Genomic DNA, 72,089 nt, shown 5'->3' with positions numbered 1-72,089 from the left:
GGATGCAAAGTCCGTGGGTGATATTTACTCTTATCCTTGATATTTTGTCACTTAACTATTGTGATATAAAGTTAACTATTGTAATACATCTTAGATGATAAGGGGATAAGAGAGGGTAGAAGGCAAATATATTTTATTAAAATACATACAAACATATTCATAACAAAATAAGGAAGTACTCATAACTATTATAGTTCTCATTTTTATTTATTTTTTATTTTTAAAATAAATTTATTTATTTATTTTTTGGCTGCGTTGAGTCTTCATTGCTGTGTGTGGGCTTTCTCTAGTTGCAGTGAGCGGGGGCTACTCTTTTTTCCGGTGCACGGGCTTCTCATTGCGGTGGCTTCTCTTTGTTGTGGAGCACGGGCTCTAGGCATGTGGGATTCAGTAGTTGTGGCACACAGGCTCAGTAGTTGTGGCTTGCGGGCTTAGTTGCCCCGCGGCATGTGGAATCTTTCTGGCCCAGGGATCGAACCTGTGTCCCCTGCATTGGCAGGTGGATTCGTAACCACTGCGCCACCAGGGAAGTCCTGAGTTTTCATTTTTATAACTGGTCATGTGGTTGTAGCTGGCATTTATAGCTACCTTATTCCACTACTCATTCCATATTCTCTTTGCCCTCAGCAAGAACCTCAGTTTATTGTAGCTCTTTGCCTGGTGAAGTGACTTGCATTTTCATTCCTGAGGGGTCTGGGCCATTAAGCATTCCTGCCTTAATTGGGTTGTTGTAGTTTTCCATTGATTAATGGAAATTAGTCAAAGGGAATAGTAGTACTAAGAGAGACCCTAAGAGACCTGTATTCCAGACATACTGTTCCTTATTGTGTAGTAGCAACTCAGCTTCCCTTTGATAATTAGGATCAGTCTCCCCAGCCAGTACAGTAACTCTTTCGTTGGCTGTTGATTTAGAACCGTAAGGAGTGGGTTGTGGCGTATCAGTCTTAACTTCCAGTTCAATGAAGTAATTTTTGTGTCTACTGGAGAAAGCATTTCTACCTTCGAATCTTAGACTTTAGACCAGCAGACAGAGGTCTACTGAGGATGGGATGTCATGGGGATGAGAAGCAGAAATTTTACTAGTGGTTGATTAGGGCTGATAGTGAGTGGTACCACACCTAATTCCATTCCTCAATTCCTGGACCCATGAATCCCAGCTCTGGGAGAAATATAATCATATATTGGATGCTGAATAAGAGCATATATAGCCTCCTGGAGAGCCTTGCCCTAGCTCTGCAAGGTATTGCACCCTGTAACTGAATCTCCAAAAAGTCCTTCCACTGTTCTATTAAGCCAGATGTTTTGGATGGTGGCAACATGGTAAGACAAGTGGATTCCATGATCATGGGCTTATTGCTACACTTCTTTTGCTGAGAAGTGAGTTCCTTGATCAGAAGCAATGTTGTTAGAATACCATGATAGTGGGTAACACATTCTATAAGTCCCAGGATGGTAGTTTTGGCAGAAGCATCTCAAGTAGGGAAGCCAAATCCATACCCAGAGTGTCTATTTCAGTAAGAACAAAGTACTACCCCTTCCACAATGGAAGTGGTTCAGTGCTTTCAACCTGTCACTAGATGGGGAATGGTGCCTTGTCACATACTCAGTGTTAGTCTGTGCTACTGGCAAATTGGGCAGTCAGTGGTGGTTGTAGCCAGATCAGCTTTCGTGAGTGGGAGTTCATATCGTGGAGCCCATGTATAAACTCCATCCTTGCCACCATGGCCACTGTTAATGGGCCCATTGGTGATGACAGGTGTGGCTGGGAAAGAGGCTGACTGGTATCCACAGAAGAGGTCATCATATATGCTTGACGCATGCCCTGCATACTGGCTTCTCCCTTGCTTCCTTCACTAAATAAATCCTTAGCAAATGTTACATATCAGTGCATGAAGAGTTTTAAGAAAATGTACCTTTCCAAGAGATTGTTTTTTTCTTTTGCGTACTGTGTCCAGATTGGACTTAGTGGAAGTGAACAAACTCTTTTCTAGACCTGAACTGCATAGTATTTTCTTTTGTTATTTTTTTTAACATCTTTACTGTAGTATAATTGCTTTACAGTGGTGTGTTAGTTTCTGCTGTATAACAAAGTGAATCAGCTATACATATACGTATATCCCCATATCTCCTCCCTCCTGCATCTCCCTCCCACCCTCCCTATCCCATCCCTCTAGCTGGATACAAAGCTGATCTCCCTGTGCTATGCGGCTTCTTCCCACTAGGTATCTGTTTTACATTTGGTAGTGTATATATGTCCATGCCACTCTCTCACTTTGTCCCAGCTTATGCTTCCCCCTCCCCATGTCCTCAAATCCATTCTCTACGTCTGCATCTTTATTCCTGTCCTGCCCCTAGGTTCTTCAGAACCATTTTTTTTTTTTTAGATTCCATATGTATGTGTTAGCATACGGTATTTGTTTTTCTCTTTCTGACTTACTTCACTCTGTATGACCGACTCTAGGTCCATCCACCTCACTACAAATAACTCAATTTCGTTTCTTTTTATGGCTGAGTAATATTCCATTGTATATATGTGCCACATCTTCTTTATCCATTCATCTGTCGATGGACACTTAGGTTGCTTCCTTGTCCTGGCTATTGTAAATAGAGCTGCAATGAACATTGTGGTACATGACTCTTTTTGAATTATGGTTTTCTCAGGGTATATGCCCAGGAGTGGGATTGCTGGGTCATATGGTAGTTCTATTTTTAGTTTTTTAAGGAACCTCCATAGTGTTCTCCATAGTGGCTGTATCAATTTACATTCCCACCAACAGTGCAAGAGGGTTCCCTTTTCTCCACACCCTCTCCAGCATTTATTGCTTGTAGATTTTTTGATGATGGCCATTCTGACTGGTGTGAGGTGGTACCTCATTGTAGTTTTGATTCGCATTTCTCTAATTAGTGATGTTGAGCATTCTTTCATGTGTTTGTTGGCAATCTGTATATGTTCTTTGGAGAAATGTCTATTTAGGTCTTCTGCCCATTTTTGGATTGGGTTGTTTGTTTTTTTGATATTGAGCTGCATGAGCTGCTTGTATATTTTGGAGATTAATCCTTTGTTGGTTGCTTCATTTGCAAATATTTTCTCCCATTCTGAGGGTTGTCTTTTCGTCTTTTTTATGGTTTCCTTTGCTGTGCAAAAGCTTTGAAGTTTAATTAGGTCCCATTTGTTTATTTCTGTTTTTATTTCCATTTCTCTAGGAGGTGAGTCAAAAAGGATCCTGCTGTGATTTATGTCATAGAGTGTTCTTCCTATGTTTTCCTCTATGAGTTTTATAGTGTCTGGCCTTACATTTAGGTCTTTAATCCATTTTGAGTTTATTTTTGTGTATGGTGTTAGGGAGTGTTCTAATTTCATTCTTTTACATGTAGCTGTCCAGTTATCCCAGCACTGCTTATTGAAGAGGCTGTCCTTTCTCCATTGTATATTCTTGCCTCCTTTATCAAAGATAAGGTGACCATATGTGCATGGGTTTATCTCTGGGCTTTCTATCCTGTTCCATTGATCTATATTTCTGTTTTTGTGCCTGTACCATACTGTCTTGATTACTGTAGCTTTGTAGTATAAAGTCAGGGAGCCTAATTCCTCCCGCTCCGTTTTTCTTTCTCAATATTGCTTTGGCTATTCGGGGTGTTTTGTGTTTCCATACGAATTGTGAAATTTTTTGTTCTAGTTCTGTGAAAAATGCCAGTGGTAGTTTGATAGGGATTGCACTGAATCTGTAGATTGCTTTGGGTAGTAGAGTCATTTTCACAATGTTGATTCTTCCAATACAAGAACATGGTATATCTCTCCATCTGTTTGTATTATCTTTAATTTCTTTCATCAATGTCTTATAGTTTTCTGCATACAGGTCTTTTGTCTCCTTAGGTAGGTTTATTCCTAGGTATTTTATTCTTTTTGTTGCAATGGTAAATGGGAGTGTTTCCTTAATTTCTCTTTCAGATTTTTCATCATTAGTGTATAGGAATGCAAGAGATTTCTGTGCATTTATTTTGTTTCCCACTGCTTTACCAAATTCATTGATTAGCTCTAGTAGTTTTCTGGTAGCATCTTTAGGATTCTCTATGCATCATGTCGTCTGCAAACAGTGACAGTTTTACTTCTTCTTTTCCAATTTGGATTCCTTTTACTTCTCTGATTGCTGTGGCTAAAACTTCCAAGACTATGTTGAATAATAGTTGTGAGTGTGGGCACCTTTGTCTTGTTACTGATCTTAGAGGAAATGGTTTCAGTTTTTCACCATTGAGAACGATGTTGGCTGTGGGTTTGTCATATATGGCCTTTATTATGTTGAGGTAAGTTCCCTCTATGCCTACTTTCTTGAGGGTTTTTATCATAAATGGGTGTTGAATTTTGTCAACAGCTTTTTCTGCATCTATTGAGATGATCATATGGTTTTTCTCCTTCAATTTGTTAATATGGTTTATCACATTGATTGATTTGCGTATATTGAAGTATCCTTGCATTCCTGGGATAAATCCTACTTGATCATGGTGTATGATCCTTTTAGTGTGCTGTTGGATTCTGTTTGCTAGTATTTTGTTGAGGATTTTTGCGTGTACGTTCATCAGTGATACTGGCCTGTAATCTTCTTTCTTTGTGACATCTCTGTCTGGTTTTGGTATCAGGGTGATGGTGGCCTTGTAGAATGAGTTTGGGAGTGTTCCTCCCTCTGCTACATTTTGGAAGAGTTTGAGAAGGATAGGTGTTAGCTCTTCTCTAAATGTTTGATAGAATTCGCCTGTGAAGCCATCTGGTCCTGGGCTTTTGTTTCTTAGAAGATTTTTAATCACAGTTCAATTTCAGTGCTTGTGACTGATCTGTTTATATTTTCTATTTCTTCCTGGTTCAGTCTTGGAAGGTTGTGTTTTTCTAAGAATTTGTCCATTTCTTCCAAGTTGTCCATTTTATTGGCATATAATTGCTTGTAGTAATCTCTCATGATCCTTTGTATTTCTGCATTGTCAGTTATTACTTCTCCTTTTTCATTTCTAATTCTGTTGATTTGAGTCTTCTCCCTTTTTTTCTTGATGCGTCTGGCTAATGGTTTATCAATTTTGTTTATCTTCTGAAAGAACCAGCTTTTAGGTTTATTGATCTTTGCTATCGTTTCCTTCATTTGTTTTTCATTTATTTCTGATCTGATCTTTATGATTTCTTTCCTTCTGCTAACTTTGGGGTTTTTTTGTTCTTGTTTCTCTAATTGCTTTAGGTGTAATCTTAGGTTATTTGAGATTTTTCTTGTTTCTTGAGGTAGGATTGTATTGCTATGAACTTCCCTCTTAGAACTGCTTTGCTGCATCCCATAGGTTTTGGGTCATCGTGTTTTCATTGTCATTTGTTTCTAGGTATTTTTTGATTTCCTCTTTGATTTCTTCAGTGATCTCTTGGTTATTTAGTAATGTATTGTTTAGCCTCCATGTGTTTGTATTTTTTACAGATTTTTTCCTGTAATTGATATCTAGTCTCATAGCATTGTGTTCGGAAAAGATACTTCATATGATTTCAACTTTCTTAAATTTACCAAGGCTTGATTTTTGACCCAAGATATGATCTATCCTGGAGAATGCTCTATCAGCACTTGAGAAGAAAGTGTATTCTGTTGTTTTTGGATGGAATGTCCTATAAATATCAATTAAGTCTATCTTGTTTAATGTGTCATTTAAAGCTTGTGTTTCCTTATTTATTTTCAATTTGGATGATCTGTCCATTGGTGAAAGTGGGGTGTTAAAGTCCCCTACTATGATTGTTACTGTCAATTTCCCCTTTTATGGCTGTTAGCATTTGCCTTATGTATTGAGGTGCTCCTATGTTGCGTGCATAAATATTTACAATTGTTATATCTTCTTCTTGGATTGATCCCTTGATCATTATGTTGTGTCCTTCTTTGTCTTTTGTAATAGTCTTTATTTTAAAGTCTATTTTGTCTGATATGAGAATTGCTACTGCATATTCGTACTTTTAATGGTAGTGTTTACCTGATTTTTGGACAAAAGGCCCCACATCTTCATTTTGCACGGGGTCCTACATATTAGGTAGGCATTCCTGCTCTTGAGTGCTCTGCTCCTCCTGAGGCAGGTCTCACACCTTTCCTTATTGGAACCCTCTTCTGTCTACAGCCCTTTGGGGGTTCCAGCTGATTGTCACAGATTTGAAGTGCACCGTTGTTTCGTGGCTCCTCTGCTGCTTCATTTGTGAAATCGAGAACTGGACCAGGACTCAAGAAATAATTCAGGGATTCCATGAGCTCTAGAGGAAGGACACCTGCCACAGTGGAAGATGACACAACTTCTCAATCCCCTTCTAACCCTGACTTGGGGAAGGAACTAAATGCTGGAATCTCTTATCTGGCACTACTGGTTCTCCCTTTGATGAGTTTTGGCAGAAAAATGCTTCTGGAAGACTAAACCTCAACTATTATCCTTGACAACTTGGTTCCTCTCTATCCTTTTCTGCTACCCCATGAATTGTTCAGCAGTTGTGAGTAGGCAGAGCAGGTGGAAGCTCTTGTCAACAGTGACTGATTTCATCAAAACTGTGCATGAAGAGTCCTGGCAAAGCAATGCTTGGCAGGTTTTGTTTTGTTTTGGTTTTAATGGTACAGCAGAATCACCTCTTCTTTAAAAAAAAAAAGTGAGAAAGATAATTTTGGCAGATGTACAAATATCACATCACAAAACTGGAAACAAGAAACTTTATAGGAAACTGAAAATGAGCAAAGCAAGATCTGTTTGTGGTGAAGGATATAAAGAACATAAAAATGGATATTCAAGGTTTTTCTTGGAATATTATAACCCATCAAATTAAGGTATCATTATTCTTTAACAAAAATTAACTGATCTGAGGAAGGGTAATGCAAAAGTATTCTAATGCAGTGCTGCCCAATAGAACTTTCTGTGATGATAGAAATGTTTCATCATCTCTGTGCTAATACAGACTCCACTAGCCACATGAATACTCCCAATGTGGCTAATATAATTGAGGAACTGCATTTTTAATATGGCTTAAATTTAGCTGCTTTAAAAAGTGGCTACCAGTTGAGCAGCATAGTTCTAATGCCTCATAGGTCAAAACCAGTGGTTTCTATGGGGGACTTCTCTAATTACTGCTGAGGGGTAGGGGGTTGGAGTAGAAAGAAAAGAAAGCTCTTAATAGATCTACTTAGTCACTTACACAACACCTTACATTCTCCACAGCTTCCAGAATTAGTAGGTGGCACAACCTGCTGTAAGGGGTATGAGAGAAGGATTCTTGGGGAGAGCTGAGTATGCCCTTCCAACTCCTGGCTCAAGCCAATGGCAGTAAAAGCCTAGGATTTTGTCACTCGGATGGGGAGAGGACTATGGTTCCATACACAGAATCTGAGGCTTGGGCCACGCCTGGGGCATCTGTGCTTGGAAATCATCGCTGTGGGGCTGTCGGGGAGCTGGAGGTGGGGCGCTCATTTTCGGACAGGGTTTCCAGAGCCAGAGGTGGATTTAGAGGTGGAAGGAGGACCCGTGGGCCCTTTCTGGCCACCTGCAGGCTGAACAGGCCCTTTCTTTTTGGGGATTAATGTCTTGTTCTTGCTCTTGAACACTTTGCTGGGATCCAGCTTGTTCACAAAGGAGTCGGTCTCTTCCGTGATTAGGTTTGTGTTGTAGGTGATGGGTTTATACATGTTGAACCATTGCTTGGCCTGTGGGCTAATGCCATAGCTGGTGAAGGCGTACTCCCACTGGGGCAGGCCCAGGTGGGTGATAAGCAGGCGATAATAGGCAGTAAAGGTATCTGTGAGAAAATGCCAGTATAACGCTCTGTCCAAGAACCAGATCTCAGTGTCTTGTGCTAATGCTGGTTTCCCTCTTTTGTAGGCAAGGCAAACCTTCCCATTCAGGTTGCAAGGATCCAGCTCAAATATCGCACTGCGAGAATCAAATTGAGGCTTCTCTGGCTGGTTCTCACTAGCGTCTTGTGTATCATCCTCCAGGTCTGCAAGAGTTGGTGCGTTAGGAAGAGAGTACGTGGAAGACTGGTTGAGTTGAGTCAGTTTTGAGATGCTGTTAATTGCCATGCTGCCCAATGGAATGGTGTGTTCATCCAGCTTCACATTCCATGTCATGTGGAAGCCGTTGGTCATCAGGTAAAACTTCTTCAGATCCTCAGGCAGCACACAGGTATTTTTTTGTTCCCATGAAGAAATCATGTGACATTCAGCAGGCGCCTTTTCTATGATGGTCACCTCTGTCACACCTGGGGATGATTCTAGGATGTGGGTGGCCCCCAAGGTCAGCTTCTCCAGGTGCGGCTTGCGGCTGCCCAGCAGCGGGGGCGGTGTCTCCTCCATGGCTCGCGGCCCCGCTCCGCGCGCGGAGAGCGGAGAGCGGCGGGGACGGGGCGGGAGAGCGGGGCGGCCGGGAGGGGCCGGACTCCACACTGGAGGCGCGGCCGTCAAGTTCACGGCATGCCGGGAGTTGTAGTGCTCGGCGCCTGAGAGCGCAGCAGGGCGGAGATGGGGGGTCCGGGCTGCTCTGGGAGTAGCAGTTCCGCGGGGCGCTCGTTCCCGCGGCCCCGGCGGGTGCTCCACGCCACGCCGCCAGGACACAGCGACTCCACCGCCCGGACACTCCCGCCCCTCCGGGGCTGGCCGCGCAAGCGGGGGCGGGCCTCTGCGCCGTGCGGCCAGTCGGGCCGGGCGTAGAGACCGGGGCGGGACGGCCTCGGAGCGACGCCCCGAGTGGCGGTTGTTTCCGTGTAGTATTTTCTCATGTGTCGAGTTGACCTCATAGAACTGGAAATATTTAGTATCCAAGTAGGAAACATGTACTATCAAGGCACCAGGGAAGTTCCCCAAACTTCAGAGTATAGGCCAGTTTTGGTTGTGACTGTTTAGCAGTTGTAAATTGATTAAAGAGCGTTGACCTGAACCGGTGACTATCCGTGGGTGTCCTTGTCTCTTCCCTACCGCTGTTTAACTCAGGGATATCTATTCCTTTTATTCATTAATCTGTGTATTCCCTCTGTAATATTTTTTGGGGCAGGGACTTCGTCTTAGTCACTGTTGTATTTTAAGCGCTTCAAATAATGCCTGATACGTAGTAGTGCTCATTTCATAGTCTTATTACTTTATTCAGAAAATACTAAGTGAGCCCCTACTATTAATGCATTTTGAATACACACCTCCTTTCTCTTCTTTTTCTTATTTCTTTTTCTAGCTCTAACTCCCATTTTCTTTCCTTTTTGGCATAAAAAGAAAAGTTTTATGAAAGACAACTTAGTTCAACTCAATTTTACAAACACTGAGTGCTCACTTTGTGCTAGGCATAGAATTCTTTTTAATAATAAATTTATTTATTTATTTATTTATTTATTTATTTATTTATTTACGGCTGCGTTGGGTCTTCGTTGCTGCGTGTGGGCTTTCTCTAGTTGCAGTGGGTGGGGGCTACTCTTTGTTGCAGTGCGCGGGCTTCTCATCGCAGTGGCTTCTTTCGTTGTGGAGCACGGGCTCTAGGCGTGCAGGCTTCAGTAGTTGTGGCTCACGGGCTCTAGAGCGCAGGCTCAGTAGTTTTGGCGCACGGGGTTTGTTGCTCTGCGGCATGTGGGATCTTCCTGGACCAGGGATTGAACCCGTGTCCCCTGCATTGACAGGTGGAGGGAAGTCCTAGGCATAGAATTTGACAAGACTTCCCTTCAAGACACTGCTTGATAGAAAAGAAAGACCCATAAAAATGTAATAAAAAATAGTCAAAAGGAATATGGCAAATGCCATGATAGGAATATGCTTTGGAGCTAGGAGAATATCTTATAGCCACTATGGAAAACATTATGGAGTTTCCTCCAAAAATTAAAAATAGAACTACCATATAACCCAGCAATCCCACTTCTAGGTATATATCCAAAGCAAATGAAATCAGGATCTCCAAGAGATATCTGCATTCCCATGTTCACTGCAGCATTATTCACAATAGCCAAGATATGGAAACAGCCTAAGTGTCTGGCTACAGTTGAATGGATAAAGAAGATGTGAGATATATGTACAGATGTGACGTATGATATTATGTCTTAATCATTGTTGTATTTCAGATACTTCAAGCATTCCTCCTTTTAAAACTTAGACCTTTAGGCTAGCAGAGCAGAAGTCTGCTGGGGATGGGAGGTCATGGGGATGAGAAGCAAAAATTTGCTAGTGGATGATTAGGGCTAATAGTGAGTGGTGCTACTCCCATTTCTATTCCTCAATTCCTAGGCCCATGAATCCTGACTCTAGATCCATTTTATATATATATAATACATATATTATATATATATATTAAAAAAATATATATATAAAATGGAATATCATTCAGCCATGAGAAAGAAGGAAATCCTGCCATTTTGACAACATGGATGGACCCTGAGGGCATCATGCTAAGTGTTATAAGTCGGAGAAAGACAAATATTGTATGACATCACTTATATGTGAAATCTAGAATATCTGAACTCACAGAAACAGAGAGTAGAATGGTAATTTCCAGGGACTGGGGTGTGGGGGAAATGGGGAAATGTTAGTCAAAGGGTACAGACTTCCAGTTATAAGATGAAAAAGTTCTGGGAATCTAATGTCCAACACGTTGACTATTGTTAACAATACTGTATTATATACTTGACAGTTGCTAATGCTAAGAAAGTAGACTGTAGATATTCTCACCATACACAGACACAAAATGGTAATTATGTGAGGTGACGAAGGTGTTAACTAACCCTATTGTTGGTAATTATTTTGCAGTGTATATATGCATCAAATCATCATGTTATATACTTCCCTACTCCCCTACTGGTATTTTCTGAACCTCCAAATAAACTTCTGGCTCTTTGTCTCAGAGTCAGCTTTTGGGTGAACCCAGGGCAGAGACAGGGTATGAACCCAGGCATTTGGTCTCCAGAGTCCATGCTTTTACCAATCCCTCTGCTGACACTAGGAGGAAGGCTAGGCAGAGAGCAGGGGCAAAGGCACAGAGGCTTGAGAAAGTTTGGTGTGTTTGAAGAAATAGTTCAATATGGCTAGAACAGGACGGCTTGGGGAGTGGGATGTGGGTAGGGGAAGATGAGGCTGGAAATGGAACGTGGGATGAATTCATGAAACACTTGTAGGTCAAGTTACGGTATTTGAGCTTCATCACAAAGGCAATGGGAAGTCATTTCACAGTTCTACTCAGGGTGGGATATGATCAGAAATCCATTTGTAAAAGTTCCTTCTGGTGTAGAGAAGGTGGGGTGGGGGCAGTGGAGAGATTGGAGGTAGGAAGACTGATTCTGAGGCTACAGCTACTAGGAGAGTGACAGTGTGGATAGAAAAGAAGGGGCTGACCTCACAGATGCTTAAAGCATAGGGTCAGTGCAACATGGTGACAGTGTGGTTGGATCATGCACCAAGGAGAGCAAGAGGTTCAGCGTGAATGGCAGGGAGGGTGGGGGTACATGTGAGCAAAAGTGTTTGTGTGGGTTTAGAAAGAGGGCCATTTCCACTGGACATATTGAGTTGTGAATGCCTGAAGACTCCCCAGGTGGAGATATCCAGAGGCAAATAAAGGTAGAGCTTTGAGACTTAGGAAAGAGCCCACAGCTAAATGTGCAAATTTTGGAATATCAATTGATATTTGTAGGTCTTAAAGCCATTGGCATGGATGGAATTCCTTGGGAAAAGGGAAAAAAAGCTGTGCAAAGTATATGAAATGTTTTCAAGCACATAATTTCATTTGATCTTCTTAATAACCATCTGAGGTGAGGAGGAAAGGTATTATTTTCACCATCACCTTGTAAGGGAGAAAATCAAGACACGGAGAGAGGCTAGGGGGCTTGTTTCTTAGCTGGAAAGAGGAAGAGCTGAGGCAAGGAGTAGGTCCACTGGCTCCATGTCCAGTGCTTCTCTCATCACACCACATTGTCCCTCCCAAAATACATTTGCATGCCTCTACCAAGTGATACAGGGCCTCTCCACAAGTGTTCTTTTTAAAAGAAGGTATCATATCTTCTTCATGTCATATGTCTCTCTTATAGAAATCTGACATATGTCAAATCATGATGTATAATGTTCTTTTCTGTATTTTTTACTGGTTTACGGATACTTGGACAGATGTTTAACATAGCAGTTGGACACAGGCATAGATGACACCAAATCCCATTTGTCAAGGCAGTGCTTGCTTTGCAGGTGAATTCTCAGAGGCTCTGCTACTGCCTGGTCATTTCTCTCGATCCTTTCATTTCTGCATCACCTGTCACTATGGTCATCTCCCTTTTCATTATTTTTGACCATGTGCTAAGCATCCAACCTAACTCTGTAAAATTAAGTTTTAGGCAGTAATAATTCACATTTATTCACTGGACATCTTCAATGCCTACAGCGAATCTTCCTGAGGTTTTTCTCTTCCTCCTTTTATGCTCTGGGGAGAGCACTCCCCAAACAGTACTGTAAGTTATGCCAGGAAAGGACCCTGCCACAGAACAACCTCTTAATACAGAGAACACAACCATTTTTGGCCAGATTTTTAAAAAACCTCTTCCCTCTCTTATTTGCCAGGGAGATGACACTGACATTTGGAAATGTTGCAAATGTGACAAATTGTGACATATTTTATTACACAATTTGTGGTATATTTTACCTGTTTGGGAGAAAACCCTGACAACGTGACATACGTATAAATGAGTCAAGCCCTTGTAATATCCCTGGGGCAGCTGCAGCCAGAACTTGGTTGAACAGACTGAAGGAGCAGCTCGTGGACACAGAGAGCAGCAGGGGGCTTGTCATGTTCTGCTGTAGTTGGCAATTTGCTTTCCCACCTCTTTAAGCATGTGGTAAGTGATGGGGGAAAAATGATCCCAGATGATGGCAGGACACCCTCTGTGTTGTGTGTTTTTCAGCTCTCTGCTGTTTTAACTAATTTCCAGTCAATTATGCTGATGTCTGGTTATATTAGTGGTTTTATTTTAGGCAGAAAAACATCACCTTTTCTCTGAACACCAGTTAGCTATTCTGGCTTAATTGCGATAGAAATCAGGTTATAACTTATTTGTGAGAAGAAACAGTTTCTGGAACTTCTGTCCTCTACCTTCTCCCCACTTTCTTCCCTTTAAAATTTCTAGAACAGAGCCACTACATGATAATGACTCAGTTAGGAAGCAGATGAGCCCTGCCTGGTAAAAAACTTGAATAAGCTATTTCTTCCAGAAGGGCGAGTGCGTATGTTTGTGTGTAGACATCTTAAGCACTGTGGTCCTTTCCTGACACACCAGATCTCCTGAGTATACACATTATTTTTTTTGAGGGCCCGAAGTGTTCCACTTATAACCATCCTTTTTTGGGGGGTGGAGTGGAGAATAAAAATGTTTCCAGTGTGATGCTATTTAGCCACATATTAGGTCATTTTCTTCTTACTCTTTCCAGTTTGCTGGAAATTGGAGATAGAAAGTAAGGGATAAACATTTTCGTTTTCTGAGTTGATAGTTCATGTTTATGTCCTTAGTCTCAAGTTAAAGTAAGTGCCTGGTGATCCTTTGTGTAAAAATGTCAATATACTTGGATAAGGTGTGTGGTTAATCAGAGTCAGTTTCTCCATTCTTTTCTAGCAAGAAACAGGAATTGGATTGAGTGCTGGCATTCCTTGAATGTAGCCTTGGTCTTAGTGCCTCTGGTTTAAGTGTATACATTCACTTTTTCCTCCTCCTCTGAGTCTCTCCCTGCACCCCTTGTTTCCTTTATGGGTGGCTCTCTGGAGCCCTTAAACTCAGATGCTTGCTCACTCAGCCTCTTATGCCTCCATTTTAAAGAAGTTTTCTGGAATTTCACACACTGCCTAGATGAGGTTCTATATGAGGACTGAATCCCTTTTCTTACCACCTGGGGGGAGTGAACAGAATCTTCTTCAGAGGTTTCTCCTCCAAAGAAACTAGGGAGCATGTGATATAATATCTCAAATCAATCTCTTGACTCCCCATCTACATTCCTCTGTTGACAGGAATGCTTTCAAATGTCCCAGGAACTGACCTTAGTTATGAGGTTTCATTTGGAAGTGCTGAGGCTGGGGCCAGTCCTCGGAAAAATTGTAGGAGGGATGAAGCTTGTCTTAATCTTTATTACCCAACTTCCATCCATTTTTCGATTCTTTGCCTCAAAACTTCCAGTTCCTGGTCGTAAAAATGATAATGGTCTCTGCCTTTTACTATTATTATTATTTTTAAAAAAGTTTATTTATTTATGTATTTAGTTTTGGCTGCGTTGGGTCTTCCTTGCTGTGCGCGGGCCTTCTCTAAGTTGCAGAGAGCAGGGGCTACTCTTCATTGCGGTACATGGACTTTTCATTGCAGTGGCTTCTCTTGTTGCGGAGTACGGGCTCTAGGCACGTGGTCTTCAGTAGTTGTGGCACGTGGGCTCAGTAGTTGTGGCTCGCGGGCTCTAGAGCACAGGCTCAGTAGTTGTGGTGCACGGGCTTAGTTGCTCCGTGGCATGTGGGATCTTCCCAGAACCAGGGCTCGAACCCATGTCTCCTGCATTGGCAGGCAGATTCTTAACCACTGCGCCACCAGGGAAGTCCCCTGCCTTTTATTATTAATCATCATAAAACAATTGCTGTCATTTCATGAGTGTTTATTATGTGCTAGACATTTTGATAAGCATTTTATATATTATCTCATTTAATCTTATGGTTTGGGTGTTACTATTCCTGTGTTCCAGATGAAGAAACTGATGCACGGTAAGTTAAATACATTTTTCCGAATCTCACAGCTAGTGAGTAGTGGAACCAGGATTCAAACTCAGGTCTGAATGTTCCCAAAGCCTGTGTGCTAATCATTTATTTAGACCTTCCCCCTCTTTGGCATTATTCCATTCTGTAAATTTAAGACTCCAATTGTCTCTTATCAGAATTTACCTTTTATGTTCTTCTATAGCTCCGCTCTTACGTTTCTGGGGTGATGGATGGTTATAGGGTACTTTAGTGTGATGAGGAATTATTGGCTGAGAAAGCCAGTATTGCTCAGGGCCATCTGCACTTTTACTGTCAGGTCACAAGAATCTACACTAAAAGGTACTGATCTCTCCTGGTGGCTTTTCAGGTATTTTGTTCTTTGGGAAGATCTTCAAGCCAAAATACAGAGAAATCTGCTTAACTTGCCTACTTTTTATTAGTAATCCAATTATTTGTTTATTCATTTGAGTAACATTTATTGAGCCCTCCGATATGCCAGGAATTGTATTGTACTAGGGGCTGAGAATATACACACATAATAAAATGAAGATGAATAAAATAAATCCATGTCTTCAAGCAACTTGTAAGACTACTAGAGAAATAAACCACGACTATCATGTGGTGTGATAAGTGTTTTTATAGAAGGGTGCAATGGGATGTTATTGAAGCACAGAAGATAGGCATCTGCTCTGGACCTGAATCATCTGGTGCAGATGAAGTTTGAGCTAAATCTTGAAGAATGAGTATGAGTTAGCCGGATGAATAGAAGAGAGATCAGAGAAAGGAGTCTCAGGCAGAGGAGACAGTAAATGCAAAAGCCCAGAAGTGTGAAAGAATTTAGAACGTTAGGGATGACCACTGATTAATTAGATGGCTGAAGCATAAGAGGTGTGGGGATGACAGTGGGAAAGAAACTTGAAGGGCCATTTCACTCCATGATCCAAGTCATTTGCAGCAGCAAACTGTTACTAGGTCTTGGGATGTAAATTTTCCTAAATAAAGGCAGAACATCAGGCTGGTCTACATCTATTGCTGAATGAAAGCGTCTTCCTTTTAGCAGGCCTTGATGCCTACCAATGTCAGGGGTGCGTTGGGTTTGATTTCCTACTTTACACAAAATAGAAGTGGAAATGGGGGGAATGACCATGTGAAGGTAGCTTGTAGTTTGCCCAGTGGCTGCTGTTCAGGGACCACAAACTACACTGATATCAGAGGTAAAGTAAACTGCTGGCTTTACCTGGTCTTCCAAAGGGCCCCTTTGTTCCAGTCTCAATGGGTTTTTTGAGTTTAGTGGTAAATGCTGGCAGTTTCTGAGGCTACTCAACTATTAAAATACTTCATTCTTAGAAGCGGAGACAGTTGCTGATTTCCAGTGTTGGATGATTTGGACATGTGACTTCTCATACACACCAAGTAGAATCTTCTAAATAGTCTTGGATGTTTGCTGGGATAACTTGAGTGTTGTTAGTATTCAAGGGTTATTTATTCAGCCAGATAGTGTGACATTTTCAAAGAAATTGAGAGTTGGAAGGCCTCTTTGTTGGTGTTAGCAACAAACCAGTTTGTTTTGCGTGGCCTCGACTGGCTGAGCTGGACCTGGCTCCTGGGATTTCCATTGACAGTTGCCCAAGCTGTATTTAGGGCACTCTCTTTTTCTAGAAAAGCTGAAATTTCCCAGCTGATTATGACTTTCTAGAGATGGACCTAAGTGTAGTATTTGCACCAAATTCTGTATCTGTCACAACTGTTGCAAAGGAAGGAATATATTTTACAGGTAGTATGAGTCCCCAATCACTGCTTTCTTCTCAGCATTGCTAGATGTCAGCTACAGCAGCTGAATGCTTTTGGTTAGACAGATACTGTTAATTGTTCTGAAATGATACTTCTGTCATGCTCAAAGATGGCACCAGGACAGTCTGTTTGTTTGCTCACCATGGGAAGAAGCTAAGTGTCAGGGTTTGCAGCTGCCTTACAAACTGCTGGATTTTTAGTGCAGCAAATAAAAGAGCAGAGCTTTGATGATTCTCTAACTGGAGGAGCCTGACGAGTTTGGACAGACCTAAGTTGAGGGTATTATATGGATGTCTAGATGTTGAAGTCACCATAGTATTGCAGATGGTGAGTGATGCTTCCTGTTGCTGTCTCTGTGACCAGCTCTCTCACTGCATGGTCTAAGAAGGAACCGTTTTCTTAAATGTTATGATGTGTGAAAAACCTAAAGGGTAGGGAGAACCTACCCATTCATCTCTTCACATGCTCCTTAAATGAATTTACTCCAAAACAAGCAATAAATGGGACAATAGAATCTGTGCTAGTCTAAATAGGTATTTATTAACCTCGAAGGAGAAGGCCCTTAAGAAAAACACAGAGAAATTCTCTAGTAACTGATGAATAACAATAGTTGCTTAAATTAGATTTTCTAATTCCAAATCCTTTCCCCATATATTATCACTACCCTCCCTTCTTTTAAACTCGTTTCTGTTTCCTATCAATTCTTTCCTCTTAGCATGGTGTCAGTTGACCCTAAGGGAACCTCTCTGACTGAAACCAAAATATTCCTGCATCTCTCATTGAGTGAAAACCAGAATTAAAAAAATTTTATGAGATGACTAGAGGATTCATAGAAAAATTGCAAGGTAAAATTTGAGCGCCAGTTCTTTTTGCTCCTTTACTCTCTCAGTAACACTAGTTTTTCCTTCCCATATGTGCGGCACTTTTTCTCCAACCCAAAGCTGTGTTGGCAGAAGACTCTGGTATGAGTTTGTCCAAGTTGCCTATAGTGGGCATCTGTTGTTTTTGCTTGCCCAGCACCCCTTCCTCTCTTATTTCACACACATGTGTTTACATCTGGGGAATTATTTGACCCCCCACCTAGTGGGCCTGCAGATAATGTGCCCTGCTCTCCGTCATTACGGGGATGGGCCCAGTAGTGTACAAGTGATACAAAGAGAACTGGCATTTTTGAGGACTGATATGAATGCTGGGTTTTTCTCCTGTTTTGATTATAGACACAAGGGATTTCGTGAACATGTAATGGCTGGGGATCATCTTTGCTGGTGTATGGAGTTTAAACAAGAGAAGAAATAGAGCTAAGAGAAAGGGGGGTGGAGAGAGAGAGAGAGACACCAAGGAGGGGGAGGAGAGATTTTTATGAAGAGATATTGTGACTTCTACCTACGAAAACTTCTGGTACTGCTGATTGTGCTAATAGGTAGTGGGATTGGGGAGAGAACCTTGAAGCTTTCTCCATAGCCTGATCTCATACTATGTTGGTAACAAGTCATATTACAGTTTGCAAGGGCTTGGGGATTAAATTTGTTTTAGAAGAAGTTGGCTGAAGGACAGGTCTGGAAGCCCTAATTAAGTGATTATATTGTTTGAGAGAACAACTTCTCTTCCTACCTAAATGAAACATTTGCTCATAAAATCACTGCAAGAATGCACAGAATGACATTTCCTTCCAGTTCCTTGGCATTGCACTGGAGAATGGTACCTTAGCCAAGACGAACCCATGGCACAATTGTAGCAACATTTTGTTAGGAAAACATCTATGCTCCTAAGTAATCTGGTTACTTAGTCAGACAACTTAGTTTGTTGTCATAAAGTTGAATAAGGACATAATGTAAAATTTCAGATACTGTTACTTTCCAGAAGGCCAAATCATACTTGAGAGGTGGTGCAAGAATAAAATTCACATGGGCATTAAAAGGTTTAGCTAACTTATCAATTTAATTCATTCATGAATGTTTAGGTTCTAACGATTATATTATTAACCTTTTAAAGTTGATGTCATTTATGCTACCTTTATAAATTTTCATTTATGTCATAATTCTGGCTGAATGAGTTATTTTCTATGGTCTTATATTCTAAACAAATGGAAGTTGCTCTTTCCCTACCCTCCCTCCATTTTTAAATAAAATAACACTAATAGAATAAGTCAGTGACAAGAGTCTTGATCTGGTTTTGTGTGGATTTAGTGAGTAGATATAGGGAGGCAGATTTCAAATTGTTATCAGCAAAATTTTTAGCATTGTTTTATTAACTGGTAACCTGTCTCACTTCTGGTAGGATTCAAGTAGTAACTGTCCCTATGGCTAGATGATCCCTGCTAAGGATTAGAAGGGATTTATGCATTGGTGTGAATTTTGGGCAAAATGATGTTTTAAGCTATTCTAGCTCCAAAAGACCATATACTACTAGTGGTTATACTAATACTATTAATATGACTTATACATTTTACTATTAATAGTAATAATTGCCACTTGGTAGGCATTTATTATATGCTATATACAGTGCTAGGCATTTTACTTAATACCTCCCAGTTAAGCCTCATACCAACCCTCTGTAGATATTATCCGCATTGATGTGGATTAAAGACCTAGCTGTTCTCTATTTTTTCGTATGTATTATCTCAACCCTTCCAGTAGATTACAAATTCATTCTTAAGAGAGAAGTCAGTGGTATACTTTGTATTATTCCTTATAGTTCCTGCAAATGTGAAAGGGTGGAACAGATTCAGCTTAAAAATTGTCTGCTCAGTCCTGCTTCCCTTCCAGACCTCATCAGTGTTATCTGAAAGACCCCAAAGCCCTGTAAATGGTTACCACAATGGGAAAGCACAAGCTGGGTACTTTCTCAGCTCTCTGTCATCTTAGTGTCTGTGTAACCTTGGGGAAGCTACTTAAAATCTCTGAGCTTCAACATTCTCATCTGTAGGATAGGATAATAGTAGTGCTCCCTCTGATAGGATTGTTATAAAGATTAAGTTAGTTAACACATGCAAAGCCTTTAAAACATTACTAGCCCCAGTTCTTTCTCCTTTAATAATGAGTATTTAATTGCATATACATTTAAATTACTTTAAGGGGCTGTTGCTTTATTGGAATTCAAGAAGGCACTAATTAACTTCTTTTTGGTGTCATTATTTTGAGATTTCTACAGTCTTATCTGATACATCAGTTGGGAATCTTTAATTAAAATTCCAGAGGAAAATAAAAAGTAACTCATATAATAATACTTGCATGTGTTTCACCCTTGGATCACTTGAAGGAAGCCCAAGGAACATTAAAGGTTGTAAATTTTTAGCTCTGTAGTCACAAAGATTTCTCTATCATCTTCAGAATTATGTTTTTAAGGTGGAGTAAGAATTGAGTTTTCCATCATATTTTCCAAGTATTCATAATATTGTGTGTATGTGTTTGGGTGTTAAAAAGGGAACTTTCTTTATGATCTCTTTAAATAAGCTTAAAAATAGTGAATCATAGGTTTTTGGCCTGCCATGGGCTTGCCGGCTTAGAATGCAAGAGGTATTCAAATCTTGCTGATATAATGGATTTTTTTTAAAGTTTTAATTACACATTTGAAGTCCTGATTATACCCTATGGATTTATTTGTTCATGAAAAGTCAAACTATGTATTACAATATTGCAGAATACTTTCTACTACATCAGATTAGTTTCACCATTCATTCCACAAATATGATTTGTAAAATTCTGCAATACCTAGAAAACCTTGATACTACATTATAAAAAGGTACTTAACTAGATGAGAAAGATAGATGTTTGTCTTCTTCTTCTGATATTGATGTTAAATAAAAGACGGAATGTTTCTGTTTAAAACCAATTCCTCATTCCCCCACCCCTGCCCCCACCCCAAACACAAGAAGTGAATGTCAGTGTGAACAAAGGCTTCCTTTAAATCTGTTATTCAGTTCAAGTGTGTGTCAGGAAAAAAAAGTGTGTATAAAATCTAACAACAAAAAAGGTAACTGTAAATAGAAAAGTAAAACATGTAGAGGAGACAAATATTCTGTGCATATAGCTCTAAAATTCCATCGGGGAATACTTGTCAGAAAGAGAGACTACATACTCATTAATTTAAACATAAATTCCCAAAAGCAATATTCCAACATGTTAATTTGCCATGATAGATTTACCCATTGAAATCAGTCCACCAGTCTTGACCAGCAAGTAGGATCTTAATTTTACCATCTAACAGTTCAATTGAAATGGAATAAAGATTTTAACACAAATATCTTAGTAACATAGACTTTCCCAGATTGTAATGGAGCATCTATTCAACATTGTCAGTTCACAGGTAATGAAACTCCTTGTAAATGTTATCTCCTCACACAGTAGCAGGGTCTTACATGGAAAAGGGCTCTGTTCACTTTCTATTTAAAGCACAGGAAGAGATTATAGAATTGGTTAAGGAAAACAGCTTATTTTTTGGAAATCAGTTAAAAAATCTAAAGTTATGAGTATAAAGTAATAAAAGGAAAATAGCTGGCTGGGTTTCCCCCCTTCTCTACAGTGATATGGTAGAAATACAAGGAAAATGCATAAAGTCCTAAAGGAAATCTGGTACCTTCACTTGCTACAGGGCTCAGTTTAGAGTAAGGAAAAAAAATATTTTTGGCTGTAGCTTTAGTAAACAATGAATGATGAAAAATATTGCAGAAATATCTTCAAGAGATCTGACAACTCTGAGCACAGACCTTATCACATTGATATTGTCTATATTCCTCCACGAAGCTTGGCAAATGAATAACTGAGCCCAACTTTGGCGGAAGGAGAGAAGGAAGTACTAGTTCCAGCATTGAACCAAGATTATGAAAAAAACCCAACCAACAAAAAACAGTTATTTCTTCTCCTGAATAATAAAGACATCATGTTTGCATATAGAACAGCTTTTGCATTATTGCTCTACGTATAAGAATATATTAAGGAACTCATAACAGACTGCACATTACAAACTTAAGGTTCTTTGGTGAAGAATGAAAGAAAACAGTATTTGAGCTTTAAAGAAAATGATCTCATCCACTTTGCTTTTATCTATTGATCTGTTGAATCCTCTCACAGAGCAGGGAGAGGTACTGTGTGAGTTTCACCATGGCAACGATAGCCACACCCCCAGCCATCATACACGTTGGCCAAAAGAGTGAATGGAACAGCACGTTGGAACTGTAGAGTTTGGTTAGGATGACACTCTTCTGGTTTCCTTCCGGGTCAGAATAGCAGGAGAAGTGTTGGTACTTTCTGAAGTTTTCCATGACAACATTCACCAGGGACATGGATTCTTCAAAATTTTTTCCACACTTAGGTATATAGGAGCACTGTGGAAAATGAGATAAACTGTCACCAGAAGATACTCTGTGTGTGTGTGTGTGTGGTACTAGGAGGAGTATTGAGGCCAACTTAATGATCTGTGAAATAACCATGATGGTTTTTCTTTTCATATTCAAACTAGTGCCTCTAGAAACCCTAAGAACTCACACACTGATTAAAACAATGTTTTTAGGTATCCAACCAAGATGTACTTTGATAGCTCACTCATATAGGTTAAATATTGATTAAAATTAGGTGACTCCAAAAAACAATTGTATAACTCCAGTGGATTCCTTTTCCCACAGCTAAGCATGGTGAGTGTTCATTATTCTCCATTGAACATACTTTTCCGTGGAATCAGAGTGTCAACCTTTCTGTCTTGTATCTGTCCACAGCTGTTTATGTAATATCAAAAGCTGCCAGTTATCTCAGGGAACTCTTACTCTTATCTTTTCAGCTTGGCTTCATTTTTTTCAGCCAAATCACCTTGGTCACCTTGCTACTAGTCAAGAAGACAGCTATACCCCTGGTGAGCTGCTAAAAAAGAATCTCAGAAAGTGTAGGGATATTGAATAAAGAGCTGTGATAAATGGTTCATGCCCAGTTAGTGTTGACAAGGTAACTTTTTCCATAAAGCAAGGAAACATAAAGCAGAATCAATTCAGTTTACTCTTAAACCAGCACTCATCTGAGAATTTACAATAACTTTTCTTTGATTTTTTTCACCTGCTATCTTTCTTGCTATATCTCTTCTATATGCCTCTCCTTTTTTTTCCTACACACTTACATCCTCTGATTTCTTTCTTTGTATCTCTCTTTTCCTTCCCTGCCCTGCCCTGCCCGCCAGCCCTCACCTCTCTATGATATTTTCCCCTCTATTCCCTCTTCCTGTTCTCCTTTCTCCTTCTCTTCTCCCTCCCTCTTCTCTGGATAGAGATGGAATTAAAGAACTTTGTAGTTTTTCTTTTTATTACTTATTGGATATGTTTTTGCATATATTTTCCTAATTTATAGAGCAGTCTTTGAGGAGATGAAATCTCTGTGAACCTCTTCCTTGGTCTGTATATGAACAGTGACAAAACTGATATAACAATGCATTTAACTTTTTAAAAAGTTAGGAAGAAAGTGATTTAAGTCACTTCTCTGGGAGATGTGTGGGCCCTTGGTTAAGTCTTTGCCCTCTTTATGGTAAGGTGCCTCCCAATAGGAAAAAAATTCCTATCCTTTGTTATACACATTATCAAATGGTTAATTGATTTACCTGAATTAAAATGGTTTGTGACAAGATCACTGCTAATCTCATGTTTTAATGTGAATTAGAAAACTATGCCCCCTCATCAAAACACTATTATTCTCTGTTGAAAAATTGTCATAATACACTGATTTTATGAAAAAAACCCCACATATTTTACTGCTATTACCAGTTTATAAGTTGTGATTTAAATATTGACATCTATGTGTTTTACAATGTCACTGGTACCCCTAGGATTGTACAGTACACAACTCACGCAACTGTATGTAGAGATACAGATGAGGTGGGCTGTTGGTGAACTTTGAGCTATACTGATGGGAGCTTAGGGGTAAGTCCCTGGAATTCCAGAACCAATGTAGATTTGTATATTTCACAGGAAGAAAATATAAAAGAAATGGAATGAGTTTTGCTAATGGAGTATGTTTGAATGACTCTTTCCCCTGACTTTATTAGTGGGTATACTGGCACTTGCTTTTTTTCACTGTGCTGTAATCACTGGATTATTTGTTTATAAACAGCAGGAAGATTCTTCAATTAGTTAAGAATGGAGGATGAGCATGCTGACATTTATCATAAACAAGGCTTAATATTCTCATACAAGGGCTGGTTGACACCCTCATATTTAATCAGCTAAGAATAAATGTGAGTACACTCATAAATGTGGTTAGTGCCGAGAGCTGGTACTAGCACAACATTAAGGGTCTGAAAGTATCTCCAAGAAAGCAGAATTTCTCAGTGAGTTATAACTTAGTATGAAAATTGGTCTATGACTGCCATGATACATTTTCTACTGGTTGGATGCTGGATTGAAAGAGTTTAAAGCAGTAAGGGGATACCTTTATATTTTTCCTTCTTCAGCACTGCTCAGATCATGTCTACAATTTTTTTTAATGCTTTGATTCAGAAAACATTAAAAAAATTTAAAGATAAGTCATTTGTGGTTGTATTAAAAAAGAGCCAATTTAGCGTATGAATGCATCAGGGTTCTTTATATTTTGGTGCCAAGAAAGTTTATAGTAGTAGTTTTAGTGGCTAACAGTACTAAGTTATTGAAATGGTCTCAATAAAAATGGAATTCCATTAAAAATGGAGTTTTTTCTTTTCTTATGCTCTTGTGAATTGATTTGGCTTTTAAATTTTTTTTGGAGAAACATTTATCAGCCAGTGACAATAATTTTGTCACTATATAAGATTCTTCCAAATACAATGCGATATACATTACTTTTGAGACCATCTAGCAAGGTTGTAATACGGGAGCTGCTTTATTAAAGCTTCTAGTCATCAGGGTCTCAAATGCACACGTTTGGACTGGCCAGATGAGGTGTGTGCCATACGTGATCGGGTGTGGGTCCTCAGGGCCAGGCACTTAGAAATGCAACTCCACGTTACTGGTAGAGAAAAGATTTCTCTGCCCTTGTGTTTTTAGCTTTTTCTAACCTTGCCACCCACAACCTTTCAACACACATAAACTGGCTCCCACTAGACTATTATTATTCTTGAAAATTCTATCATAATATGTCAATCATTCATTTACTTTTATTATTGATGGGTCCTTCTTTTGTGCTAATGAATATATAAGGTAGTATCACAAATCCCTGACATGTCTTCAAGAGGTCTGGTTACTGTGTTTCTATAAGCAAGTTACTTGGCTTCTCAGAATCAACTTTTTTATATAGTAGGGTTAATAGAGCCTTCCTGGCAGGGTGTGTGAAGATTAAATTATGAATATGCATAAAGCATCAATAAATTTTCTTTAGCATATTTTTTATTGGAATATCACATTTGTCCATACGATCTAAAGTCTTTAAACAAGTGCCACATACTAAACTGCGAAAACTTTAAGGAGGGTAAAATTACTAGTTATGTGGTTTTCACAGGAACAGTCCTGTTTGATGGCTCTTGTCACGTGTTCCTTGTTTTTGTGCCCAAAGAGATTTGACATTATGCTGAATCCTACATTAGGATTCTAAGTTTTTGTTTCAAACTATAGCCATGTGTGTGTTTCTGAGGCTGGTATGAATTTGGGGTAAAGATTTAGTGATCTTATGATTTTATCACATGTTTGGAGAGTGCATTTCAACAAATGAAAACTTCAGTAAGTGATCAACACTTAGTTGGAAAAATGAAATGTAGATTGAAAAGGTAAAAATCCTTGTGTTTTTAGATCATTCTTTTCTTGGTAGGAGGTATGGGCTAGGAAAGATTTAACTTTTAGACTGCATGATATTTAACACAAAGGAACATATGAATAATAATTTTATATACACAAGACACTTAAATGCCACTCAAAATTTGTTTATATATATTTATATTACCATGGCTATAGGTCCTTCTTTCTTTTGTGCCTAACATATGGACATAGAAACCTAGCAAAACTCTGAGGCAGCCATTCAGGGGAAGATTTAGACCCTCATCTCTCTTTTCTTTCTTTTTTTAATTTTAATTTTTTATTTTTAATTAATTAATTAATTAATTTTTGGCTGCACTGGGTCTTCGTTGCTGCAAGTGGGCTTCCTCTAGTTGCAAAGAGCGGGGGCTACTCTTCATTGTGGTGCGCAGGCTTCTCACTGCAGTGGCTTCTCTTGTTGAGGAGCATGGGCTCTAGGCAGGCGGGCTTCAGTAGCTGTGGCTCGCGGGCTCCAGAGCGCAGGCTCAGCAGTTGTGGCGCACGGGCTTAGTTGCTCCGCGGCATGTGGGATCTTCCCAGACCAGGGCTCAAACCCGTGTCCCCTGCATTGGCAGGCGGACTCCCAACCACTGTGCCACCAGGGAAGCCCTCACATCTCTCTTCTTAATCCTGAATTTTGTTAATAAACCTTTGTGCTTTCCCAACTCCCTTAAATTCTCTTTAGTATTGAAAATACAGAGATGGCCCCACAATGTGACCCTTCGTCTCCCCAGCTGAGAAAACCTGCATCCTGTCACCTTTTCCTGACTGTCCTTTCCCTTACCACAAAGATCTAGCAATTGCATCTTCTCTCCAGTTCTTTGGAAAGCAACTGAAAGTTTTCTTAGCCTCTCTTCCAGAATCTTTCACATCAATAGAGTTATTTTTATTCTCATGATGGACAGACGTTTTGAGAAAGTACCTGTTGGGCTTTTGCTTAACCATGCTTCACTAGGCATGTGTGAAGCAAAAAGTGACAGGCCTTCACCCTAAAAATAAAAGCTGTGGGGAGGAGTGGGGGCAGTAGGAGGGGTATATTTGGCTGGATAACCTCACTGGTCAGCCTCCTTTTCCTTATGATGGTAGGAAGGGAACTATTAATTCTCAGGATCACCTCAGGGGAAGGGTTTGTTCTTCATTTGTTCTTTTATTAAAAGGGCAGTGTCTTATTTCAGAGAGGGGTTAAGTTTGGTGAAATCTAATCAATATGTTTTGAGTGTCTCTAAAGTACCAAGTTGCATGCTGGGTATAGGCATGAAAAACATAAACAATTTAAAACAGATCATTAGAGAGAAACAGGACAAGGGTGGTGGGAGTGATGAAATGGGACCAGCAATGAGGCTGAAAAGGCTCTTAGTAAAGGCTCTACACTTCACAGAGGTGGGCCACAAATTTGTCAGAACTCTGTGGTTTCCAGGGCATCCTAGTCCACAATGCCTACGAGATAAAAACAAAAACACTGCTCATTGAAGCATAAATATCTTGGTTCCAAAGTCAGATGGGACTTCTTCAGTGTCCGCAAACAATGAGTATTGTGTACATGTTTATTAAGCATGTATGACGTGCCAGGCTTTGTGTTCTGTGCTGGAGAAGGAGACATAATCCCTACATTCAAAGGATGTAGAGATCCCCAGCTGGCAGTCTTGGAGTACTCTAAACTTTTGAGTTCTTTGAACATTAGTGATGGACAGAGGAGGTGAGAGAGTAAACTGGGATGGTATTTTCATTCTTGTTTGAGACTTCCTGCTCCTTACCATCACTTTTAAAAAAGCGAATCCCGCAAAATTTAGACTATTTTAGTTTGCACTTCTAATATCTGCTTGATTTTGGCAAGTGGGACTGTTTGAAATGTTTGGTAGAGGAGACGAAAACAGTATTCACACTCTGCTATGTACCATAGTTTCCTGCAGTATCAAGACACAGATTCCTCCAGAGAGGTTTTCCTTTTCTGTGTTTCCCAGAGCTTTCACATTTATTGTGGCATTACTGCTTGATGTGGAGTAGAGGAGAAGCTTGAAAGACCTAGGAAATCCACTAATGAAATAGAAGCTATGTGGAGCTACAGGATTAGTCAATACCCACAATAGCTTAAGCCATGGAGCCCTCAGGTCCACGATGTATCCAGTTAGCCCTTGAGTAAGTTAGATATCTAATTTGACCTTGCCCTTCACCATGATCCTCTTTCTCAGCAATGGAAAGGAGTAGGTTCATTTTCCATGCTTTTCTTCTTGATGCTCAGTGCAAGCTGTTTTGGGACACATTCTTCCCTTCATTTCTGCACAAAGAGGCCCTTAACTGTGCCATAATTGAGTTTTGGTGAGCAGTGACTAAACTTTGTCAGTCACAGAAGCATTTCTGAATCTATGGTCCATAGGCAGTTTCAGGAAATTTCTAATTTAAATATCCCTAAATTTAAGGTGCTGATTATGGGGATGTCATATGTCAAATTTCTGGGCATGTTTTTTCCCATCTTTTCAGGGTGCACTTCTATCTAATATCCATTCTGTGTAAACTGGTGTTGAATATACAACCTTGACTGTTCCTATGGATCACTGATAGTTCATGGCGTTTTACTTGATCCTAATCACCTCTTGGAGTATGATGAAATGGCATGGATTCTCACCTATTCACTAAAATATACCATCAGAAGGAAAATATTTCTTAGAATTTAGAGTTTTTTAAAGCTCTTATCTTTACTCTCTCAAGAGGATACGCTAATGTTTTGCTTTTTAAGAGAGAGCATGTTTAGGTAAAGAGACTTAGATTTTAATTCAGACCTAATTAGTGAATGTGTGACTTTGGGAAAATTATTTCATTTTCTGAGCTTAGCTTCATTATTGTGAAGTGGAGATAACAGTGGTACCTAATATGTGAGATTGATGCTGTAATTAAACAAATGAGTTCATGTAAAATATTTAGTATTATACAGTGCCTGGCACATTTTAAGCTCTTGATAAAATTTGGCTATTACTACTTTAGGAGTAGGGTTTTAGTCAGGATTAAATGAGATGATTTTTATAAAGTTCTTGGCATAGTGCTGGGCATATGGTATATAGTAGATACTTAATAAATGTGGGCCCCTCTTTCTTTCCCATTTAGATTCTCAACTTCACTTTATTTTCTTCCCTTTTATCCTTACCCTACCAAATGCTGTGCAAAGGAACTCAGTGTTTACAAGCTTTGATTAAAATTATAGAATCTCCCAGCATTCAAGCTAAAAGCTAAATAAAATCTGGAGCAGTGGTTTTGCCACTGTCTGGAGACATTTTTAGTTGTCACACTTGGAGGGAAGATGATGCTAGTCATCTAGTGGGTAAAGGCCAGGGATGCTGCTAAAGATCCTACAATGTACAGAACAAGTCTCCACCCTACCCTCACAGACAACAAAGGAATATTCCACCCCAAATGTTAATAGCCTCGAGGCTGAGAAATTCTAGTCCAGATATATATACTCTCTGGATGTGCAGAGCTCAGAAGGCTTCAGAATGGTGACAAAATGAGGGGTGATGCTGAGTCTGGAGTTATAAATAATTGGTTAATTTATAGAATTTACCCTCCATCCAAAATAGCTGTCTTCCTCATGACAGCGATATATAAAATACCACATATATGGTAGTATACTACATACCAAAAATGGATATACTTTCTGGTTTTGCACAAAGGTTCATTTTTAATGCTCTCTTAAATCAGATGGGCATGTTTTGGGGATCCCTGGTGGGTAAACAAGGTTTTAAACTCTCAAAGGAGATCAGCATTGAGAAATTTAACAACCATAGTGAATTAATACTCAGCCACAGTTTATGATTCCTGTGACAGCCTTGTAGCCAGAAGAGGCAGGGGCCCTTGAGCCTGCTTGCAGCTCCTAGAGACTGTTAGTCAGCCAGTTGCTCTGCAAGAGCATGCCAGCTTATCAGCTGAAGCAGCTTCAGTTGTAATATGGACAAGAGGTTGGTCACTGAGTTTAAAAGCCAAAGAAAAAGAATATATGAGAGAGTGTGAAAATTTAAAAATAAAACCCTTTTGGATATCTTTCTACAAAGAAGCAGACAGCTTGACTCATATACCTTTGCCTCCTGTTGTCCCAAATCAAACATTGTCAGTAGTGCCTTATGTATCTCAGTAAAACCATGCCCATTCATTGGTAACTATGGGGAAGACTACTATTTTTGGTGAGCTTGGGGAATAGTAACAAGAAGGAGAGGTCAAGATAGAGAATATTTTAATTTTTATCCCCAGGAATATCCTGTATATTTCTCATGCTACATTAAGATCATGGTTTAGTGACCTTTTGACATGGCGATAACTGTATTTTCCACGTATTACTTCTGATTAAAGGCAGAGGACAGCTAACCAGCGAGTGAAGAACTACTGGGCCAGGAAGGTGATCCTGCTGTTTAGTGTTTTCTTTCCCCTGGAAGTGTCTGTTGATTCTAGAAAGGGGCTGAGATCGTAGAAGGTTGGATGGAATTTTTGACAGCCTTGCAGAGCTAGGGGCAGGAATTATCATTAACAACCTATCAAGTGGGGGCCCTGATGACCCCCTATTTCCTTTGGGCTGGGACTGTTAAGGGCTGCATCCTAGGAGTAATGGTCAACCTGAAGAAGATAGGTCCTCAAAGGGACTTAAGTTCAAATTTGAATATCTCAATTTATGTAGTCAGAATAAGGTGATCATGAATGGCACCTAGGGGCCTTGCAGAAGCAAATGGAAATAATTTTTGGAAAAGATGACATCATGACATCAACCTAGGCTTAAAATTGTTTTTATAAATAATTTTGCAGATATGATGTTTGACAACTAATAAAAAATAACCAGACATTACAATGCAACATGAAAACAATTAAGAAAAAAAAAATAGAACAGGCACATAGGGGCTTCAGATATTGTAGTCATCAAAATAAACTTTAAAATAACTACAATTTTACTTTTATGTTGAAGAATTTAAAAGAGAAGAATTAGAATACTGCAGAAAACTAGAAATTATAAATAAGATCCAAATGGATATTCTAGAAATGAAAAATACAATAAGAGAAATTAAGAACTCAATGGATGGGTTTAACAGATTTGTCAGAGCTGAGGAAAGAACTGTGAATCAGAAGGTAGGTCAATACCTAGAATGAAACACAGAGAGACAAAAGGAGGGAAAATATTGAATACAAAAGAGACAGGAAGACACACAGGGGATACAATGAGATACCTAACATATAGTTCGTAGGAGTTCAAAAAGGAGAAGAGGGAAAGAATGAGAGCAGAGATAATATTTGATGAGATAATGACTGAGAACCTTCTAAAACTGACAAAGAACATCAAGGAAGAGGGAGAGAGGCCCTGGGAACACTAAGCAGGCTAAATAGAAATAAATGTTTACTTTGGCATATAGTAGTTCAACTGTAGAAAACCAAAGAAAATAATCTTTAAAGTAGACCAAAATTACCTTCAAAGAAGTAGCAATTAGACTGAGAGCTGATTTCCAAATAGTAGCAATGCTCACCAGAAGAAAATGGAATGCTTTCAATGTACAGAAATAAAATAACAGCCAACTTAGAATTATATGCTCAGTGAATATATACTTTGAGAATGAAAATGAAAAGAAAATATTTTCAGACAAATGAATGCTTAGAGATTTCTTTAGAGCAGATATTGCACTGAATAATTAAAGAGTGTTCTTCAGGAAGTAGGAAAAAGTGATCCTGGACCAAGGATAAAGGAAGGAATGAAGAATAAGAAAATGGAAAATGATGTGGACACATCTAAATAGATAGCTACTATATACAAAAACAATAATAATATCTTCATGGGCTTAAAGTATATATCGAATAAAAATGATGATAATATATAACTTGAGAAGAGAATAAATGGAGTTAAAATGTTTTAATATCCTTGATTAGTCAAGATTGCAAGTTGTAATCACTAGTTAAACACTAAAAGAATAGTGACAGAACACATAACTTCCAAGAAAATAGAGGGGAAAATAGGATCATAAAAATAATCCAGTGAAGAAAGGGTGGTATTTTCATAAATGGACTTGGACAAATGATTGTCCATATGAATAAAAAAGAAATCTAGAAACTTGACTCCTGCATAAAAATCAATTCCAGGCAGATTGTACTCTAAATGTGAAAGGAGAAACAATAACATTTCTAGAAGATAATTTGGGAGAATGACTTCATGATCTCAGGGTAGGTGAAGACTTTTTAAACAGACAGCAGGGCAACCAAACGTTTGAAAAAAAGAAAGAAAAGAAAACAAAAGAAAGAAAGGAAGAAGAAGAGAAAGAAAGGAAAAAGAAAAAAAGAGAAAAGAGAAAAATATTGACAAGGTTTGGTTGCACTGGAATTAGAGACTTCTTTCATTCAAATACATCATTAAGAGAGTGAAAAGGCCACCTTTCATTTCCGGAGAAGGTATTTGCAACACAACAATCGAGGAAGGTTCATATCTAGATTTAAAGAATTCCTACAGTGAATACTAAGAAGAAACCATCCAATAGAATCAATTCAATAGAAAACAAGGGACTTGAACAGACATTATTAAAAAAAAGGATATTCAAAATGCCAATAAATAAATGAAAATGTACTTAATAACATTAGTCACCAGAACTGCAAGGTTCTGATTTCCTGCAGTGCAGGGTATGTTTTATTTCTTTGCTTTCATGGTGGTTATGTGGGGGAATCTCTATAACAAGTGCTTGAGCTGTACTTTTTCATTTCTTGCATGTTTTACAGTTAAAAACAAGGTAAATAAACCAAACAATAACCTAGTATCATACTGACAGCAGACAGAATACTGGTCCTAAAATTTTAACTGAGATTTTCCATGGTAGGTTCACTCCCAATTTATAGCTTACATACTGCATTCATAGGGTTTATAGCTTACATACTGCATTCATTCATACTGCATTCATACTGTAGTGATAAAATGTCAAAACGAGAAAATGGAAATATGTCCCACTTTTTGATGCCTATTCAATTTTGGCCAATTTCCAATTCCTTGGAGATTTGAGAGTTTTACAGACATTCATCATTACAGGTCAGTTTTGATTTAAAAACTTGACTTCAGGGATCTTGAAAAACGTATACTTTGTGGGAGAACTAAGCTATGTATATTTGTAGAATAGGATTAGGACTGGTATTGTTTGTGGGTACCGCAAACAAAAGGAAATCAGAGCAGACATCGTGTCCTCAGAGATATTTGCAAGAATTCTTTTAAGTTACTGTAACCAAAATGCAAGGTGGGTTTACTTACTTTTTGTTAATATATCACAAAACGAATCCTATGTTCTAGTGTCAAGCTTTGCAGCTACTGCATTTTTTTCAATACATATAATCTGTATCATTTAAGTGCTGATAATTGTAATGAAAAGTTTTTACAAGAAAGGCTAGAGTTGTCAGAATTGCATCCTGGTGATGAGAGCCAATTGTCCTGTTGGAGAATGGTATCAGGTTGTCTTGGCATATGAAAGTACTCTGGCCATCTAAATTGCTACCATAAATCCAAAACACAATGTATTTAACTTAAAATTGATAATGGCAGGTTGGTTCTACTGACACTTTACTAGTCATCCCAGACCTTTTAAATGCAAATTTTATGTGCAGCTTTAATACAATACATATTGAGCATCCACCACATGGACTTGAATATGTTAGTGCTGGAAAATTCAGCCTCTATGAACATAACACATGTGAAGAAATATGCACAGGCACACATACTGTGACCATGGGTAGAAGGTCTCACCTGTGCTCTGCTCAGCACTCTCCATACTCTGTTCTAATCCTCACAGTGAATGACCTTGCAAGATGGTCATTGTTATTAAATTTTTAGAGAAAAGGATACTGAGGCTCAGAGAGCTTAAGTTACATCTCCAAGACCACGGAACGAAGTGACAGTGACCGTGGAAAAGCAAAATATAGTTTTACCCCGTGGTTCCCAGGTATATGACAAATATCTTGTTTTCTTGGCTTGTACAACTCTGACTAAACTGCACATTTGCTTTGAAAGACTAAGTCTATTTGTGTATCAATAAGGATATAATGTTTACCCTTCTAAATGAAAGTAAAGGCTAAATCTTCACTATTCCAAAATGGGGAATGATTTGACCACCACTTGCACAGAAAATAAATGTTTCCCAAGTAAGAGAGTCAAGTAGTGTAGTGAGTTCTGTGACTGGATGAGGAAGGGCCTGCTTCCTAGTGGCATTTTCCTTTGAAGTGCTGGCGCAGGGGAACTTGAGAGAGAGAGATGGAATGGTGCGGAGCTGTGTGGGCGTGAACGAGATGCAGTGTGCGTCCAGCTCCTACCTTCTGATTGATTTTCATTGTCTCTTCCGTGTGGTAGAGAAGGAGCTTCTCTCCAGAAGAAGTCAGGTTAACGTACACCTGGAGACAGGGGTACTGAGAGAGTTTCCAGCAGTCCGGACCACAGCTGAAGGAGCAGTTAAATGTTTCCGTGATGGATGCATTCAGCAAGGTGCACTGAGCCTCCTCGGTCCACACACTACACAGAGAGGAGGAGAATAAGCACAAATGCCAAGGGCAAAGAAGGTGTAATCAGAGGGGAACACTTGTCAGCTCCTTGACCTGAAGAATCTTCCAGATCTATAATACAACCTATTTGTTAATGTGTATGTTTTTAAATAGAGCAGCTTTAGGCTAACTATAATATAAACACAGACAAACTTTGCCTGGCATCTGAGAACTTTGTCAATGATTTCCATCAGATATAGTATCATCTTTTCCAATGCTTGATTTAAGTTAGATATTTTTCCTTATCAAATTCACTGGTAAGCATAAGGCAGCATCTTTTTACATCACAACCTGTACTCACCCTGCATTTCTGCATTTTAAGCTGCTTCCTGCCATGCCTTGGTCCTCACCTCGCAATGTCTGCCCAGTTTGTAGGCAGAGGAGGGGTAAGGGAGAAGGGGAGGAGAGATGGTGAAAGGGTGGAGGGGCTTGAGGTCCAATGTGACAGATGAAAAGACAGTGATATATTTCTTTAAGGTCTTTCTAATAAGGGAGAAAAGATAACTCCACCTTTTGATTATACCAAGAGCAATCATTTATTGCATCCCCCTTCACCCTACCTGGTGCTTTACATACATTGTCTTCTTTGTTCTCCCAATAACCCTATAGGTTAGGTACTAATTCCTTTTAAAGCTGAGTGAATTGACAGAGAAATCAAATACATGCAAGGACACACAGCTAGTAAGTGATGGAAATTGTAATTCCATCCAATCCTCTATTTCTCTACTGCCTGGGCTCATTCCATGGTGCTGCCCTTCTTCCCCACAAACAGTGGAAAAGAGGCTGTTGTTATATGCAGATTAATGGGTTCTTATCAGTGCCCTGGGACCTCTCAATTAGAAAGATTAAACAAACAAACAAACCAACCCTCCAGCTGCCCATTGGTCAGCTTTTCATTCTAAAACGTTTATAATTTTATGATCAAGGGTAATATTTGTGATTAGGAAGTAACATACCCAGAATCAATGTTTTGCTTCTGGATATAAGCTGATTACCAGAGTGATCAGAAAACAGTTTCTTTGCAGATTAATAGCCCTTCTTTTTGCTGGACATGTGTGGACAGGGCCCCCTTTCCATGTCCAGTTTCATACCAGAGCCAGGATACTTGCACTGACCCCCTCTGGTGTGGCAATTTGTACTTTCCTGGGACATGAGTGGTCAGATTTTGCTTATACAAGGAGGAAAAAAGTCTTAGATGGTTCTAAGCAGATGTGAGGATCTGAAAGCGGTTTTGGAGTCAGTGAACTCTTGAGGCCTGAGGCATCAGAGCTTTCACTGAGAAGGAGCACAGCTGAAGGCATCACAGAAACAGAGCAGAGCAGCCACAAATGGGAAAGTTGATGCCTTAATTTTAGCAGATTACTGTGTTTCAGCTAGATTTTCCTTCTAAAATGAAAGTATTAATTTAGGTTGGGAAATGAATGCCACAAAATGGTTTGATTCTCTTTTGGACTGAAACCTCAATTTTTCATTTGAAAGGGCCTCGTTTCTTTAAGCTGAAGCACTCTGAGACCTTCCCCATTAGTTATAGCAATGCTGGGCTTTCCTGTGCTCAAAGTGTCCAATTTATGGACAACAGTTAGCTAGAGATACTGTGGAGGTTTATCATGTCGCTTACTCAGGGGGAACGCGCTTGACAACTCAGTATTCAATTGCCTCTTTATCTATTCAGTAAACCTAGGGCAAATATTTAAATAAGAAGGGTTCAAAATCTTTAATTTAAAAAGCTAGTGCATAGTAGTGTTTTTCAACCTATTAGAATCACCTGGAGAACTTTAAAAGATACTGGTGAATGGGTCCCACTCCAGACCTACTAAATCTGACCCTGTGGCATGACTGTGGTGGGGCCTGGGTGTCAGTATTCTTAAAAGTTTCTCAGGAAGTTGAAATGTGTGGTTGAGAACCACTAATGTGTGGGGTGATGGAAGAGTGGGGTGTGGTGGAAAGGAATGCAGGTGGAGAATGGACAGAGGTGTGAAGAGGCAAGAATAGGGATGCTGGAATTAACAGGATGTGGTTTTGAATCTTGGCTCTGCCGAGCACTAAAGCTGTATGACACTGGGCAAATTATATCTATCTTGAGCCTCTTGAGTGAGTTTTGCCATTTTTATGAGTGTATTCATACTTATAGAATAGTTGTGGGAATTAAAAAAGTAGTGTATGGCAAGCCCCTGGCACATAGTAAGCAGTTTATACATAGAACTATTTTTATCATTATTGTTAGATAACATTATTGACAAATAGTATGTGCCAGGCACTGCTCAAAGTTCTTTTTAGGAAAGAAGGTAAGGAAGAGGACCTCAAGATTGATAAGCTGTGTGGGAGGAGGGAGAAGGGAGACGAAAGACAGTCCCAAGCACCCAATGGCTTTACCTCTGCATGTATGAGCGCAGGAGTGTGATTCCCAGCAGAAAGTACATCATGATGGAGCACACCATCATGGCCAGTCCCAGGAGAATGGCCCGGTCCTCTCCTGCTTTCAGTGCTGTGACAGTTTTCCTTTTGTCCAGGAGGTCATGGTCCCTGATTTTTTGGTAAATGTTTCTGAGGTTGAACATAATACAGTTTTACTTGAAGTCCACGGTTAATCAACACACCCCTAAAGAGTAAGTCGCTGCTCAGGCCTTCCTAAGGCAGAGAGGCCGAGAGGGGTCCTCCAAACCCGCCTGAGTGCAATTGGATCCCAGCATGTGACTATTGCCTTCCAACACACACGTGCACACGCACGCACACACCCCAACCCTGAGCAGAGACAAGTCTCCCTTCTTTCCTTGGGGCCCATATCTAGCTGTCAATACTTTTGCCTTTTCTCTAAGTCTGAAGAAAGAAAGCAATCCCCTCAGCCCTTAAAATAATGCTTTGGGTTTGTTTTCCTTTGCCAACCCCCAGCTGATCATCATTGATCTTTCTGTACTCTCTGAATACCTAATGGAGCATTAATTCAAATAAATGGCAACATATATCAGGAATCTATCAACTTAATATCTTATTTCCCCTCGGTAGTGATAGAATTTATCCTGGTTAACATTTTTCTCAGGCTTAGGGTTGTTTAGGGCTCTGTTGACTTGAGATTTATAAGAAATGTAGAGGTGTCCAGTGGTGACCCAGACTTCTTTTCCTGTACTGTAAACATTTGAGTGAGTTTACAAAAATGTCAGTCAAATCAAGGCCAGACTCCATAAGTTTGGATAGTTTTATTAGTATTTTAAAAAATTTTTGAGCAGCAACCTACGGTAAGAAAAAAACAGATTGGAGTCAAACTGTCTCCTAGTTCAAAACCTGATTTCATGGCTTACCAGCTGTGTGATCTCTACAACTTCCTCAGCCTTTCTAATTCTCAGTTCCTTGCAAAGTGGAAATAATGTGTAACTACATTGTTACGGTTAAATGAGATGACATAAGTAGATTATCCAGGAGAATGACTGACATGAAGTATTTAATAAATGTTCCCATTTTAAAATGGTGTGGGGAATGCACCTATGGTCAGCTAATCTATGACAAAGGAAGCAAGGATATACAATGGAGAAAAGACAGTCTCTTCAATAAGTGGTGCTGGGAAAACTGGACAGCTACATGTAAAAGAATGAAATTAGATCACTCCCTAACACCGTACACAAAAATAAACTCAAAATGGATTAGAGACCTAAATGTAAGACCGGACACTATAAAACTCTTAGAGGAAAACATAGGAAGAACACTCTTTGACATAAATCACAGCAAGATCTTTTTTGATCCACCTCCTAGAGTAATGGAAATAAAAACAAAAATAAACAAATGAGACCTAGTGAAACTTCAAAGCTTTTGCACAGCAAAGGAAACCATAAACAAGATGAAAAGACAACCCTCAGAATGGGAGAAAATATTTGCAAACGAATCAATGGACAAAGGATTAATCTCCAAAATATATAAACAGCTCATGCAGCTCAATATTAAAAAAAAGCAACCCAATCCAAAAATGGGCAGAAGACCTAAATAGACATTTCTCCAAAGAAGACATACAGATGGCCAAGAAGCACATGAAAACCTGCTCAACATCACTAATTATTAGAGAAATGCAAATCAAAACTACAATGAGGTATCACCTCACACCAGTTAGAATGGGCATCATCAGAAAATCTACAAACAACAAATGCTGGAGAGGGTGTGGAGAAAAGGGAATCCTCTTACACTGTTGGTGGGAATGTAAATTGATACAGCCACTATGGAGAACAGTATGGAGGTTCCTTAAAAAACTAAAAATAGAATTACCATAGGATCCAGCAATCCCACTACTGGGCATATAACCAGAGAAAACCATAATTCAAAAAGACACATGCACCCCAGTGTTCATTGCAGCACTATTTACAATAGCCAGGTCATGAAAGCAACCTAAATGTCCATCGACAGATGAATGGATAAAGAAGATGTGGTGCATATATACAATGGAATACTACTCAGCCATAAAAAGGAACGAAATTGGGTCATTTGTTGAGACGTGGATGGATCTAGAGACTGTCATACAGAGTGAAGTAAGTCAGAAAGAGAAAAACAAATATCGTATATTAACACATGTATGTGGAACCTAGAAAAATGGTACAGATGAACCGGTTTGCAGGGCAGAAATTGAGACACAGATGTAGAGAACAAACGTAGGGACACCAAGCGGGGAAAGTGGCGGGGTGGTGGTGGTGGTGTGATGAATTGGGCGATTGGGATTGACATGTACACGCTGATGTGTATAAAGTTGATGACTAATAAGAACCTGTTGTATAAAAAAATAAATAAAATAAAATTCAAAAAAATAAAAATAAAAATGGTGTGGGGAGCTACAGCTTTATGACATGGGCATCAGAACATCCCCAAATTGCTGTTCTTCTCCGAAGAATTTCTAAAGGACAGAATGTCAAGGCAGTGAATAGTGTAGAAAGCTTATGAGTGGAGGGTTGGATTTGAAATAAGGTCTGGCAGAGAAGGCAGAAAAGAAGTGAGAAATTGCTGGGGGTGCTGGCTGGTTGGAGAGATATGTGAGAAATATGGGAAGGAAGGCAATGCTCAAGGATTCTGGAAACACAGGCAAGCAAGAAGCCACGGAGAAGGGAGCTTTGGATTGCACGGGTGTGGGAGTGGGGAAGTTGCTGGCTTTTAGGGCTTGGGGACAGAGAGGAGGACACATAGAATGCTGAAAATGGAGAAAGAAGCTCTTATGCTATTTTTATTTTAAGCTTCAGACAAAAAGCCAACATACATGAGACAGACTTCAGATTTTCCTTTTAAATTTTCATCACTAGTCACTCTCGTTGCTTGAAAAAGAACTAGAATCCAGTGTGGAACTTTGCAGAGGAGGAAAGAGGTGCCTGTTATTTGTATAATTGTGTGTATATTCAGGGCTTCTATTCAGCTTCGTGCTCCAGGATGGCCTTACTGGTGTTTATGGCTGGCATACATTCTGGGGCGCTGGATCATTCTGGACTGGTTGTTAGATATTTTGATTCCCTATAGAAGTGTGAGAACATGTATGTACTTAGTATATTTCCAAAAGGTTTTAAGGAAGACTATATGTTAATCTGGTTATTAGAGTATAAAATTAATGGATTAGTTTGTTATCACTATTACTATTATTTAAAAGTTCTCTTCATGAGGTAGTTTATATAAATCTTACTCTTTCCTTGAGGAGTGGGCCCTTTATAGTAGGAGAATCATAGCTAAATAGAGGCCTTTGTTCCTCATCTTTTCATGACCGTGTCCTTCCTGCCTCTTTCCCACCAGCACTCACTCATGGCCACTCATTCTCCTCATGGCCAGAAGCTCTGAGAGCCCATCTTTTTTATTACTCTCCAGCTCCCAAGCCCAGTGCCTCTGGACTAGCTAGCTGGCTGGCCAGCTTGCAGGCTTTTGACTTCCTCAGGCTAACCACCACCCATCCTCTAAGTTTCCCCATTCTTTTGTGAGATTTTCTTTGGAAAATGTAGGATTTATATCAAAGCTCTTAAACTTGATCCTCTATGAACCTGAATGAAAAAAAAAAAAAAATCAGTGCCCATTCAGTTAAAGCCAGACTTCTGAAGCAAGAAGAGACAGGCTGAGTCTGAGTGGCTTCAAAGGCCTGCTGTAAAATAATCATCTTTTGTTACTTTCCTGTTGTTATTTATCAAAATGTATTTAATTCTAATGGCTGCATTGAGATGTGGATTTCCTGCAGGTGGAAGCCGGCAAGGAGGGAGCAATAGTCTCAGGTCCAGAGTAGAAGGCTGTCACACTGCATCACTTACATCAGTCTATACCCATAAAAGAGATGCAGTGTAACCAGTCAGTTATGTTACTAGAACAAGAAGAGTACAAAAATGATTCAAACGGGTAATTTAAAAACAAATCACAATTTGGAAATGGTTAACAAATGTTCTTCACGTGCTCTGGGATGTGTAGAGAAGAGGGAAAATGATTGGTTTCCACGCAGGCTAAACACATCTGGGAAAACAGGATATTACTCAGCAAAATGAAAGTGGATGAGTGAGGTGGGGACATACTCATGAAATTCATCAATAAGTGATAATTGAATTAATGGATAAGTTAAGGAATGAATGAATAATTTGGAGGAATAAAGATTCAGTTAAAGTCTACAAACTTATTTTCAATGCTGGTAACCTCTAGTTATTGTATGTGGCCCCTACCCAACAGGAAGACCAACATGAAAACAAAATATCAATGTAGGGGAGTAAATTCAATGATGGAGCCATTCACAGCATGAGTATAGAAGAGGAGTAATTTTCCCAGCCTGAGGGAGCAGGACAGGGAGCAAGGATTAAGGTTAGGGAAGGCATCCTGGAGGAGAAATGCCTTAAACAGAATCTTCAAGATTGAATCCAAGTTAACCAAATGAGACAGGGAATCAAGGGCATTTCAGACAGAAGGAATCACATGAACAAAGGATGGAGATTTGCAACTACATGCTGACTGTCAGAAACTACACAAATTTTATTATTACTCGGATGAGTGTGGGACAGGGGAAATGGGGCAGATGAGTTTGGAGAGGTAGTAGGTTATAAAGAGTTTTTGTAAGTCATTTAAGGAACTTGGCCTTTATCCCGTAGTTAATGGGAAGGTTGCAGAGGGTGACATGATCAGAACTGAGTTTCAGAATGATCACTCTGGCTTCAGGGTGGAGATTAGATTAACGATGGAACCAGACTTAAATCAGAAAGAAGAATTAGGGGATTGTTACTATAGTGTTGGCAAAGGATGATGAGGGCTGGATCTAGGATCGAGGTAGGATAGATGGAGAGTAAAGGATGTATGGAGAAATATTTAGGAGATAAAACTTCAGGATTTGGTGACTCATAGAATATAGGGGATGATGAGGAAGTGAGAAAAAGGATATAGTTTAGATTTATGCCCAAGAACTTAATTTGGACGACTGGGGAAATAGTAGAAGGTGTTAAAGCAGGGGTCCTTATTTTGCTATTCTTCAAGGTTCCAAAGAGGGTGTTTTTGCTGCCCTGGCTAAGAAGGGAGAGGCTGATTGTTCATTTATAGATTCCCTCCCCCACAAACGTAGTGTCCTGAGCTCAGGTGAGGATTGACTAATCTGATTGGTGAGATAGGCCAGAGATAGGCCTGACAGTCAGAGGCCCTGTCTACGTTTTGGGTGAGACTGAAGATCACTGTTTATGAGTGGCACAATTTTTTTCTCATCCTTTTGGACTTACCTTTGTTCAGGCCTGGTGTGCCTTGGCCTCGCTATCTCTATGTAGTAAGCCCCAGGTGGCGAAGGGAGTGTCCATAGCCTGAGACTAAGTGGATTAGTGAGGTGCCCCTCCCATGCCAAGTTGTCTTCAAAGCCGGGGGAATGAGCATGATGCTATATTTTGGGCCTCAGGCCTAAACATCATCCTTCATACTAGGAAGCCTTGTACTTTGGGGGTTACTCTGCCACTACTAACAGAGTGGACAGTTCATCTCTTTTTGGCTCTTTGTGTCTATTCTCTGTGGAATCTTCTTAAAAGGGGTAGGGGGAGAAATAAGGGAATGAAGGCTGGAATAGTTCATTGAAGTAGAGCTCTCAGGAGGAATAATGACTCTGGGGCATGACTACAAAATAAGTTTCGAATATGGGGGATATTCAACCGTAGGTATAGAGCAGGAATTTGGATTTATAAGTCTGAAGCAGATCTAGCCTTGGTGTATACTGGCGAAGCAGTATGTTTAAGCTCTGTTGGAGCAGCTGTGGCTTCATGGTTCATGGTGAACCATGAATCAATATGGTGGATACAAATCAGCATTTATACATGTTGGCAATAACAAATAGTACATATGTGCAGTCTTTTCTACATATACAGGGAGCATTCTGCCCAAATCCTTTTGAAGAATGTGAGTTATTAATAAAACTACAAGGCAAATTGAAGTATAACAAAATATTTTGTATAAAAAATTTTAATTGTCCTATAAAGCTTTATATTTACCTCAAGCCATAGTCAACACAATACAATTTTATTTCAAACTCCATATTTGGATAGTTTCTTAAAGTTTGATAGTAGTCCTATCGTTCATAAGCAAATTATTTATGAGGCTGTACATATACAAACATGGATATAAAGAGTAAAATGTGCAAGAAAAAAATTTTTCCTTGGGCTTCACTCATTTAAATTCAGATTCCCTTGGTATTTAGCCTGCAGGAAGAAAACTATTCATGTTAAGGCAGGGTAAATGTCATTTATTAATTCATTTGTTTATTCATTTGTCAACATTTTAAAGTCTTCATAAGATGAAACATACTGTGCCAAGTTCTGGGGAGTACAAAGTGAATAAGACATGCATGTCCTGAGGGAGCTGGGTGAGATACCAATCATTACAGTGTATTGTAAGGAGACTTATTGTAATGAGTACAGAAAGGAAGCAAGTCAATATGCTGGGGGCTGATTTGCCAAAGGTTCAGTTACTGAATGGCTAATGCACCATGATTAGCCAATTTGCCAATTTATTGAAGAATCACTTTGCCAGATGAATAATTTGCCCACTTAATCACAGATTTAACAAAGACTTATTTTAAGGAGCATTGTTTTAAGTATAGTAAATTGATATGAATGTATTGTCTTATGACTATTTTAAGATGATATTTTAAAAATACATTCAATTATATTCTTCTTATGAATATGTTCTTTTTAGCAGTATTTTAAGATCTGTTTGTTTTTTTTTTTAAAGCTAAGTAAGTTTCTGAGGGAGGTTTAGTCTCTTTATAAATATATTCTTATGAATATATTCATAGATATATATTTTTTGAATATGTGTATGAATATATTCTTCTAATAGATATAGTAAAAATGTAGCATTTCATATGGGAGCCTTTCCATTTATAATGATTTTTTTCAAGTCCTTTTTTGTTTTAAATTATTTATTTATTTATTTATTTTTGGCTGTGTTGGGTCTTCGTTTCTGTGTGAGGGCTTTCTCCAGTTGCGGCAAGCGGGGGCCACTCTTTATTGCGGTACGCGGGCCTCTCACTGTCGCGGCCTCTCCCGTTGCGGAGCACAGGCTCCAGACGCGCAGGCTCAGTAGTTGTGGCTCACGGGCGTAGTTGCTCCGCTGCATGTGGGATCTTCCCAGACCAGGGCTCGAACCCGTGTCCCCTCCATTAGCAGGCAGATTCTCAACCACTGCGCCACCAGGGAAGCCCTCAAGTTCTTTTTAGAGTTATTTGCTGTTTTGCTAACATTTTAGCATCACTGAGATTCTTGTGCAAATTTCATGACTTTGATAGATTTGGCAACTTTATCAATTAACCAAAATTTGTTTCTTTTAACTGTTCATAAGATTACGGTAATTGATTTTGGGTGGGAATTTTTAACAGCTTTTTGAAGTTTCTGCTAAGTTTTATTTGAACAGTTTTATTTTGTCCTTATAACAAAATGTTGAATTTGTCTTTGCTCTTGTCCTGTTATTGGAACAGGAGGGATCTGGACAACATTGGTGGGGCCCTCTGCTGGGGGAAAGTTGAAGAGCAGAACCAGCACAATGCAGCCTGGCCTGCTGATCCTAGAGAGGGGGAAACCCAGGGGCAGAGAGGAGAGGAAACAAAGAATGGAGAGAGCAGCAGGGCATGGCTGGGTTGGGAAGGGGAGGAAGACCTGAGAACAGGGGACCCTGAAGACAGAGGGTGTCTGGAGCACAGGGAGGGAAAGACAGAGGGGCAGAGAGATAGAGGGACAATGGCTGCAGAGACTGAGAGGCAGAGGAGGAGAGTCTCAAGGCCCCACATCTGGGTCCCCTGCAGTCTTTTTGGTTCCTACTAACCCATAGAACTATGAGGGTTACAAAGATTATACAAAGTGTTTGGTAAGTAACTAAATTTGATAAATTCACCAAAAAGATCAACTGGCAAATGGATTAGTGTTTGGCAATTTGGCTTCAGGCAAATTGGCTATCACTGTATTGGACATTCCTTGAACTGGGCATTCAGTAGATTGGTGATGGATAACTTGACTCAGGACTTGATTTATGAACATGAATGTTTTAATTCATGTTTAATTAAACCAAGGTGGCCATAACAGTTTAAGTGGTGATCGTTAAAGGATTCAGTAATAGACTGAGTTAAATCTCCAATGAGCAAACAGTTGATAAGGGGAATAGGGTAGCTGAGAGTGGTTGGATTCCAGGATCCAGTGAGTGGGGGATGGCAGGTAATGAGCTGGTTAGATAGGCAGGGGTCAGAGATAAAGGGTGCTGTATGTCTTCTGAGGAGCCACTAAAAGAATTTAAGCAAGAAAGTGATATAATTAGCTTTGTACTTTAGAAAGATCACTCACGTTAGTGTGGTTGGCTGTTTGGAATGGTTTGTACCTGGAGGCGAAGAGACTGATGCTGAAACTCTCCCAGCATTTCAGGTGTTAAAGAGGGGTTGAAAAAAAAGCAGTGGTAGAGGAGATGAAAATTTAGATATGGGCATCATTTGTGTCCAGAAGTAACTATGAACACTGTGGGTTTTAATGAGACTCCCTAGGTAGTCAGAGAAACAAAACTCAGCGAGGGTACTAGAACTTGGAAAGGGCAAGAAGACAGATCTGCAAAGGGTCCCAAAGCAGTCAGAGAGGTGAGGGGCATTGGCAGGTGCAGGAAAGAGGAGGGAAGGTGTGAATAAAGAATTATGTATACTTGCCATAACTTGGGGAGGCCCTTCAGAAACCTAACCATAGGAACCATAATACTTAACATACTAAATATTTATATTTATGCCTCTCTGGCCCAGTGAATATTGAGTGGCTCAGGAGTTAGAGCCAGACCGCATTCATCTTTGTAGGTCCAGTCTCTTGCATTTATTAGGCTCACAAAGTATGTTCCTTTATGTGAGCTAGAAATGGCTTCAATATTGAGCCTCCCTACACTGAGGCAGCCGGTAGGGAGGCTCAATGGCCAAGTGAAACCAAGTAAATCAGAGAACCATGGCTAGAACAGACTCCTGGCTTCTCTCTTCCTATCAGTGCCCATTGTACTCTACCACTAATACATTTAGTATTCCTTCTAGGAAAATTTCAAGCTTTTCTGGCACTGAGAGCTCTAGTTTCCAGACTTCAAGGAAAAGTGCCTTCTCTTAGATCCTACAAAGTGAATCTGTGGGGCAATGGATTGCTGAATGCCAGCTGAGTTGAAACAGGCAGAGTTGCTATGTATCTTTGCCCCAGGAGCACTCAACTCATTATCTCATATGGCAGAGCTGAGAGTGGCATGGATTAAAACAGCCACTGTTCTGCCTTCCGCCCACCAAAGTTGTCTATGTTTTTTGAGATGTATGTACATCCTCACCTTCTATTAGTTCTATTAGATAGAACTAAATAATCTTAAATGTTTATATTAGTTAGGAAGAAAGCCTGAAAATTAATGTGCTAGGCATCCAACGTAAGGAGTTATGAAAAGATTAATAGAATATATTAAAAGAAAGTGTAAGGAAGGAAATAGTAAACATGAGTAGAAATAAATGGAATAAAAGATGTACTGTATTAAAGAATCAATGAAATCAAAGATTAGTTTTTTGAAAAGACTAATGAAATAGACTAACCTCTGATGAGACTGATTAAGAAAAACTAGAGAAGACTCAAATAAATATCAGGAATTTAAAAACCATAAGTACAGATACAGTTAGATTAGAAAGATAATAGAAGATATTAGAAACAACTTTATAGCAAGACATTTAAAAACTTTGATATATGATTTACTTAAATATATAGCAAATTCTTACAAATGTATGGCTTATTGAAACTGCTTTGAAATAACTAGAAAATCTAAATAGTTCTAAATTATTAAAAATTGAATCATCAATTTAAAATATCCTCATAATGGAAATACCAGGCTCTGATTATTTATAGGTAAGTTCTACCTAGAGTATACAAATAATTTGGAGGATCATATTCAGGAAAAGACTTGGTGACATAAAGATGCAAATTTACCACAGATTAATTAATAGCTTTCATAAAATTCCAGTAAAAATCACAAGAGCTTTTTTGGGAAGTGGGGTAGGCATGACTGGACAAGCTGATTCTAAAATAGTTATGGGAGTGCAAACATCTAAGGATAGCAAATACAATCCTGATTACAAAAGAACAAGGTGGGCAACTTTTATACCAGACATCATGATGCATTATAATGCTAAAGTTTGTAAGCTCAGGGTTGGTGTTTGTCTGAGGTAGACAAAATTGACCAGTGGGACAGAGTAGAGATCCAGAAACATCCATGTGTATGTGGAAACCTAATATATGATACATGTGTACTTTTAGATCATTGAGGAAAGGACAAACTATCCAACAAAAGGTGCTGGACAGTTGGTTATCTATACAGAAAAAAATAGATGCCTAGTTCACACCACACACAAAAGTAAACTTCAGATGATTAAGGACTTAATTGTGAAAGGCAAACCTACAAAATATTAACTGTACCAGAGCATACCCTTTTGAACTTGGGATAGGAAAGGATTTCAAAATGTTGAAAAATTGCTGAGAACACATTAAAATTAAGACCATGTTTATGAAAAGACATCATAAAGAAAGTGAAAATACAAGTAAACTGGGAGAAGCTGTTTGCACACAATAGACAGAAAGGGTTAATAGAGACTTTTATAAAAGTTTTTAATAGTTTATATAGCATTTTAAATTGTTGCTGCAGGAGGGTTGGTGTATTTGGTCTACTGTACTGTCAGAAAAGGAAGTCTCATTGTTATTTCTCTCCTCCATCTCTTTCCCCTCTCCTGGAACTCTTATCATTCACATGTAACTTTCTGATCCTTCCTCTTAAGATTTCCATCTCTTTGTAATTTTCCTCTGGATTTTGAGATATTTCTTTCACTTTATCTTCCAGTTCTCTCATTTTGTTTTCAACCATTCTCAATGGTTACCTTTCTATCTTCTATTAAATTTTTTAAATGAAAGAAAACAGACTTTTATAAAGAATTCCTACAAGTCAATAAGAAAAAGACAAAAATCCAATTAAAAATGGGCCACATGTTAGAACAGGCACTTTACAGAAAAGGACTAGGGACGTAGACTCAATCTTATTACTAATCTGAAAAATGGGAATTGAAAGCACAATACCCTCTGGACTGATGAAAATTAAAACCCCTAAAACTCTAGAGCAATGGAATCATACCTACAGCTGCTTTGGAAAGCAATGGCATTGCCTGGTGAAGTGGGAGCTGTGCATACTTTTGAATCAACAATTCCCAAGTTAGGTGTAAAACCTAAGAAATGTTTGTACGTATGTACAAGGAGACATGAACAAAAAGTATTATAGCAGCATTGTCAGTACAAAAAGAACTGAAAATAATGCCAATGTCTATGAGAAGCAGACTGGATGAATAAATGGTGGTATATTCATATAATGGCGTACTACACAGCAGACGAAATAAGCTACAGCTAGTCACATCAGCATTGATAAATCATGGGACCATGTTTGGTGAAAACAGCGAGTTGCAGAACAATTCATATGGTATGATTCAATTTATTTAAAGTCTCCAAACATTTAGAAGTAAACAATGTATTGTTTAAGCATTCAGATGTGACAAACTCATGAAGAAAAGCAAGGGAATGATAAACAGGAGGGTGGTTATCTCTGGGTGGGGGCAGGGATAAGGAGGGGGACGCTCTTAGGGAAGCGCCCTCAAGGGCTTCAAAAATTCTGATCGTTTTAGTTTTTAAGCTTAATGAAGGGTACTCAGATGTTTATTATATCATCATTCTCTGTATGTTAACATGTGATAAATGTTCCTTTATACCAATTCAATATTTAATATAAACAATCCAAAGAATATTTGATAAACACTCAGTGGTAATGTCCTTGGCTAATAACCTCTCTCTTTAATTTTTAAATTAGTTATTGCTGCTCTTGTTTTATTTTGCCTCCTGCGATTTAGAGATTAACGTTGGCTCAGCTAACAAAGAAATTTGTTCAGAGAAGAAAAAGTATTCCTTCACATTGCTGGGCACGTGGAATGGAGGATAAGGATAGAAACCAGTGTTTTGCATGTAGCAGATGATCAGAAAAAGGACTGGCTTTGAATTAAAATAATGAAAAAAATGCAAAGTTGACTTCAACTTCCCTCGAGCCATAAAAATTAGGTTTCAGAATTTTCAGTGGACTTTTACTTCTACTTAGTCGCTCTGCCTGTCTATAAGCTTATTTCTTGATGTTGCATCTCTTGAGGAATCCTAGGGAAGCTGACATCCTGACAAGTTTGTCTCTGGTCTCAGAATAAGGCAGTGTGGAGTGGAGCCAAGGGTTTTTGGCTGCCTGGCCTCTGGGATTGCCGGGGGAACACAGTTGGAGAAGCTGAACACACAGAGGCCAGGTTTGTAGAATAAGAAACTGAGGGTGGAACAATTACCAGCAGTTCTGGGCAGTGCTTCCAGACAACCTAGTTAATTTATTTGCAAATAATTAACTTGAGGACCTTAATTATCTAGATTTATTATCAACCATCATTACTTTCCTTATCGCCATGATTACTGCCACCAAGAGTGTTAAGCAGAGCAATAGCTGATATTTAAAGTCAGTTTTAAAATCTGAGCCTTGTTCTACAAGAGTCTGTGAATTAGGCGGTGAAGACAGAGATGTGGTTAAGAAAGAGGTACAGGCAAATGAACCAACATCAAACTAAGGATACTGGCTTAGTGTCAGATTCTATTGCTGTATTCTTTGCCTGTTTTTCCATTTGTCTTTGACTTTGTAGGCCAAAGTCATGCAGATTGATTTCATAAGCTTTGGCATCCCCATCCCATAAATAAAACTTGCTGAAAATGATTTACTTAGAGTCAATATTTTAATTATTTTAAACCCCATAGTTACTGAAATCATGCTTTGAAAATAAAAACATGAAAGTAGTAATTTAAGAGTTTTATAGAGTCTTACTGGTGTAGGATATGAAGCTAATTATTTGTTCCTTTTAATGCCACAAATATTGCCAATGTATCGTATTCACATATTTATTATCTCCTGTGATATACAATTTTCAACTCTGTTTTATCATAGTTTCCCCCTGTGGGCTTGGTTGTTCACTGCTGCTCCAAATATCTCACGTTTGACAAGGGCCTATGTAAGCCATGGGGTGCGGGGGAGAGAGTACAACCTTGGGTTTAAATCTTGATTCAATCAGTGGCTAGTTGTTGCACCCTTGGAAGTTACTTAAACTCTCTAAGCCTCAGCTTTCCCAACTGTAAAATGGGCATAATAATCCTTATCTTACAAATTAGAAGAGAACAGTTTATGAAAACATGCAGTGCAGAGTAATTGCTTCTTAAATGTTAATCCTTTTGTATGTAAAAAATTTATATATATAGAAAAATGTATTTAATTAAATTACTCATTGAGAATAAATAGAAGTTGAAACAAATACATCATGCTTCACCTGCTCTGATGAAACCTTCAAAATCTAAGGAGGACTGGCCATTGACAGTCACACTATTCCTGTAGGGCAACAAAATCTCTGCCTTTCTGCACCATCAATGGTAGTGACCTTTTTTTTTTTTTAAAGAAATGAGGAAATTTCATACAAAATATGGAATTTAAAAATGACACAAAATTTCAGTCTTATAGTAAAGCTCTTGCTGAAAGATGATTCAACTTAGTTGCTTGAAAGCAAATGAAAAGTAACTTGATTAAGCATTGAGAAAAAGCATGTGAAAACCTAGAGATGAACAAAGACAGTAAATTTTCAGTTGATCTGCTTGTGTCATGATGAGTACCAAGACTTTGTTCAAACACTAGTTGCCTTCTGAGCTGTAATTTTACTTAGATATCTATCATTATTTTTTCCATAGTTAAGATAATATAACATATTACAAAGCATTTGGAAAATGCAGGAGTAAGAAGCATACTTTTCCTTCCACGCCTTTTCCTATGTATATATTTTTTTGTGGCTGCAATTATAGTATGTATGCACTTTTCCAACTTGATTTGTCAGTTAATATTATGCCAAAACATTTTTAACTGCTAAGTGATATATTACAGTCCATGATTTATTTAACAGATTTTCTATTGTGAATGTTAAAGTTGCCTCCAAATTTTTGCTGTAACATGTAATTATTGTGAAGAACAATTTTGCCTTCAGAATTTTTAAAGGATTTTATCTGTAGGGAAATACAGATTTTTAAAAGGAAAAATAGAAGTACCAGCTGTAAAATTTACACTCAAGTAAACCTCCCTCAGGTCCTTCTTCTTGTGCCCAACACCATTTATCAATCCTGATTTCTGTCAGATTCTGCAGGCAGGTGAGCCTTGCCTAAGCTGCAATATGTTGGTATAGGCAGTTGTGTTTAAAATTTAGCTTCATCAAACCCAAATAATAGCACCAGGTCAATAAGAAAGAGAGAGATGCAGAAGAAAAAAAGAAAGAGAAACCAAATGTTAAAAATGGCCAGAGAATTTTATGAATGTATTTACTCCCAAGTTGGAGGGCTGGGTTGAGCTGCGTAATTGTCATTTTGTCTTTCATTATCACTGCTTTTGCCTTTTAATTTTTTTTCTTATTCCCCCATTTCTCCCTGACCCCAGGCTATTCTTCCAAGGAGTTTGAGGGCTCCATGGACTTGTCTATCCTTTTTTCAGTCTTTCTTAGTTTTTGCTTTCCTTCCCTTCCATATGTCCACTGCCTTGAAATGCAATTTTCATTGTTTCAGTTCAGCATTTATTGAGCACTTACTGTGTGCCAGGTATGGTGGTAGGAGGTGAAAATTCAGGGGAGAGTAAAACACAAATTCTGTGCTGGTCAAGAGGATAGTGGGAGGTTCTGATTGGATGGATATCTGAAGGCAGAGGTGGAGTTAGCTAAGTGACCAGTGTGTGTATATGTGCATGTGTAAAGGGCATTTCTGACAGGGAACAGCCTTTGTAAAGCTACGTGGTAGGAGTGAGCAAGGAGAATGCAAGGAGGAGGACAGCCAAAGTGTCTAAAACCCTATTCCCTCAATGTAGAGCCCATCCCACATTAACACTTGCAAAATATAAAGCTCAGTTGCCTAATGCTTTCTCTTTGGCATACTCTCTGGGTATTCAGGTTAAATGATTCTGAAAAGCCTCCAGAGTCCCAGTGATTTACCTTTTCTCATCATGTCTGTAAGATGAAGAGGTCCGGCCACTGGTCCATATAAACATCTTAGAGGATGTTGGTCCAGGGGCTCCTTTTCTTATGGTGGAAGTCCTGGAAGAATGGCGAAAAGACCTAGAAGAGGTACACACTGAAGTTAAATCCAGTACTTAAAGTTTGGGGAACTGTGTATCAGTAGCAACCAGTAACTCATGTTAAATAAGACCAGGTTTCTGTTGCTGTAGGGCAGTTGTTCTCAACCCTGGCTGCACATTAAAATCAACTGGGAATCTTTTAAAAATCACTGAAGCCTGGGTCCCTCCCTCAGAAATGTGCATTCAATTTTTTTTAAAGCCTCCTAGTTGTTTCTAATGCACTGCTAGGATTAAGAGCCACTGCCTTAGGGAAACACAGTTTTCTAATTGATGTTATTACCATATTCCCTCTAAGATGTCTCCTCCAAAAATATAATTTGGTACAGTTTATTATTCTGTATTTTTCCAAAATTTTGGTTCAGGTTTGGTTCTATTTTTGTTCTATTTCTCTGTTCCTCTTCAAACTGTTTTCCTTGATGCTGACAGATGTGACATCTTACTGACGAGAGATCATCTTTTAAATGTGTTCAATTGTTGCCAAATCTGTAGGTTCATCCCTTGGCAGTTGAGTCTCGGAGAAAATCATGGCAGCAGCGGCAGCAGTATTCTCTGGCTCCTAATGGCCAGGTTTATAGGATCCAGAGTCAAGATACTAGAGGACTGTTGTATTCTTTCGGTCATGACTTGGCTTGGGGATTAGTTCTGTCATCTTGAAGTTATAAATATGAAATATCATAGAAATCTTAATTACATATAAAAGTTAAAATGATATTTAACAAATAGAACAAAGGAAGGAAGAAAGGTGATTCCTTCATGGATGCATAGTCACTCGTGGCTTTCCTTTTGGTTGAGCACAGTATTAATGGTAAGCATGAGATTGGAAATAATATTAACTACTATATACTGTATTAGATACTACATGCCAGACAGTTTGCATATATTATCTATGTATATATCATGAAATGTATATGCCTATATCTATGTTATGCTCATATTATGAAAACCCTGCAAGGTAGATAATGCTATTATTTTTAGATTAAAAATGATGCTTCTAGGAGATTTAGAAAAGGTGGACCCACGTCTACTTGTCTCCAATCCTCATGCTTTCTGGGGAAAGACACATTACGGTCTAGCCCAGTGATTCTCAATGTGCATACGAATTACCTGGGGATCTTGTGATCATGCAGATTCTGATTCAGTGAGTCCGGGGAGGGGGCCCAAGATTCTGCATTTCTAACAAGCTCTCAGTGATGCTGATCTTGCTGGTCTGCAGGAAACACTAAGCAGCTAGGGCTCAGAGCATGTACTCAGTCAGTAGTTGGTTATTGGCCCCATTTTTTTTTTTTTTAAACTAACTAGCTGTGTGGCCTTGAGAAAGTCACTTATCTTTTCTAGGGCTTAGTTGTTTTTAATCTGTAACATGGAAAGTTTGAAATTGATGACATCTGAAATCCCTCTCAGCTCCAAAATTTTGTGACTCGGTAAATTGAAAAATCAATGGAAGCGTATTTTAAATCACTGTCTACTGACTTTCTGGAAATAGATCTGGAAATAGATCTCCTTCTGTAACCCTTGGGTCAGCATCAGAGATAGAAGGAACAGAGGCCATGGGAGATGGCTGGGGTTTGACAACCAGTATAGATGTAAGAAGTCAGACTTCCACCTTGGTCTCCCAGGATGAATGACCGGAATGAAAAGATACACCTGAATGGATGCCCTAGACATTTTCAGAAAGATTTAGAAGTTGAATCTGCTAGCTCTTTAAATGACTTGGATGTGGGATATTTAAAGTTATTTAGGTTTCCTTTTGAATATCTTTAAAACACATAAAATAGAATAGGAATTAAATTTGTTGTTAAAACTAGTCAGTTTTCAGGAAATAAGAATGATTTTAATGTAAGCTGGATGAACTACCTCATAAGAATGAGGATTGGCTTAAACTTTCAGGAAGCTATTTCAACATTGACTCTGGTGGCATCTTCTGATCACTTTAGTCACTCCTCAAGGATTGGGTTGGAGCAGACAAAGAAAAGTGTCACACGTTCAGTTCAGGGAAAGCAATAAATTACTGAGCTCCCGTCCTGTTACTGGTTATTAGCCAGCATTTAATAGACACACAGTCCATATTATAAATGCTTTGAAATCATTCAAAGTGAAAGGGATTGCAGTGATTTTAATATACTTAGGATACTCTTCAGACTGTGTGTCATTATTTCAGCATTGCACCCTTGCTCTGTTGTTTGAAGATGATACAGAAAGGAAGAGATGAAGGGTATACTTATTCTAATTAACTGTCTAAAATTTGTTGGAAAGGACTTAATGACTCCTCGGCTTATCCTAAGAAGTGTATTTGGAGTTTTTCCACCCCAGTTTTCTTTCACAGAGACAAACCATTATTTAAAACCTGCTAAGTTTGTTGTTAATTAAAATTGAAAGGAGTAGCTGCTTTAAGGATAAAACTATAAAGGTTCTGTGGAGGTTGAAAAAAGTTCCAGGCTTCAGAGAAACACCGAGAATATGTTAACGGGAGCTGGTTTGGCGGTTCCCTCAGCTCAAATGCAGCCCTCCTGAGCTCCTCAAGTAATCACCTCAACTCTGCTCACTTTATAAGACAAGGAGCATCTCATTTGAATTGTGATTAGAAAAGTGATATAGAGACAAAGAAAGCACTTTATAAAATTTTGTAATTTGGAATCTTAGCATGAAAAAGAGATCCATGTTAGTGGATGCCCAGGGCCGAGGGCAAGGGGAGGAGACCTGGATCTAATTCCATCATTAAATGACCTAGGAACTGGGGTGAACCTGGCTGAGCCATGACTATATGATTGCAGATGAGTATAGTTTGAAAACTAGATGTCCTAAAAGACATAATCTCGGCCTTGAGTGAAAGCAAGAGTCAGGGAGAATGTAACAATGTCTTTGCCTCAGGAGTTGATAAAGGGCCCCTTTCCATTTCTCAGGCACACACCTCGGTGGGCTTCTACCTCCCTGACTCAGTTCACACGTTCTCTCTGCCTGCCTTTCCTGCCAGGTGAGTGCGTACCTCTGTTTCCAAGGCCATCTCAGATGTCATCTCTTCTGTGAAGCCTTTTCTGACCCACACAAACAGCTTCCTCAGCTCTGCTTCCAATTCTTGGTACTTACCTCTGTTAGAGCAATGCATTCCAGGGCAGGGCTGTGTCTTATGCATCTTTTAGCGCAATGCGGGATACACAGTGACACACTGGTTGTGTTTGCTGCCTGCCTTGACCATATAAGTGTCTATTATTGGAAAGCATGACTGAAACAGTGCATACATAAAATATTGACCAGCTTAAACTAGTTTTGTTTCCCTAAAACATGTTGTTGATTAATCAGACCTGGAGTTATTTTACAGAGACAGCACTGCATGTGCAAGACAGGAACTCATGTCTCCAGGATGACCCTGGACCAAGAATCTTCAGTCTGTGGAACTCAAAGAATAGACATTTGCCACCAGAGACCTTTATGAAGCGAGAAGTCCTTCAATAAGAAAAATCTGTCTTCCAGCAGCACCAGTAGTTTATATGGACTGATTCGAGACTTGTCAGTCAGCTTCCAAGTTTGAAATTCCTCTAACCCTTTAAATTTCACCTTGACCCCTGGATCTGGGAGACAGATTTGAGAGCCTTGCTTCCTGTCTTCTTGTTGGTCAACCTCACGGTGAAGCTCTTTCTTTTCTCAAAAGCTGCTGCCATTGTGTTGGCTTTTATGGGCTTTGGGCAGCGAGCCCTTGCTTGGTAACAAGACCGTGGGTACTGACGTCGGCCTCCTGTGTTGTGGCTCACTGCTGCTGGCTGCAGCCACCCGCTCCTTCCAGATCCTTTCCTTAGTTCGGGATGCCGTTCCTTCTTCCCGCTCCCCGCCTCCTCTCTTTCCTTCTCCTGATTTTCCTGCTCCCTCTGTCTCTTTTATTGACTTGGACAGAAAGTTTCTGTTGCTTGCTGAATTATCACTCAGTAAGGTTTTCTTTAGAAAGGGCAGCATGATCTAATGAGAATATGAGCAGGAGAGTCAGACGGGGACTCTTTGTTTGCCTCTTGGCCTCACCACCTACCAACTGTGTGACTTTGGACAAGTCAGTTTAACATCTTTGTGTCTTAGTTTCCCCAGCTGTGAAAATGAGAATAATAATACTTGCCTTTCTGGGTTGCTTGGAAGATTAATGGGTTAATAGATGCAAAAGTACCTAAGGTAAATCAAGGCACATGCTAAACATTAGTTTACTTCTTTTCCCCTTGTTAATAATTTTAAGAGCAAATGAATTGGATTTTATATTTTTGTAAAAAAAAAAAATCCAGTTAAGGTGCTTTGTACTTGTACATTGAGACTATTGATTTTTTTTCTTATGGGTCAGTGGCAGAGAGAAAACAGTTTTCTGAGATATTGAGATAATGACATCTGAAATACTTCCTCATTCACCTTGATACCCATCCCGAGCAAGAGGAGCATAAATGCGGTGACTCTGCACACTGGCCGAACAGTATAATCATCAGGCAGAATTAAAAAAAATCCTGGGGCCTAGATCTCAAGCCAGACCGGTGAGAATCTCTGGGGGTGTGTCCCTGGCGTTGGAATTTTAAAAAAAGCTTCCCAGGGCTTCCCTGGTGGCGCAGTGGTTGAGAATCCGCCTGCCAATGCAGAGGACACGGGTTTGAGCCCTGGTCTGGGAAGATCCCACATGCCGCGGAGCAACTGGGCCCGTGAGCCACAACTACTGAGCCTGCGCGTCTGGAGCCTGTGCTCCGCAACAAGAGAGGCCACGATAGTGAGAGGCCCGCGCACCGCGATGAAGAGTGGCCCATGCTTGCCGCAACTAGAGAAAGCCCTCGCACAGAAACGAAGACCCAACACAGCCAAAACTAAATAAATAAACAAATACTTTAAAAAATAATGACTCCCTTCTTTAAAAAAAAAAAAAAAAAGCTTCCCAGATGACTCTGATGTGCAGCCAAGGCGGGAAACACTGCTACAAACTCTCAGGTTCTGGTTTCATTTGAGTTCTTTATGGAGACTCCCCCTGCTTCCAGAAGCTTCAGCTGGAGAGTAACAGTTCTATGAGTGCTACTGTCTGCAGTGGCTTCTCATTTCCTATCGGTGCTGAGGCTTCGAGGTGACAGCTGCAAGGACAAGTGGCGTACGAGGCAGGGAAAGAGCAAAGTAGATGCGGTTTTCTGGTGTCAGTGGCCTTGAGCTGCGCATATGGGATACTCTTAATGCACTCTGCTTTATTAAACAGCAAGCAGGAGCCAGTGGAACTATTTAACACCTAATTACATGTCTAATCTTGTGTGAAATTGTAACACTAATGACATCACAGCAACAACTTAAAAGGCCACTCAAAGCACAGAAATTTAGGAATGCTTCTAATGCGTGAGACTTTATCATTTGCAGACGGCAAATTATATGTTCTCCCTAGGAATTGAGTTGTTTCGGCTCCAGGGCCTTTGGAGGGAGAAGCCAAAAGTAAGGTGATAATTTTAGACCTAGGTATTGAATTTAGAAAACATTGGTACTTCTTAAGAGCAGTTTTAAATATCTTTGGGATGTTTTCTTCCACAATGAACCACTATACTTTGTTTTAATTAAGTCATTCGGGTGTCCGTTTGACAGCATTTATAAGTGTGTTCTGTGTGCAGGCACCAAGCCACCCATTTCTGCTTCTAAGATAGTTCATGGAAGAGTCAGAATAATGAACGACATTTGCGCCATACCACAACTGCTCTTTCTCAGGGTGCTACAACTTCCCACTGGGTATGTCCAATAGCTTCTTGTCTTTCCACACCTTATTTAGCCTCTCAGCTTGCAGAATTTGATATTTTTGGTTGTTTCCTTCTTCTAAAATTGCTTTTACCACCTTGACTTACAGAACAATGCTCTCTTGGTTCTCTTTCTCACTCCTGAGCTGCTCATTCCATTTCTTTGTTGGGTTCCTGTTTCTCTGTCCACCGCTTAAATGATATCATTTGGAGGAATAGCACGTGCTACTGAATAGTCTCTTGATAATGCCGTAACAGGAATGTAATACCTTTCTCCCCCATTTGATGCCTGGAAGACAGAATGACTAGTTCCCTTTGCTCTTCACCTGTAGAAGTAAAGAAGTGTATCCCTGAACATTATAGCCTCTTTGAGAAGAATCAAATAAGAATGATTCTCTGAATTTTTAGTGCAGGCTGCTTTCTATTTTTTTTATTTTACTTTTTTTTTTACATCATTATTGGAGTATAATTGCTTTACAATGGTGTGTTAGTTTCTGCTGTATAGCAAAGTGAATCAGCTATAGGTGTACATATATCCCCATATCCCCTCCCTCTTGTGTCTCCCTCCCACCCTCCCTATCCCACCCCTCTAGGTGGTCACAAAGCACTGAGCTGATCTCCCTGTGCCATGCGATGCAGCTGCTTCCCACTAGGTATCTATTTTACATTTGGTAGTGTATATATGTCCATGCCACTCTCTCACTTTGTCCCAGCTTACCTTTCCCCCTCCCCATGTCCTCAAGTCCATTCTCCGCATCTGCGTCTTTATTCCTGTCCTCAGACTGCTTTTTAATAGCTGGGTTGACCACGTATGGACTCCTGTGGCTGGCGACGGGTGTGGGAGGCACCTATGACTTCTGTGACATGTGTGGGCCAACTGTTGTTCATGTAATTGTGATGTGCTTGATTTCTGCTTCAGGAGGACACAACTCAAGTTAAATAATGTACCTGTCCTTTAGCCTGCTAGTAACTTGGCTCATTGAACTCAGCTGTTTGGAGGCTCTGGGCTTCTAATATTCCATTCTGTCACTGAGTAATTGCATAACTGCAGACAAAACACTCCTTCCTCCCACGCACACCCACACCCTCCTGCAGTGTTGCCACCTGTGAAAGGATGACTGTGGAGCTGAACTCTATTCTTTTAGTTAAATCAGCATTCATTTCTTCATTCAACAAGTACTTATTGAAGATGTAACTATGTGGCAGGCACTGAGCCTGGGTGTTGGGGATATATTGATGAACACAACTGCATGACCCTTCTCTTACGGAGCTTACGGTCTATCTGGACCAGTAGACAGACTGGTCAGACAAGTGTGGATGGGGGGCTTTAATATAAGGTTGTTATGCATGTGCATGAGATGAAGTAAATTTTGCATCACAGCTACAGTCATAACAGCTATCAGAAATGATGATCTCAGGGCTTAACTGAAAGAAATTCAAATTAGTTTGAGGTTGAAATCCCTTCATAATTACTCCAGCTCCACAATATACTAATTACATAACCAAAATACACTGTTAAACTTCCCTGAGCCTCATGTTTCTCATCAAGAAAATCTAAGTAGTGGGATTTCCCTGGTGGCTCAGTGGTTGAGAATCCGCCTGCCAATGCAGGGGACATGGGCTCAAGCTCTGGTCCAGGAAGATCCCACTTGCCGCGGAGCAACAAAGCCCATGTGCCACAACTACTGAGCCTGCGCTCTGGAGCCTGCGAGCCACAACTACTGAAGGTCGTGCACCTAGAGCCTGTGCTCTGCAGCAAGAGAAGCCACCGCCATAAGAAGCCCATGCACCGCAACGAAGAGTAGCCCCTCCGCTCGCAGCAACTAGAGAAAGCCTGCGTGCAGCAACAAAGACCCAATGCAGCCAAAAATAAATAAATAAATTTATTAAAAAAAAAAAAAAAGAAAATCGAAGTCGTAACAGATATCATAAAGAACTGCTATACTGATGATTTAAAATAATGTATGGCATTGAGTAGACACTCAGCAAATGTTAGTGTTTTCCATTTGGAGGAAGTAGGAGAAAAAAAATTTTTTTTTCCAAATTGGCCATACCAATGGGCCCTTCTGTTTGATTCATTGTTTTAAAAGTTCTATGCAGAAATGGAAAACACATTTCTACGTGGTCTTAATTAGTCCACTATTCCATAATTCGCTTCTTAATGAGCTTTTCAAGTGGATAATCACATCTGGTGTTCAGTTTGATTCCCTTCATGCTACATATTTAAAACCAGTTTAATTGTTAAACATTCACTCTATTGGGCATCACACATACACAGCTGGTGTGGGAAGACTTGCTCATAACTCACATGTGCCTTCTAGATTGGTACAAATGACAGATTTATGATGAAACCATCTATCTCTTCTTGGTGAACGTGGTTCAATTCTTGCTTCCATTTCAGTCGAAAATCAAGGGAGATAAACTATAATAAGAGTTTTTACTAGAGAAGAACTAAAAATGCTAATAATAAACATAAAGGTATGAAGTATTTCTTTAGACCTATATAAATAATGCATTTATATGCATTGCTTTATTTAATTCTGACAGTAACCCTTATGAGAGCTCTATTTACCAGGAGAGGAAACTGATATTCAGAAAAGGAAGTAAATTGTCTGAGGTCACATAGCTCTTAAATGGTGAAGTCAGAATTTCAACCCAAGCCTGTGCAACTCCAAAACCCATGCTCTCATCTAAAAAAAATGGTACAAATGAACCTATTTACAAAACAGAAATAGAGTCACAGAAGTAGAAAACAGACTTATGGTTACCAAAGGGGAAAGTGGGGGAGAGGGATAAATTGGGAGATTGGGATTGACATATACACACTACTATATATAAAATAGATAACTAATAGGAACCTACTGTATAGCACAGGGAACTCTACTCAATACTCTGTAATGGCCTATATGGGAATAGAATCTAAAAAAGAGTGGATATAGGTATATGTATAATTGATTCACTTTGCTATACAGCAGAAACTAACACAACACTGTAAATCAACTATACTCCAATAAAAATTAATTTAAAAAATTAAAAATTAAAAAAACACACAAAGAAAAAGCCTCCCATGCTGTCTCAACCTGTACAGTTTTTGCTAGGCAAACCAAGTGCAAAAATCCATATCAAATACATAATGAGTGCTAAATGATGGTGGCAACATTGACTTATTTCTTCTTTGAGTACCACATTCTTCCCCACATCAAAGAGAGGGAAAATGAGAGTTTATAGAAAAATATGGCAGGTGCGAGAAAAGGGCAAGAAAGCAAAACATAATAGTAAGAACATGGACAGGTGGGCCCCAACTCAGGTTTTGCTCCTTATTATTTATGTGGCCTTAGGCAAATTTCTAATACTGTTTCACCTCTGTTTTCTATTCTGTGAAGTGAGAATTGTAATTATAGTATATCCTTCATAGAGTTTTTGTGAAGATTGGGTTAATATACATGGTGATATATGCTTTGTGATACTATAATGTAATAATGTCATATATATTATATCAGTACACTGTATATATAACATGAACATATGCAAGTTAATATATGTATCTATGTTAGTATATGAATATATATGACATTAATATATGTGAGTTAATATATGAAAAGTACAATATGGGAGGAATTAAGCATATGCTATTATTATTACCTCTTGGGAATAAGTTAAATATATATTAAATATAGAAAATAATAGAATCTGTATAAAAGTCCACACAGTTAAATATATTCAATAGACACTCATAAATGTGATCTTTAATTTTCTGTGGCAAGAACAGTGGAGAAAAGAGTAAGCCATGGAATCACTGACTCATCTGTAACTGGGGCCCTTTGCCTCCTGGCCTCCAGTTCCTCATATGTAACATGAGAGAATTGACGGAGATGACTCTCAGATTCTTTTCATCTGAAAAATTTTATTTTGTTCTGCTTTGGAAAATTGTAATCAAGGTCTGTTCCCATGACTTACTTGACTTCTAATTTGTATCTGGTTAGATGTAATTTTTTTCTATTTTACATTCTGCTCATGTCTTAAATGCAGTATTCAGTAATGCTCATGGGAAATCTAGTAAAGTAGAGAGAGAGTAAGCACCCAGTGGAAAGGCAAAATGAGAGCCTCCTAACGATCCTTGGAAAGGATTTCTATAGATCTAGGCACGGCTATAGAGCCAGATGTCTTGGGTAGAAAGCTTGTTTTGTTGTCAGGATTCCAACAGGCTCTTCTACATGATTTCTCCCACTCTCTATGCTGCGCTCGCCCCCCACCCCCCGCCGCCCCAACCCCTTCTTTCTCTAACCTGGTTGTTAAAACCACCACTCTATCTCAGAGGGGAGCTGTGATAGTGGAAATTTTAGGTGCTGTGGCAGATTGGTGAGGGAGATATTTGAGGGGCAAGAAAGTATGGTTCATAGGTCCTACTCCGTCTAACTGTGGAGGTCTTGGGTGAACTATAATCAGATTTGTCCACTGTCTTTCCCAGTAGGTGCTCTGAACTGGCTACTGATGATATGTGTAAGATTCTACTCCTGGAGGAAACCAGCATCCAGAACTCAGTGTTCTCAGCCTCAAATTGAGTAGCCCAGCCCTTTGTTTTTGCCAGGGGGACAAAGATTCCTTTGATATATTTATATCTTTTATTGCCAAGTGGAATAGTGGTAAGAAATCATGAACTCTGAAAGACAAATATCATATGATATCGCTTATATGTGGAATCTAAAAAAAGGGTACAGATGAACTTATTTTCAAAACAGAAATAGAGTCACAGATGTAGAAAACAAAATTATGGTTACCAGGGAGTAAGGGGGGAGGGATAAACTTGGATATTGGGATTGACATGTACACACTACTATATATAAAACAGATAACTAATAAGGACCTACTGTATAGCACAGGGAACTCGACTCAGTACTCTAGAATGGCCTATATGGGAAAAGAATCTAAAAAAAAGAGTGGATACCTCCAAATACCATCACATTGAATGTTAGAGGTTTAACATATAAATGAGGGGGGAGACACAAACGTTCAGTCCATAATATCATTTTAATCCGGCAGCACAGTGTTTTCTTTCTCACTTTTCTCATATCTGTATCTCCCTCTCTCACATGAGAACCCATGATTCCCAATTACATCAATTTGTCTGTTTTTCTCTATTCCACAATATTCTCAAAATAGTTTCTGAATAACTACACTGTACCACTACCAAACAACAAGTAAATAAGTAAAATTGGTTTCTTTACAGTTCTTTTTATCCTTAAAACATGTCTCCCTAAGGGTATAGGGTCAGAATATACTGGGTTCATAAGTTAGTGAAATTCCTTCTTTCTCTGTACTGATATGATAGCAATCTGAGATAGAGTTATTTCATTGTTTTTTTATGTGTGTTTAATTTTAAGATTTGCTTCCAAGCTCTATTTTAGGTGCATAAGAGTTTGAACAGTACGTTAGTATTTGAATTAAAAGAAGGAAAATGTAAAACATTTGTTTGTAGTTGCATAAAAATATGTATGGAAGAATATACTAGGAATTGATCATTGATTCTGAGAAGGAGAATTGAGCAGCTGGGATGGGTGTTGCGGTGGGGGACTTTTCACTACGTACTGCTTTGTACTTTTAAAATTTTGGATCATAACTTTTAAAATTTTTCTTTTATTTTTGAAGGTTTTTTTTTGATGTGGACCATTTTTAAAGTCTTTATTGAACTTGTTACAATATCGCTTCTGTTTTCTGTTTTGATTTTTTGGTCACGAGGTATGTGGGATCTTAGCTCCCCAACCAGGGATCGAACCTGCACCCCCTGCATTGGAAGGCAAAGTCTTAACCACTGGACCACCAGGGAAGTCCTGGATCATAACTGTTTTATCCATTAAAAATAAATTAAAAATTCAGAAGGAAAAAAAAGAGTGGATATATATATAACTGATTCACTTTGCTGTATGCCCAAAACTAACACAAGATTGTAAATCAATTATACTCCAGTAAAAATTTAAAAAATAAAAGAATATAAAGCAAACTTTAAAAAAAAAAGAAATCATGAACTCTGGAAGCAGGAGAAACTGAGTTCAAGCTCCATTTCTGCTCTTTTTCTATCAGTATTACATTGGATGCAAGCTAATTAACTTCTCTGAGTCTCAATCTCCTTATCTATAAAGTGGGAATATTAACGCAACCTTCAAAATTTTTTGTGAGGGTTAATTAAAATAATGAATTTGACATTATTGGCAGCTATTTATTTATACGTTTATAAATAAATATTTATTTATGTATTCTAAAATATCTAATATGCCAAATTAAGGCCATTATTTTCACTGAAGGGATTTGAGACAGAATTCAGAGAAGTCATTGAATACTGGCATTTTAAAGCTGGAAGAGCTATCAGAGATATTCTAGGTCATATGCCAATATTGAGACTGTGTATTTTGGTTTTCTTGGATAGGTTTTTAAGGCTGCAGGTAAAAGGCAAATGGCTCTAATTGTAAAAGTAAGTTTTTACAATGCAAAAGGCACAAAGCAAGCAAAGGAAAAGATATTTTAAATTCTAAATCCTGCTTTGGCCTAGTGGGAGGCCCTGTACTTAAAGATAAAAGGAAAAAAGAAAAACTTCAGCAATAGGAATAGTGATTCTTTTTTGATGGATACAGGTTGAAGAAAAACCTATTCAAACTGCTTGGATTCTATGGTGAAAGACTCTTAGAAATATTAAACTAGATATTTAGTCCTCTTTTAAACCTAAGTTTTCACAATTATCTGGAAAATGTCTTATGTGATGATGATTTAGTTACTGAGAAAACCCCATAAATAATATAAATACCTTGGAAGAGTTTGATTAAAGAGCTCACAGCTCTTACGTTTTGTAGCATATAAGATCTTGGGCTCTACATTAGGTACTAAGAATGCACGGGACTAAGATAAACCACCTAAGAAGATGAGTGACTGACAGAATTTGGAATCCTATTTATTCTTCAACCCTCCTGTCTATCCCTAAATTGGAAAGAGGCAGCATGGATCAAGGAGGCAGATGGAACAGCTTTTACCTCTCACTTTCATTCCTTCCTTGCACTGTGACGTGGAATGAGTTAATTAACCCTTCTGAATCTCAACTTCCTTATCTGTAAAAATGAAGGTTGTAATATCTACCTCCAACAATTGGAGGAGGGGAAATTGACAACCAAAGAAGAGGAAGAATGTTAGGAAGACTTTCTGAAAAGGGCAATTGAATAGGCTCACTGATGTGAGCCTAGTATGTGGTGGTTGGGTGAGAGATTGGAAGTTCTTGAAGTAGAGGGTCCATGTTATATAGCTGTAGTGTGAAGAGCTGTGAAAACCAAATCTGGGAGGAGTTGATAACTGGTACAGTGGGATTCATCATTGCACTTTTCTTTCGCTTCTCAAGTATCAACATAAGATGAGCCTCTCTTTCAAAGCAGTCATTCTTGGTCCTTTCCCCTTCATGACATACATTTTCTTGCACGCCACTCCATGGGCATTACCAAGTTCTGAAGGTCAGGCTGCAGCATAGACTCCCAGTTATGCACCAACTTTAACACTGTGCCATTCATAATCAATCACAGCATAGTGTGTCTTGTCACGCTGGCTGAAAACTAATGATTAAATTATAACACCCCTCTTGTGATGGTGTTGGTAAGGAAGAGTCCAGTGGCAGGTGCCAGGAGTTGAGTTTGAGTGCTAGCTATATGGGGGAGACATCCTAACTCGCTAGTCCAGAGCCAGTGGACAAATCCAGGTCAAAGAGTGAAGTGCAAGTACAAACTCTAACGTCAAGGTCTATATTCAGATTTAAGGACTGGCCTCACTGTATTCCCAAGGGAGAAATGTGCTTTAGGACCATGGAGAACAACAAGCTGGCCTTCCCTACTCTGAAGATTTGAGAGGATTTGAGACTTGCTTGGCTTGATGATACAGAGAATGAGCCTGAAACAAGTAAGGAGAGGGTCGTGGCACAACTGAGACAGACTTGGAAGCAAGTGCATTCCATCTTTATTGGTCACTCTGTGACTCTCTGCTTTCCTCCTTATTGATCACATGGCTTTGAGTTGGCAATTAAGCATAGCTTAGCCTGTTTCTTTATTTTTAAAATGGAACTATTGGCACATAGAAGGAACTTAACCCAGTAGCTCTTCTTAATGAATTTATCTCAAAGCTTCAAGTTGTGTCAACATCAAAAGATGACCCATTTCTTTGTTTCTGAAGTTTCTCACCTTATTTAAACTGATACATAAGGTCAAAGTAAAGCTCTTCTCAAACTCACCTTTGCCATATCGCTTTTAAAACATGTCAATGAATGAAAATAAGCACTGCGAGCAAGTTGTAGTAAAGGAAAATTGTCATTGTTTCTTTCAAGGAACTTTGTAATAAATAAAAGGAAATGCAGCTGCAATAGCTAGGGATAGCTGCCACTTGAAGATATTTGGCTAGAATTGTCCATCATGAATCATGGGGCCAGGAAGATTGTTTCAGATGCTGGGGTATATGCCAGACCTTGAGTTTACATGGCACTGTTTATTGAGGGAAACTGGAGGACAAATCAACCTAAGCTGATGTTAGTGTTACAAATATCTATGCTTTATAGAATTTACCAGAAATAATCAATTACTAGAAATACCTACTTACTGTCAATTGACAGGTTAAGCCCTTTGTGATCTGGGACTCATAAGACCTTTAGAAATTATTCCTCTCCCTTCTATCTGGTGCTTCAATCCCTTTAGAATATTCTAAACAAGGAGTTATCCAACTATTGATTAAACACCTCTGGTGGTGGGGAATCTACTTTCTCTGGAGACAACTCCTCCTCTTTTTGGACGTTTCTATCTAACGGAAAGTGTTTCCATAATTTGAACTGGAATCTATCTTCATAGAGTTTCACTATTGCTCCTGATTCTACATTCTGGATTGTTTTCCAGATGTTTTAGCACAGCTGTATTATTCTGCCAACACTTCTTCACTACGAACTACATGTTATCCAACTGTTCTTCACATAACATGATCTCAGTTTCTTTTCTTATTCTAGTCATTTCCTCAGGCCATGATCCGTTGGTTAATGTCTCTCCTAAAGTACCATGGACATAATACTAGTCAAATTTATTATTTAATAGTGCTCTATATATTTTAATTAATTTAGTTGCCACAAAATCTCTGTAAGACAGGTACTGTTATCATTCCTATCTTACGGATGAGGAAACTAAGGCATAAGGACATTAAATAATTTGCCCAAAGTCACAGAACTGGAAAGTAGAGGAGACAGGATATGACTTCTGGCAGCCTACATTCAGAGGCTGCACTCTTAAACAATGTAAAATTCTGTTTTTCTGTATATAGTACTTCTAGTGTCATCTGATTAGTGCTGAGGATGGCAAAAGTATAACTTCCTTCCACTTATGTATCCCGAGATCACATTAACATTCCTGGCTGGTTTGGTTGACTGTGGTACATATAGGAAATTGAAAGTCAAGTCAGATCCTGGAATTCCACACTTGCTTTGCAAAGGCCGTGAAGAGGTCCTGGGCTTTATCTTGAAGATGATGGAGTCCTATTATGCATTTTAAAAATCTTTTAATTTTGTAATTCATTGTACATTTTTTAAGCAAGAGAGCAAGCAACATGATCATATTTATATATTTGAAATATTATTCTGAAGGTAGTGTTGAGGTTAAATTAAGCATGACAAAACAATAAGCAGGAAATTAGATGGTGATGGCAATAATCCAAGCCAGAGCTGAAGGAAGTGGGGACAACAGAGAATTAAGAGATCCAGGCAGTGTTTGGAAGATGTGAGGTCAGGATTTGACGGCTGATTGGATTAAAGGGAGAAAAGGTGATGGTAAGAGGATTTGCAAACAATGTCCAGGTTTCTCATTAGGGACTGTATGGATGGTGGCATCATTAACTGCAGTGGGGAATATAGTGAAAGGAGTGGTGCTCTGGGACAGGGGTGGGGCGAATGGATTTAGGCGGAGAGGGAAGAAGGATTGAGAAGGATAAAGAAAACTCTAAGCAAAACACCCAGGGGAAAGGGCTGCAGACAGTGGATGTGTGCAAGGACTCAGAAGGAAGGGCAGGTGTAGACAACACGCTGAGGTTTGGCTTTTGTTCTTGGGAGCCCCGGAAGATAAAGTCCCTGAGCTGCCCTTGATGTCTGCCTGTGTCAAAACTCAAGCAAAATGATTCTAATTTTCTTTATCACCTTGTCAATTATAAATGAATTTGTATTTACTTAAGGAATAACATGTTTGACAAGAGCCTTATTCATCATTTCAAAATGTTCCCCAAATACTCTAGCAGGGTGACCATTTGGTGTAAATGATATGTCTGATGATGGTAAGTGATTATCTCTCAAGAAAAAGAATTTCTATTTTAAGAATCTAATATTTTAGTATGAAATACAGGAAATTTAGGTTTCAGTAAAGTAGGAGTTAAAAGTTCTGTTTTATCTAGTATATAAGTCTTAGGTCATTCCTCCTCAACCTCCTCTCTAAAAAGGTATTCTCTTTTTCTTTATCTTTTAAACAGTTTTTCATTTATTGATACCTTCATTTATAAATATTTGTTAGGAATGTACTAGGTATCAGATACCACACTAAATGTGAGAGCTTAATTCCCTGTTTTTGACCAGTATTAGGAGTATGGGAAGTCTTAATAAAAATCAAGTGCTTAAGCATAACAATGAACTTGGTAAATTGGCAACAAATTTTTTTTTTAATAAATTTATTTATTTATTTTTGGCTGTGTTGGGTCTTCGTTTCTGTGCGAGGGCTTTCTCCAGTTGCGGCAAGCGGGGGCCACTCTTCATCGCGGTGCGCGGGCCTCTTACTGTCGCGGCCTCTCTTGTTGCGGAGCACAGGCTCCAGACGCGCAGGCTCAGCAGCTGTGGCTCACGGGCCTAGTCGCTCCGCAGCATGTGGGAGCTTCCCAGACCAGGGCTCGAACCCGTGTCCCCTGCATCGGCAGGCAGATTCTCAACCACTGCGCCACCAGGGAAGCCCCGGCAACAAATATTAATTGGTGAACTTCTGACCATCTTTAATAGCCTGCTTGTTCTTGTGTGAACTGCATATTAGTTCTTGCTCCAGAAAGTCAAATATGCTACAATATGTTTCTGAACTTTGGATACATTTCTGGAATCAGGCTGCAAATATTACATGGCAGAGAGAAAAGTGAGCCTGGTTCAGAAAGCAGTGCTATTACCTGCATTTGTATGAGGATGGTTCTGAAAGACCTGTAGCCTCTGGAAGTTGAAATCTTGTTACCTTAGAGAAGAGCTTCTAGTTAAAATTAAGGTCAAAGAGACAAGGAAAATACTGAGATGGTAGTTAGAAGGAACACACATTTGACCTTTAAAACTGCCCTAAGTTTTAAAATGACAAACTGTTGGTATAGTTGTGAGCTATTATCCCTACTGTCTGCTGATTTTGGATATGCCCTTAATGACAATGGGGGAGAGAAGGATGGTAAAGTTGTTCCAAGTTTGAGTGGAGAAAAAGGAAGCTCTAGCGCTTCTAGAAGTAATTCTTGCCCACACTGCTCCTGGAATATAAATGAGAGCAGAGGACTTACAGTTCCACAATGAATTAGAGTTCCTCTCTGTATAGCTTCTCACAAAGCCACTGTCTTGAACCATCTTATTCCCCAGGTCTTTTCTTCCTCAGACTCTCCAGATATAACCAATTTCTCAAGAGTGTGAGATGGAAACAAGGGGATCTATGGAACAGGGACCTGAGACATTGTTGTGGTTTGACTGTTAGTGTACCCCTATCATTCATAACTTGAAATCCTAACTCTAAAGGTGATGATATTAGGAGATGGGACCTTTGGGAGGTGATTAAGTCATAGGGTGGAGGCCTTATGAATGGAATTAGTGCCCTTGCAAAAGAGACCTTAGAGAATGCCCTCAACTCTTCTGCTATGTGGGGACACAATGAGTAGATGGACCATCTATTTATCAGGAAGCAGATCCTCACTAGACACCGAATATGGTGGCACCTTGATCTTGGACTTCCGAGCCTCCAGAACATGAGAAATAAATTTCTGTTCTTTATGAGCCACTCAGTTTGTGGTATTCTGTTATAGCAGCCTGAATGGACTAAGATAGACATAGTAAGTGCTCTGGAGATCTGTTTCTTACCCTGCTCATCCTTATGTCTTTTGCACTCTATCTTCCCAGGGCTCAGTCTGAAGGAAAGGTGTAGCAGTGAAGGCTAGGACTATAACTGAAGCAGAAAATCCTATCCTAAAAAAGCTGAGTTAATATTTTTGAATAGGGGCACACTGAACATTTGCTCTGCAGCTGAAATGAAGATGGCTTTCTCTCTGTAAACGAGAACTGGCGAATGAGGAACTCCTCACCTCATGCAGCTCAACAATTATTTCAGTAAAAGAAAATGAGGTATCATAAACTTTCAGACAAATGTGCCCAGTGAATTTCTAGAGTCCCCAAAGGGGAAATTGGTCTGGAGATTGGATTAGTGAGAAGAGTGAGGAGGAAAAGCCAGTGAACATGCATTGTAGTCATTTCCAAGACATGCACATTCTCCTCACTGCATCCAGTTATGATCACGTTCTGAATGTAAGAGTGTTCTGTTCTGTTAAAAATACATTTGCCTGAACAAAGGGGTGAAGCCTATTTAATTATTCTGAACTCAAATTCAAAAAGGGGGGAAAAGTGGGCTGAGATTATTGAGCTTTTACTACTGTAAAGAAGTAATCACCCATGCAAATATGTAAAGGTCATATTGACTAGTAGGAAAGCAAAGAGAGGAGTAAATTGCTGAGAACAAATAAAAGGAAATAAGAGAGGAAGTAAAATGTGTTTCATAAGTATTAAGACTGGAAATCAGGAATCTCTAAGCCTTGAGCAAAGAGAGCAGAAATGGAAGACTCTAGGCCTTTTATCTTGTTCCTATTCCTAACTCAGAAGAGCAGGCATGACTGGTTGATCTGGATGCCTGCCTGGAGCCTGGAGATGCCCTTGCCTATGCCAGGTTTCCCTTTTGCAAGTATAGAATACCCAAGGGGAATCAGCAGCAAAAAGTAATAGATACCTTCTCTTTCTGAAACTGTCAACAGAGCTCAGAGCTTTGAAGTCTTTGAAGTGACAGAGGCAAGTGGTATGGCTGCCTCTGGCTTTGAGCTCCAAAGAAACCACGAGGGGAGTTCAGGGCAGACCAACTCCCTGATTGGGTGGACACATGAGATGGTATCCGAGGACCAAACTGAGCTGAGATGGAAAGTGATTACTACCAGCTAGATAAGACACTTGAGTACTCCTGTATGCTCTAGTTCTTTAAATTTTGCCTCAAATAAATCATTTTTTGACAAGTATTTATTGTTGTTAAACAATAAATCAAAACGCTTGATTTAAACAATAAATCAAAACACTTGTTATTTATATGCAAGGCATTATTATCTGCATAAGGAAATTTAAAAGAGATAAAACAGATCCTCATAAAGATACTAAATTAAACCAGATGAAATTGTAGATAGTTGATCATTTTTGACCTATGCAAATGGTAATTTCATATGACTCAACCTAATACATTCAGATGGGGATAAAGAGGTAAGATAAATAAGACTGTACCTATATCATGTCAGTGATAAAAGCCTGGGAGAATGTTCCGCAGGGTAAGGCGGGTGATGCTGTGGGATGAGGAGGTTGATAGCTTATTTACAGCAGCCAGGGAAACCTCACTGATAAACTGACATGTTGGTGAAAACTTGAGGTGGTAAAGGATTTAGCCAGTGGTGAGAGGTAAGAGATTTCACAGCCAAGGCAGGGGAATGGCAAGTGTAAACAGGCCGAGGTGATCGTGTACTATTGTTTTTGAGGAACAGAGAGGAGACAAAGTGAGTTAGGGGGATATGGTTGGAGGTGAGTTAGAAAGTTAGGAGGCAGCAGATCACAACGGGGCTCGTAGGCAGTGGTCAGAACTTGGCTTTTGCTCTGAGTGAAATGGGGAGTCATTACAGGACTTCGAGCACTGGCGAGACATGATTAACGTAGACTTTACTGGAACCACTCTGCCTGCTGTGTTGAGAACAGACTGCAGAGGGCAAGGACTGAAGCAGGGAGTCCTGTTTTGAGGTTGTAGAAACAGTTGAGACAAGAGAGGATAGACTCATGGACCAGTACGGTAGCAGTGGAGGGGCTGAAAATATTTTGAAGGTAGAGCTGACAGAATTTGCTGAGAGTGGATTGTAGAGTGTGTGAAACTAGAGGAGGCAAGGATGATTCTAAGATTAATATGCAATTTTGCTCTTACAGGTAAACACATAAATTATTAAGCAAACAGATAATTCTAATTTAATGACTATCTATGCTCTTAAAATCTCTGACTAGATTTTGTGTAATTGTTTTTTCCAAGAGTAAGTGTCAGTTGAACTTTCCCTGTGTTTTTAGGCATCTCTGTTTATCTACCCAAAGAGTAACCTTGGTACCAATAAGAGCCAAACAGACTGGGTTCTGACTCTGCCACTTAGCAATGGTGTGAGGTATCTTTTCGGGAAGGCTTAGCTTACTCTGTTAGATGAAGCTAACAAAATCAACTTGGAGTGCTGGTTATGGCTAAATAACGTAATGTATGTAAAGTGTCTAGCAATAAATGTTGCCTGTAAATTTCAGTGATAATAACACATGTATGGCCAATCTTGGAAAGCTTGTCAGCCCTCTGCAACCCCTTCACATATTTTATCTTATTTTAACCTCTGTAGCTTTTAACTGAGAACCATTTTATGGAGGGTTTTTTTTTTATTGATAAAAATAATGGCCGGGGGATTAACCAAGATGGCAGAGTAGAAGGACGTGCTCTCACTCCCTCTTGCGAGAGCACCAGAATCACAACTGGCTGCTGGACAATCATCGACAGGAAGACACTGGACTTCACCAAGGAGGATACCCCACGTCCAAGGACAGAGGAGAAGCCACAGTGAGA

The 72,089-nt window shown here is 39.3% G+C and overlaps 2 protein-coding genes across 2 annotated transcripts; both read right to left on the bottom strand.

Moving 5' to 3' along the window:
- Window positions 1-7,448: 7,448 nt before the first annotated feature.
- Window positions 7,449-8,333, bottom strand: LOC118894575 (tubulin polyglutamylase complex subunit 2-like). Its single transcript, XM_036850899.1, has one exon. The coding sequence runs from the start codon at window positions 8,331-8,333 to the stop codon at window positions 7,449-7,451; it is 885 nt and encodes a 294-aa protein (XP_036706794.1).
- A 12,411-nt stretch (window positions 8,334-20,744) lies between these two features.
- On the bottom strand, window positions 20,745-51,424 carry KCNMB2 (potassium calcium-activated channel subfamily M regulatory beta subunit 2). The gene is made up of 4 exons (XM_036850900.1): window positions 51,303-51,424; window positions 36,131-36,301; window positions 33,533-33,728; window positions 20,745-21,823 (listed from the first exon to the last, which is right to left on the bottom strand). The coding sequence occupies exons 1-4, from the start codon at window positions 51,356-51,358 to the stop codon at window positions 21,539-21,541; spliced, it is 708 nt and encodes a 235-aa protein (XP_036706795.1). The 5' UTR covers window positions 51,359-51,424; the 3' UTR covers window positions 20,745-21,538.
- Window positions 51,425-72,089: the final 20,665 nt, after the last annotated feature.

The sequence above is a fragment of the Balaenoptera musculus genome, chromosome 4, assembly GCF_009873245.2.
Source record: "Balaenoptera musculus isolate JJ_BM4_2016_0621 chromosome 4, mBalMus1.pri.v3, whole genome shotgun sequence".
NCBI classification, from domain to species: Eukaryota; Metazoa; Chordata; class Mammalia; order Artiodactyla; family Balaenopteridae; genus Balaenoptera; species Balaenoptera musculus.
The sequence above is the reverse complement of the archived record's forward strand: the minus strand, read 5'-3'. Positions and strand labels throughout refer to the sequence as shown.

Excerpts from the sequence above, each read along its gene's own strand:
- KCNMB2 (XM_036850900.1), bottom strand. The coding sequence starts at position 51,358 with ATGTTTATATGGACCAGTGGCCGGACCTCTTCATCTTACAGACATGAT. Across the intron at positions 36,302-51,302 it reads TACAGACATGATGAGAAAAG|AAACATTTACCAAAAAATCA; the intron begins GTAAATCACTGG and ends GTTCAACCTCAG. Across the intron at positions 33,729-36,130 it reads CTGCGCTCATACATGCAGAG|TGTGTGGACCGAGGAGGCTC; the intron begins GTAAAGCCATTG and ends CTCTCTGTGTAG.
- LOC118894575 (XM_036850899.1), bottom strand. The coding sequence starts at position 8,333 with ATGGAGGAGACACCGCCCCCGCTGCTGGGCAGCCGCAAGCCGCACCTG.